Below are 72,089 nucleotides of genomic sequence, written 5' to 3'. Positions count from 1 at the left end.
TATCAATCAGATCATTCTTTTGGCTGCTATCTACTTAGGGATTTCTCTTTCTTTATGTCCCTTACATGTATTTTGCTGAATCACTTTTATTAAGTTTATTCCTTAAATTTAAGTGGTAAAAGAAAGCATAAGTTTGACATCAAATACTTGTTGGACACATCTACATCCTCATTCAGTCCTCCCTTGAAAACTCTAAGGAACAGAGAAGGGACAACATCAGTTTGGTGCTTTGTTGTAGCCACTGGAAGTGAGTAAAGAGGAATTAATTCATGAACATGTCTGATCTCTCAGATATTGATGATAAATGCAGGACCTACATCGTATCCCAGCAGCTGTTATCAGTCTCACTTTCCCCTAGTTCTGCATCAATTTTCTACCTTACTTGGGATCTCATGCATGCACCAACTTATACCTTTCCCCCTTTAGTACTGGAATGAAGTTTGTTGGATTTCTACAGGGTTGGGAAGATAGCATCGATTTCTTTATCAAAAAAAGTTCTCTGAATGAAAATGACAAGAGAGGGAAAGACAGACTGGCTTTTCAGCCTTGACTCCTATTGTCTTTCTCATACTTTCATCATTCTCTTTTTCAAATTGCCTCCTGTAAGTCATCACCTATGATTCCCTACCAAAGCATTTTTAGATGCTCAATACATATCCCATGTATCAAATACACCTATAATATATTATTAACCATTAAAAATACTTAAAATTAATATTAATTATTGAAAAAATCAAGATATTTAAAATATTAATTATAATATTAGTATATTTAAAAGAGAAAATATATACATGCATGTTTATATATACATACATACATAACGTATTTGTATATGTATATACACATATATTTGGATTAATTTAAAACATTTCCTAGATGACTTTTCTGTTGTTCTTTTTCCATAATTCTCCTTTCTCTGCCTGGTCCTTAATACATTTAGGGTCAGAGTAAGCATAGGAATCAGGGATAGAAGAAAATAATTTCCATTATGGAACTACTTTTCTTCAATGTCTATAACTTAATAGGTAGATTAAAATGCATAGATATTAAATGACTTGTGCAATGTCACAATGTCAATAAGAATGTGAATCTGAGTCTTCCTGATTTTTTCTTTCTAGTCTGTCTCACATTAGCAAGTAATTATATGAGACTGCCTGTTATATTACCCCATACTTTGATTAGTAATCTCTTTCATGAAGCTGAGAGGCAAACAGATGAGCTGGAAGTGAAGACATCATGTAGTTAAGGGAGCATGGTAAACAGAAGTCCTGGACTTGGTATTCAGTAACACCTGGCTTCATATCCTGCTTCAAACATTAATTGAGTGATTTTAGGTCTTATCTATCTTCATCAATTTCTATTTGCTTAACAGAATTTCTTTGAATATCATACAAGATACTGTATGTAAAGTGCTTTATAAACCTCAACACTATACAAATTGTCAGCCAAATAGTTATCATGTACACCATGATCATACACATACCAGTGACACATTTTAAAGAGCATTAATATAAGATTTCACTTAGTTCCTTCAAGACTTTTTGGTCAATTAACCAACAAGCACTTGTTGATCACACAGAATGTGACAAGATATAAGGAAGTATGAATCACGTAGAGAGTTGAGCCTTCAGAACCTTTTAATTTAGTTTGGGAGACAGGACATTTGCAAAAGAAACAGTGGATCAGAATGCAATGCAGTACGTGGATTATACTACAAATTTCAAGAGCTCATGGTAAGTCAATTAGACAACAAAAAATGCCAACTTACTATGTGCCAGGCATTGTGGCAAGTAGTGGGGATACAAAGACAGGCAAAAACACAATTCCTGCCTTCAATAAGCTCAGATTCTAATGCTATGTGCTAGGTAGAGAGCAGCTCAGAGAAAAGAGAGATTATTAGGGACTGAAATGTTTAGGTACAGGTTCATAGAAGAAGTGGTATTTGAGTTGGGATTAAAAGAAGGGAGAGATTTGCATAGGTCTCAAAGACCTTTAAATATTTTATTTGCAACTAGAGAGCAACATAGGCTTTGGAGTAATGACTCATTCCAATGCTTAGGCCCATGAACTATTTAAGATAGAATTATTGATAATTTTAGTGAACCATCTTTAAGTTTTGTATTCTTTTGTTACCTGCTTTTATTGAATTTGAACTGTCCCATTTCATGATAAATTTGAATGAAAAAGAGATTTGATTTTTTTACTGCCCATTTTGTAACTAGTATAATTTCTGCTGGGTTGCAGTAATTAGATGTGATTCAGATGACAGTATTACAATAGAAACTAAGTGGAATCCCAAATCAGAATTGGAAGGCAAGGCACAACTTGGGGTGAAGTCCCAAGATAGAATCAATTAAAGATAGAGCCTCACTTGTTGGGGACCCACGGTTTTCAACATTATTAGTGTTACTCAGAAACTAGGAACGCATTATGAAATTCATTATATTATTCAATTAACCATTTAGTTAGAAAAATTAAAGAAAAATGTATGTGTGTGTGTGTGTTTGTGAGAGAGAGAGAGAGAGAGAGAGAGACAGACAGACAGAGAGAGAGAGAGAGAGAGAGAGAGAGAGAGAGAGAGAGAGAGAGAGAGAGAGGAGGGAGATAGACAGAGAACAGAGACAACATATGTATTTCTGTCAATTATATAATTATTTTATATGAAACACAAAGATATATAGCTTCCTCTAATGTAAAATGGAGGTTGTGGTGGCAATAAAATGGTGGTGGCATGAAAGGGCTATTGTAAGGTTCACAAAAAGTAGCACATGTAAAGAACTTTACAAACTTTAATTGTAAGAAAGTAAGATGCAGTGAATAAAAAGGATTGACTTTGAGGTCAGGAAAACTGGGGTTCACTTTCTACTTCAGACAATTACCAGCTACATGAGCATGGAGAGTTAACCTCATCACACTGAGCAGTTCTAAAGAAGAGTATAGATTAGTTATAGATAAGTTGTTGTTCTTCACAAGTAAGAGGAAGTTTCCATGCAGAGGGTTTTGTACATCAATAAAATCATAGGACCAGACTTAAGAAAAAATATTAACTGAATACAGGTCATTATAAACATACATGTACATGTATAGAAATGAATTAATAATCATTCTTATATCCAGAAAAAAAACTGTTTTAAAAATAATTTTTCAATAATTGATAAAGTGACATTTTAAGTCAACATATGATATTTGGATAAGTTTTATAACTTAACTGAAAACCTAAGAAATAACTATAGACATAATTTTATTTTGTCTTTAGTTGTATCCCCTGAACTTAGCATAAGACCTGCTACCTACTGGTGCTTAATAAATAAGATATTACTGTCTGCCATTTTTCATAATTAAAAAAATTAACTGTCACTTAAGAAATTTAGTCCCACACTAGCTTTTTAAAATTAAAGTTATAATTTTAGTTTCAACTAAAGATGAGAATTCTTTTTACTGTCTTCCTACCCACATAACACCCCTTTTCTTTGTTCCTTCCATTTTTATGCTTCCCTTGATTTGGTTGGTTTTTAGCTTCATGAGGTAATGACAGTTAGGAAACAGGTTTTATTTAATTTCTGCTGCAATGTGAAACCCTGCCCAGCCCTAGCAACTAAGCTGCTGGAGGAGTGGAAACTTGGCTGCTTTAAGTACACTTTTTGGAAGGAAGCAGAAACATTCATATCCTTTCTATGGTTTTATGATGAATTAGACTAGAATGACTACTTCTGAGTACTGCTAATGCATAATAACATATTGAGCTGAAGCAGTTTAGCCTAGTATTTTCATTGTATTTTTCTTTGATTGAGATAGTTTAAATTATACAGACAGTTGTATCTTGGATTTTTGTTTGTTTTCTGTGGTGGTGATGTTTTCTCAGAAAAAGAATATCAATGAATTTAAGAAAATCCTCTTTTGTGAGATCTAATAGGACAAAAAAAAATGACAATTCTGCTGCCCAGGAAGGAAGAGGTTAGCAGGTAACCCTGGTTAGATGTAATTTTTCAGAACCTCTTTCTAAGTCAAAAGGTAGATAGATAGAAAGCATTTACATCTTTGTAAGCCCCCAGTGGGAATATTTGCTTATTTTCCTTCAGAACCTTTCTTAGGTTCTGAAGCTTCAGGGAGTAGGTCCATTAACCAACAGTTATCTTGCCTGGACACATCTGAAAGCCCTATAGCTAAAAATCTGAAGAAGAGAGTGGAGGACAGAAGCAGGAAATCAGATCCAAGTCTAAAAAGGCAGAGGTAATAAAATAATTATGATTTCAGCCAAGGCAACAATAAAAATTAACTTGATTAAAAGGGATAAATGAGGAAATATGATATTAATTCATTCTCTATGGTACCTTTCAGCACAATGTAGTGCTGAAAGGCATCATAGACAATGAATTAATATCATATTTAACATATATACACCAAATACTCTAGTATCTAAATACTTTATGACTAAAAGAACAAGTGAAATAATTCTTTCTGAATGTCTGCAGGCCCTGAATGTGACGCTCCTCTTGCTTACCTGAAATTCAAGGATATTGTTCCCTGACCTTGCTTGGGTGCAAAAATACAGAGATCAGTAAAGCAGAAATCACTTGTGTGTCTTTCGAATGCTTCTATAATGCAGAGAAGAACAAGCAAGGAAAATTCATGAAAATGAGGCAGGGAAGGAAACATCAATACATCTAAAAGATGGCACCCGAGTGAATTTCAAGAGGAAGAAGGAAGAATTAGGTAAAGTACTGGGTATAGAGGAGGCCTTGGTTACAGCCTGAGCTGCAGTAAAATATTTTAATGCAATCAGGCTCCTGGTTTAATGCTCAGAGGCAATAAACAAAACAAAACAGAGATGACAAGCAGCTGGCTAGTACCATCTAGTGGCAGGAGAAGAAAAAAATTGACTTTTTTAAGTTGGAAGAGGGCTTGAAGATTTAACCTTCATATTATTTCTTGAAGCACTATCAGCAGGTTTGCCCCCAAAATCTGTCTAGACTAGAGGGCAACTTCACTCTTGGGCAGTTTCATCACAGACTAGAACTAAAAGAGGCAGAAGTATTTTGAAAGGGAATTTCAGTACTCTGATGGTTATTGTTTGTCAGTTTTTTAAGACCATGATATCTAGGAGATGATGTCATGACATGCAAATGAGTTGGATTTCTGTAAGGGAGGGCTGTGCAAAGTCAGCAGCCTCACTCTCTCCTCCAGAGCCATCTGGGTCCGGTGGCCAGATATAGATCCGGATGACTGCAGATGGCCCTGGATACAGTGGGAGACCTTGGCCTTTTTAATCTAAGGGCTTTAATAGGTCTCAGTTTGATTGAGATAATACCCATTCAGTGATTCAAGCCTGGTAAGAAAGGAGACTGAGAATGGCCTCTTTTACATAGTCAAAAAAAAAAAATCCAACCTGAGAGAGGGAATCCCCTGATCATCAAACACACATTGCAAATACTGCAGGGAGTTAGAATTCTCTTGAAGGAAATCCTTTTCATGAAGGGTATAGAGGATATTGAGAGGAATGGGACATCCCCAAACAGCCTGCTGGAAGATCTCCATCCTCCTCAGACTGAGAGTTAGGCTAAGAGAACTCTGTGGATGCTGCTCAGGCACTTCGTAGAGCTTATGGTTCCTATCTCTGTTTGATGGGTAAGACTTTCATTCTTTATATTCTCTACAATTTCTTCACCAAAAAGTTCTGTTTCAGGACTTGAAGGGATGATGTTTTTCTTCATATTCCTAGAAGATTTAATTTTATTTCATGCAATAAAATGTTACTAAGTCCCTACTATGTACTCAGAACATGCAGAGGACATAAATATATAATATGGGCTTCTCATTCTTGAGGAATCTACTTTTTAATCAAAAGTTTATAAGCATTTATTTGCTTTCCCTTTCATTGCCCTTCCCAAATGAACAAAAAGAGAAGAAAAAGAAATTTTTCTTAACAAAAATGTATAACAAAGCAAAATAAATTTCTTCATTAGCTCTATTTAAAAATGCATGTTTTTCATTTTTAGTCCATCACCTCACTTCTCTTCTCTTCTCTACTCTTCTCGTCTCTTTTCTTCTTTTTCTCTCTGTCTGTCTCTGTCTAGCTCTCTGTGCCTGTCTCTGTCTCTCTGTCTCTCTGTCTCTCTCTCAACACTGTGCTTCATCTTCCATCATCTGAAATATGGTTTGTCAGCATGTTGATCAATTGACTAAAGTTCTAAAGTCTTTCAAAATTGCTTTTCTTTGTAAGGCAATTATCGTATAAATTGTTCTCATGATTATGCTCACTTCCTTCTGTATCAATTCATTAAAACCTTCCCACTTTTCTTGGGAACTGTTCAGTTTATAATTTCTTGTGGTACAATAATATTTCATTATATTCATATGGCATAATTTATTTAGTCATTTCTCAACAAGTATATAACCTATAGTTTACAAGGTTTTGAGGGGAAGTGGTTGAAGTGGTAGCAAATATTTTTGTAATTTGTTTTTTTGTGTGCGTGTGCATATGCGTGTGTGTGTGTGTGTGTGTGTGTGTGTGTGTGTGTTGTATGGTATGGTGGTAGCAATATAGGTCAAGGGCTCCATAAAATCTACAGCTTTTATTTTCTTCTGAGTGATAATACTCACACATTAGGGATTAAGTTAACCAAATGAATTTGAATTGGTGGGAAATCCCAGTAAAAATATCTAGCAAATAGTTGAACAGACATGACTAGAGTTCAAAGAAGAAATCTCAACAAGAAGTATAGTCTTGAAAGGTATTGTCATGATATACTTTTCTTAGATACCTGAAGGATTAAAAAATATTGCTGGAAATATTTCTTCAGGGAATGACATGAGGTATATTACAAAGTAAATATAATTCTTCCAATGTCAGAAATGAATGAAGCTTCTTTGTGTATTTTATTTTATTTTCAGCTATATTCCCAAAGATCCAAGGGGATGTGTATAGTGTCTATTGTAGTTATCAAGAGCCAAACTTTCTTGGATGCATGAGTCATTTCCTTAGAGTTAGATTTTGTTGAGTGCAGTCCAAAACTGCAAACTCATAGTAATCAATTTATTTTTTGCATTCTCAGCAGATGATTTATGTTATTGCAGCATGTGAATTAGATGCAAATTAATAATTAGTTCAGGCCAAAAAAAAATCCAAACCTACCATCTCTCTAGTGCTTTATTTAGCCCATGGAGATGTAGCCTAATTTGAACACTTTGTAGCTACACTGGATACTTTCTTATTCCTAAGATTTTGCCAAGTAAATTATTAAATGACCACATTAAGTAGTGTTCTAGTGGACTCAGAAAGTAAATTATTTCCAAAGGGACTTGGATTTTGCCTAGAAGATTTGGCTCAATGAACAATAATGAAGATGAGGAAACATATACAAAACATGAGGAAACATATACAAAACATTTATCTGCTTCTTCCCCACCCCTGACCTGGTTAGTCTTTTCTTTCCTCTCCTGTATTTTTAGCTAATCCATCTCATTGATCAATAATGTCATATACCTTGGTAACTTGGGGCAGAACACAGTACCTAGAAAACCTGATTTTATCTATAACCCTTTCCTAAGCTTGGCTCATCTCTAACCCCAACTTTTAGATGGCTCTCAGGCTATTTTAAAGTTGCCTTAAAGATCTAAGTCTTCTCTGTAGTAGGCCTAGGATAGCCCTAAAGGTTCATTCTGGGTCCAGATTAGGAACTAAAATGGGAAGGAGAGGCCCCAACCTAAAGTTTTTTCCTTTTGATACAATGTCAGACTACTTTCATATTCCTAATCTATATAGATCTAAGCCATTAGGTTTGCCATTTCACACTGAGGCTTTCCCTGAGTCTATGCAATCATAGAATTCTAGAACTATAAAAGATCTTTGTTCTATTGTCATCCAATAAATAAATCTGTCCTGAAATATTTTCTATAAGTGGCAATTATTTTTCAATTTGATATCTTCTATCTTTTGGAACCCGAGATAAAAGGTACTCTTGGCAAATCACAGATAAAAGTATCAAGTGATAAAAAGGGATTGAGAGATTATATTTTAAACTTCTTATTTCACAGATGAAGAAACTGACTTAAGTGATTTACCTAAAATTACATGCAGAAAATAATAGAATTATTACGATCTTTTTTTTTTTTTCCCTTGGATACTATACCATTTGTTTGGGGCAGCCATTATATTCTTGACTTCAATGGAGCTGATAATCAAGAAAATATCTTAAGACCTCTTCATATAAGCTGAGGTTGAGTCACATGCTGATCATATTGTACTTCCATCCTAATTTTAAACTTGACTTTTTTGGAGAATTATTTGAGTTCAAAGTTTTTATATTTGTCCCAATTAAATTTTATTTTGCTATACTCAAGACCACATTTCAAACTATTGTGATTTTTTTAGCATCCAAATTTTACCATCTATTATAGTCACCTTATCTTCCAGATTTAATTCATAGATAATTTGAATTTTCATTTGATTAACTAATAAAATTCTTAAAGAGGACAAAACACAGAAAAGGATTCTAGAATTTCACTAGAGACTGTAGGAAAATGGATATCAATCCATTAGTCATACAATTTGTACCTACTCAGTGATTTAATTCTGAATGTATCAACTGTTCTATTATCTATCCAGTTCATTTTTCAATCTCATATTATGACTTTGGTCAAATGTTTTATTGTTCATTCATTTATATAATCTACCAATTTACTAATCTCATTTTTTAAAAAAGAAAATGAAGCTATTGTAGCATGGCATTTCTTGTTTTATTTATTTTTTTAAGTTATAAACCTAATCATCATTGACAAAAATAAATATATATATATATACAGAATTGGATAAAATAATATTCATTCTCTAGCCTTATTTGTATAGAAATAAAATAACTTAACAAACAACACACAAGCAAATAAGAGACTTATGTTCTGTCTCTTTACTGCTAAGTTTGAAGTTCTCCCTTATTTTACCTGGATTTCCTTGCTTTACCTTTTTAAAAAAAAAATACAAGCATATTCAGTATTTATATGATTTCACTTCCAATGATTTTCACTAAGCATCACCTCATATAGATTTCCCCCTAATTTTTATATGCCTCATACATCATTTTTACATGTTCCATTATATTAATATGCTATAATTTATTCAATCATTCTATAGTTGTTGGTCATATAGTTTGCTTCCAATATTTTGCTATTGCAGATAGAATAGAACAGCTATAAACATTTTTGTACAGATAAGTATTTTTTTCATTGTATTATTGTTGGAATAGGTTTTCAACAGTGGACCCATTGGGTTGAATGATAGGGTCAGGTTTGCAAGTCTTATTGTATATTTCCACATTGTTCTCCAAAATATTTGCTCTGATCTACAATCCTATAACATAACTTCATCTTAGTGAAACCATGATAGTAATTTCCTCTCCTTCTTTTTGTTCCCAATCCACCTCTTTAATTTTTAGAATTTAACATTTGAGAATTGTTAAAAGTGTTGACATCCTGCTTATGGTACCAACACAGTTACACCTTGTTCTCTATTTTGAAAAGTAGGCCTGCATTTTACTATCTCTAAGCCAATAGGTAATAAGTACCTATTTCATTCAATCTCATTCTTCAGAGATAAATGGAAGTCAAATATAAATGACCTTTGAAAGTTTTTCTAGTACCCTGAGATATAATTCTTCTGTGTCAGGTGACTTTAGCTCATCAGGGGCAACTAATGATTTTTAAAACATCTTAATTAGCTTTGCTTTCATTTCCTCATCATCCATTATTATTTATTTTTATTCTATTCTCTCTGGCTTTTTAAAAAAAATTGTTCTTCTTGGTAGATACCAATATGTTCATGTAATATGGAAGGCAACAATAAAAATAATTGGAAGAAAAACTAAAGAAATCCTTCACAAAGCTAATAAAGGCCTAATGTCCAGAATGAGGCAAATGGTATACTTGGATGTACTTTGTTCTCATCATACCACATTTGGTATATTGCTTTTAGTTTTAGGTATTACCTTTAAGACAAGACATTCACAAAACTGGAGTAGACCCAGAACAATGTTACCAGAATACTAAAAAAAAAAAAAAAAACTGTAAAAATACAATATAAAGATTCATCAAAATGAATAGACATTATTTGTTCTGGGAGAAAGAAGATTTAGAAAAGATAGGAGAGATATTTTCAAATTTTTGAGAGCTATCATATAGAAGACGAATTAGCTTTCCCCCCTACCTAGTGAATCAAAAATAGCCTATCAAGGATTTGAAGTTGAAGATAAAAAATGTAATTTTGTGTATTAATGGATGAGTGAAATGTTGTTATCAGATGCTTGCTATGTGCCAAAAACCATGGTGATACAAATACAAAAATTTTATAGTCCTCTAAGAACATGTCCTCTTAGGTTTCTTCTTGTTCCAAATGGGATGCCATAATCTCAACTCATAGAAGGCTTTAGTTTTCTAGATCATTCCTTTTAGGTGCTTTTGCTGTTCTTTGGTCTTCATCTTTAGTAGTCTACCATTGCTTCCATTTCTTATATATGTCCTTTAAGACTCTGAATTGATCAGTAATATCACTCTTTTTTTTAATTTAAAAAAAATTTAGTGATATCACTTAACCATATTAATATCAGGTATTTCATATTTAGGATATGAAGTATACCCTAAGGTGCTTACAGTACAAAAACTTTCCTTAAGAACAGAAAAGCTAAACACCTTAAATGACTTTCAGAAATTGATAGGAGATATCCAATAGATGTGACCAGTGTTAGGCTTGACTACCTATCAATTGCAACCATTGTATGACATTGTAAGGAGAGACAGTGCTTCAAACTCACCATGCCAGCTTACATAAGAAGTTCAAGAGGCTTTGAGAGAAGTTGAATTGACTTTATCCAATGTGGTTTAAAGATCACTCAAAAACCCTTGGAAATATCAATTTTTGCTATGAAAGAGGCACCCATAGCTGTCCTTCATCAAGGAGACAGTGTGATAGAGTGAGTGAATCTCCCAGCCCAACCAGAACAAAGCCTTACTCCTTACCCAGTGCTTGTGGCTAGCATTTTATTAAAGGCCATTAAGCAAGCAGCACAATTATCTGGGAAAAGACCTGACAAGATATACACCTTTTATACCAATGCTCAAATTAATGTATGATATGAAACCATCCTAGAGTATCAAATTTTATTGGCCACAGCTCCATTTTACACACGGGTTTCCATTAAAGATAACCAGACTATTACATAATTGGCAATGGATTCTTGAAGAAAATGTTTCTAAAGTTTGTCTTAAAGGATCAACTATCTTTATAGATGCATCCAAACATAACATTTGTGCTGTATACTCTGTTTAGCCATTTAATTGTTAGCCACAATTAGGATTATCCAGAACCTGGTTACTTCTACTTTAAAAGATCAAAGGGTATGATATCTGATATTCTGAAAATCAAAAGAACTTGGATTGCAGCCAAGAATCAACTATCCAGCAAAATTGAGCTTTATCTTTCAGGGGAAAAGATGGACATTCAATGAAATAGATAAATCTCATTTATTTCTGATGAAAAGACAGAGCTGAATAGAACATTTGATCTTCAAATACAGAACTCAAGAAAGGAAAGAAAAAAAAAACCAACAAGTGTTTTTTATAAGTTAAAAATCTTGTTTTCTACGTGAGCCAATGATATGTTTAATTCTTGAGATCTGTATCTCTGTTGTGGATATACTTAATGGTTGCAGGTATAATTTGATTTTATTGTGATGATATAAAAAAGAAACTAGAGGAGAAAAGGTTATTCTACTGGAAGAAGGGGAAAATGGAATTAAAATGGTGTAAATTACATTTCATGATGAGGCAAAAAAGACTTACTACAATTGAGGGGCAAAAAGGGAGGGAGATGAGCATTGTTTGAATCTTATTCTCATCAGATTTGGCCCAAAGAGAGAATATCAAACACATTTAACTTCATAGAGAAGCTTGTCTCACCCCATAGGGAAGTAGGCAGGAAAAGGGGAAAGGAAAGGGGAGACAAATAGAAGGGAGAACAGAAGTAAAAGGGAAAAGTGATAAGAAAGGGGGAGGGGCTGTAAAAGGGGAGGGCTATTTGAGGGAGGGAATGGTCAGAAGCAAAATACTGGGGAGAAGGGAAAGGGAGAAATGAAAGAGAAAAGTATAACTGGGGAAAACAAGATGGCAGGAAATAGAGTTAGTAATTTTAACTGTGAATATGAATGGGATGAATTCTCCCATAAAACAGAAACAGATAGCAGACTGGATTAAAAGCCAGAATCCTACAATTTGTTATTTACAAGAAACACATCTAAAGCAGAGTGATATATTCAGAGTAAAGGTAAAAGGCTGGAGCAGAATCTATTATGCTTCAGCTGAAGTTAAAAAACAGGGGTAGTGATCTTGATCTCAGATTAAGCAACAGCAAAAATAGATCTAATTAAAAGAGATAAGGAAGGAAACTACATCTTATTAAAAGATATCATAGATAATTGTTATATCAATATTAAACATATATGCACCAAGTGATATAGCATTTAAATTCCTAGAAGTTAAGAGAGCTGCAAGAAGTATTAGACAGAAAAACTATACTAGTGAGGGACTGCTCAACCTTGCTCTCTCAGAACTTGATAAATCAAACCACAAAATAAATAAGAAAGAAGTTAAGGAGTTAAATTAATTATAAAAAAAAAGAAAGGTAAAATAGAACTTTTGAAAAAATTGAATGGAGATAGAAAGGAATATACATTTTTCTTGGCAGTACATGGAACCTATGGAAATATTGACCATATATTAGGACATAAAAAACTCAAAATAAAATGCAGAAAGGCAGAAATAATAAATGAATTTTTTTTCAGATCATGTTGCAATAAAATTACATGCAATAAAAGGCCAGGAGAAAATAGACCAAAAATTAATTGAAAATAAATAATCCTAAACAATGAGTGGATGAAACAACAAATCATAGAAACTATTGTCATTCTCTCAGATTAAATTATCAATTATGAGACAACATACGAAAATTTATTGGATGCAGCCAAAGCAGTTCTTAGGGGAAATTTTATATATCTAGATGCTTACTTGTATAACATAGAGAGAAGATCAGTGAACTGGGCTTGTAACTAAAAGTTAGAAAAAGGATTAAAATTAAATTAAATTGACCCTTAATTTTAATTTAAGTTAAAATTTAATTAAATTACCCTCAATTAAAACCCTCAATTAAATATCAGGGCTGAAACAAGCTTACTATTCAATATTGTATTAGAAATGTTAACTCTGGTGATAAAAGAAGAAAAAGAGAATAAAGGAATTAAAATAGATAATGAGGAAACCAAATTATCACTCTTTGCAGATGATATGATTATATCCTTACTAAAAAACTACTAGAAATAAATCACAACTTTAGCAAAGTTTCAGGATACAAAATAAATCCACATAATTCATCAGCATTTTTATAGATTATCAACAAAGTCCAGTAGCAAGAGATACAAAGAGAAATTTCATTTCAAATAACTATAGATAATATAAAGTATTTGGGAGTCTACCTGCCAAGGAAAAGTCAGGAACTATATGAACACAACTACAAAACATTTTCCATACAAATAATGTCAGATCTAATCAATTGGAAAAATATCAAGTGTTCATGGATAGGCTGAGTGAATATAACAAAAATGACAATACTACCTAAACTAATCTACTTATTCAGTGTCATACCAATCAAATTCCCAAGATATTATTTTACAGAGCTAGAAAAATAATAACAAAGTAAATCTGGAAAAACAAAAGGTCAAGAATTTCAAGGAATTAATAAAGAAATACAAATGAAGGTGGCCTAATTGTGCTAGATCTCAAACTATATTATAAAGCAGTGGTCATCAAAACAATTTGGTACTGGCTAGGAAATCGAATAGTCAAAAGCCTATTCAGTGGAATAGGTTAAGTTCACAGCAAAAAATATTCAATGGCTATAGTAATCTAGTGTTTCACAAACCACAAACCCCCTGCTTTTGGGATACAAATTCACAATATGACAAAAACTGCTGGGAAAATTGGAAATTAGTGTGCCAGAAATCCAGTATGACAGAAGCTAGGAATTGACCCACATCTAACAACATGTATCAAGATAAGGTCGAAATGGGTTCAGGATTTAGTCATAAAGAGTGATATAAGCAAATTAGAGGAACAAAGAATAGTTTACCTCTCAGATCTGTGAAGAAGGAAGGAATCTGTGGCCAAAGAAGAACTGAAGTACATTACTGAACACAAAAGAGATCATTTTTGTGTATTTTTTTCTTTCTTTTCTGTTTTTTTTCTTATTAAAGCTTTTTGTTTTCAAAACATATGCACAGATAATTTTTTAACATTGATCCTTGCATAGCTTTGTATTCCAAAATTTCCCCTCCTTTCCTCAATCCCCTCCCATAGATAGTAAGCAATCCAATGTATATTATACATGTTAAAATATATGTGAAGTCCAATATATGTAAACATATTTGTACATTTAACTTGCTGCACAAGAAAGATCAGATCAAATAGGAAAGAAAATACACAAGAAAACAAAATACAAATGAACAACAACAAAAAGACTGAGAATGTTATGTTATGATCCATACTCAGTTCATATACTCTTTTCTCTGGGTAGAGATGGCTCTCTTCATCATGAGATCATTGAAACTGGCCTCAATTATTTCATTGTTAGAAAGAGTCATGTCCAACAGACTTGGCCAATATATAATATTGTTGTTGCTGTGTCCAATGATCTGGTTCTACTCACTTCAGTTAGCAGCAGTTCATGTAAGTCTCTCCAGGCCTCTCTGAAATCCTCCTGCTGATTGTTTCTTATACAACAATAATATTCCATAACATTCATATACAATAATTTATTCAGCTATTCTTCAACTGATGGGCCAAGGAAAAGTCAGGAACTATATGAACACAACTATAAAACATTTTCCATACAAATAATGTCAGATCTAATCAATTGGAAAAATATCAAGTGTTCATGGATAGACTGAGTGAATATAACAAAAATGACAATACTACCTAAACTAATCTACTTATTCAGTGTCATACCAATTCAGTTTCCAGTTTCTTGCCACTAGAAAAAGGCAGCCACAAACATTTTTGCAGATATGGATTCCTCTCCCTCCTTTAAGATCTCTTTGGGATATAGGCCCAGGAAAAACATTCCTAGATCAAAGGATATGCACAGTTTGATAATTTTTTGAGCCTAATTCCAAATTGCTCTCCAGAATGGCTGGATCTATTCACAGTCCCACCAACAATGTACAAAATAGATAATTTTAATTATATTAAGTTAAAAAGTTTCTGTACAGACAAAACCAATGCAGACAAGATAAGAAGGTTAAGCAATAAACTGGTGGAAATTTTTTACATCAAAGGGTTCTGACAAAGACCTTGTTTCTAAAATATATAGAAAATTGACTCAAATTTATTAGAATTCAAGCCATTCCCCAACTAATAAATGGTCAAAGAATATGAATAGACATTTTTCAGATGAAGAAATTGAAACTATTTCTAGTCATATGAAAAGGTGCTATAAATCACTACTGACCAGAGAAATGCAAATTAAGACAACTCTGAGGTACCACTGCATACCTCTCAGTTTGATTAAGATGACAGGAAAAAATAATGATGAATGTTAGAAAGAATGTGGGAAAACTGGAACACTGATACATTGTTGATGGAGCTGTGAACTTGATCCAAGCATTGCCTTTTTCCCCTTTTTTGTTCCCAGTGAATAGCATTTTTGTGAGTAGTAAACTCAATAAATTTTTTAAAAAAATTATTAATTGATGATAAATAACTTATTGCATTGGAAGTAAATCTCTTCTTATATGCTTCTATCTTTGATCAAATGGTTCCTCCATCAATCTCCATTTAAGATATACTAATTATATGTTTACTTCTATCCAAGTTATACTTCTGGCTTTCTGGATCATCTCTATCATGGTCTAACTAGAGTTACCTTTAATTCCTCTGCCCTCTTCTTCTTTTAACTTACTTTTAGGAGTTGTCTTCTCCTTTCTGCTTGGATCTGTATTCCAAATGCTTATAATTTCTAGCTAGCTAGAGTTCTAGCACATGCTAGAGTGGGCTGAGGCTCGAGTTGATGCAATGAGGTCCCAAGCACGTGAGGCTAAATAGTAATTGGACCATACTCTATTAATATATAAGCTTGGAGAAAGAATGGCCCCTGCCCACTCTTTGTGCAAGTTGTGTTGTGTTGTGTGGGAAATGTGTTGTGTAGGAAATGACAATTTTAGTGGGTGGACGCAAGGGAGTGGAAAGGGAAGCGGAAAGAGAGACTGCTAGCTGGCGTCTTGACACAGCTGCTCACATTGCTATCGCAACCATCCTTCACCTCCAATCCCCCTCTGCTAGCTGGCTTCCTGTTGCAGCTGCCCATATTGCTATCACAATCCTTCTTGCCCATATTGCTATCACAATCCCCCTTCACCTCTACTGAGAATAAAGATAGAAGATTTTTCCCTTAACCTGAATTCCTGACTCCGGCTGATGTTAAATATGCGGTCATCACATTTGGCACCCAAGTGTGGGAACCAAGGGCCCTACTTTCACTGAAGAAATCTCCAGTGACCAGGAACTTAGGTGAGTATAATAGACTAAACTAGTAACTTTTTTTGGCTGAAATGGGACAGATACTAGCTAAAGATTCTCCATCCCCCACCCCAACCCCCCCCCCCACCCCCAGCCCCACCCGGAAGTGGCGCTATAGAAAAGCTTGTTAAGCTGATAGATGATAACTTGGCTACTTATAACTTGGGAACAGACAGCTAGAGTTCTTGGTACATTAAAACGCACCTCCCCTTGGTTCTTAGAGGAAGAGCAAATCTCTCCAGATAATTGGAATTTGATTGGGCAACAGCTCTCTGCATATTACAATGAAAATGGTTCTCATTCAATTTCCATCGAGGCATTCTATGTATACAATATAATACAGTTGGCCTTAAGATACCGTATAAGTTATACTGTGTTTCCCCGATAATAAGACACTGTCTTATTATTTTTTTGGACAGAAAAACACCAGAGGGCTTATTTTCAGGGGAGGGCTTATTTTAATGAACATTTTGACAGCAATTTTAATAAACAGGTAAATGTGAACAAAAAAAAGTACCTTTATTCAATAATGATCATGTCATCTTCTTCAACAACATCGTCATAAGTGTCCATACCCTGAATTCTGTCCTGGATGTCTTGCTCCTCTATTTCCTTCAGAAGAAGTAGACCCAATCTGTCATGTCCAGCAATATAGCTCTCTTTAAATGAACATGTCTTGTCCAGGTAACCTGCTCGTAGTGCCTTGGCGAGACAGCTGTCAGTAATTTTATCCTATTGACTTCCATGAGCAAATGGTCCTTGAATGGCTTGTTTATTGCAATATCAAGGGTCTGGAGATAGGCAGTCATTCCTGCAGGAATCATTACTCGATCTATTCTTCTCTCTGCAAGGAAGTTCTTCATTTCTTTAGCGCAGTGAGTGCTGGCTGAGTTCTTCTTTTATCCTCATGAGGTTTGCAGAATATTATACTAGGACTGCACAAGGATCCTCCTTTAGAGGCTTATAAGGCGCTGTGCCACAGTGGGCACAAATGCTTATTATACCCAAACTATGTTGAATATGGAAAGACAGGATCCTTCTTGGCAAAGGAATTCTAGAGAAACTTGTAGATGCTTTCAGTGTGGAAAAGTTGGACATTTGAGAGCTCATTGTAGATATAGAGATAGAATGAGAAGACAGGGTGAGAGAATAAAACCCCAAACCCCATGTCCGAAATGTAACCAAGGCTTTCACTGGGCCTCTGAATGTAGATTGACCCAGAGAAATGAGAGGCAGGGCCCAGCTCCAAGGTATCAATCAAAAGACAGGTGGAGCATGATAGCAACTAAGGTTACACCCAGAGAGTCTTTAGAAATTCAGGACTCTGATGTCATCAACCAATAGAAAAGCAATTAGGATTACAGTTGGGGAGGTTACAGGACTTATAACACAACAGGGCATTGTCCAGTACAAACAGCTCCACTATCTTTAGATAATCACCAGATGATGTGAAGAGATCCAGAAAGTGGTAAATAGAAGGGAATTAGATAGGCTAACTGCTTGGGGAAGAGGGTTTGCTTGTATTTTTACAGGAGGAGAAGGAATCAGATGGGTGCCAACGAGCCATATTCGCCTTGTCCATCGCAGAGAGATGGAGCAGACGCTTGAAACAAAGGAGAAGACCCAAGAAATATCAGGTGGTTCTGTTGTTGATTGTGCTCACCATTGAAAGAGCGTGGCAGTTATGGCGTTTGACTCATGGACATAGAAAATTGTTGGACTTCAAAACCCTCAGGAATCATTGGATTCTCTGAGACATGATAATATGTCAGTTGTAGGACTTGAAAACCCTCGGGAATCATTGGATTCTCTGAGACATAAGACTTGAAAGCCCTCAAGAATCATTGGATTATCTGAGAAATGATAAGACTGTTATAGGACTTCAAAATCTGTTGGAATCATTGGATTCCCTAAGACATAAAAAGACTTTTGCAGGACTTCAAAAACTTGGGGGGGGGGGGATCATTGGATTCTCTGATATGTGAAGCAATGGACAATAGATTGGTTTTGGACTATCTCTTGGCTGCTGAAGAAGGTGTATGTGTGACTGCTGTTTACATACTCTCATTCTAGGACTTCTGGCAATCTTTTACAACACCATGTTGATTTATATTGTTTGTTATACTGTTACTTGCGTGTACAATTCATGTTTGTTACACCACATCAAGCCTACACTGACTGTGGGGAGAGTCATCACTAATAGCCTCTGCATTATTGCTGTGTGCTTGTGTAATACCTCCCATGGTGATGGGTTTGTGCATACCTGTTTCTAATAAGACCCTTCAGCTCAAAGACCCGCTAGCAACCCCCACTTCCCTTTGGTGCTTTTCATCTCCCTTCCTGAGATGTCAGGGGAGTCATGATCACCTCCTTTTTAGTGGTTTCACCTCCTTTCATGAGAAGTCAGGGAGGGTGTGATCACCTCCCCTTGGGGGCTCTGACTTTCCTGAGGAGTCAGGGATGGCATGACCACCTGTGTTCTAAAACAAAAGAAAGCAGGAGATATAATGGGCTGAGGCTCGAGTTGATGCAATGAGGTCCCAAGCACGTGAGGCTAAATAGTAATTGGACCATATTCTATTAATATATATGCTTGGAGAAAAGATGGCCCCCGCCCACTCTTTGTGCAAGTCCTGATGTGTTGTATGGAAATGATGTTTTTGGTGGGTGAAGGCAAGGGAGTGGAAAGGGAAGCAGAAGGAGAGACTACTGCCTGGTGTCTTGACACAGCTGCTCTCATTGCTATCTCAACTGCCACCGCCCTTCACCTCCAATCCCCCTCTGCTATCTAGCTTCCTGTCTGCCCATATTGCTATCGCAATCCCCCCTCACCTCTATTGAGAATAAAGATAGAAGATTTTTCCCTTAACCTGAATTCCTGACTCCGGCGGATTTTAAATACGCGGTCATCACAACATGCTAAGTGTTTAATGTCTAATGTGTATATATATCTATCTATCATATATATATATACATATGCTCTGTGTATATGTGTGTATGTGTGACATAGCAAGAACAGTCTCAGAAACTTTCCCCCAAAGCTTTTAAAGACTCCCCATTATCTTACAGGATAAAGTACAAAATCTTTTGCTTGACATTCACTATTTTCCATAAATGACTCCAACCCACATTTACAAATTTATCTTCTATTTCTTGAACTTGCCAAAGATCCCAGGAGAATCATGGAATTCTAGAACTGGAATGGATTGTACAGGTCAACCTACTTAGAAAAAGAATCCTTATTATGACAGGAAATAGTCATATAGTTTCTATTTCCTGGGAAACCCATTTTACTGATACACAGACTTAATTGTTAGGAATTCCCTCCATGATAGCAATCCTAAATTTGTTTCTTTGTAATTTCTATTAATAGCTCTAGATCCAAATCTTCAGACACCTGTCATTATTTTCCTTTACATATACATAATATTCTCTTCTCCTGGCAAAAATTTCTAGTTTCTTCAACTGATACTTATATAACAAAGACTCAAAATCCTTCACCATCCCAGTTTGGCCACTTATAAAACCCATTTTATTAATGTCCTTTCTGAAGTTATCTAAGCAGAGCATTATCACCTCCTTATTCCTGGAGGTTATGCCATATAATCCTATCTCCTCTTCTTCAGACTATTAAAATTCCCAGATTTTTTTTTTTCAGATGAATTGTTTTCTAACTATGTCAAACCAAGACAAATGACCTGAAGAATAGTGGATAAGATTACTCTTTAATAGCTTGTCCTTGATCTGCTCATTTATTATTATTATTGTTGTTGTTGTTATCTTTATTGTTATTATTAATGAGAGATAATAGGTCTTAACTCAATAGAAAACCTGCCTCAGAGTAAGGAAAATTTGAATTCAAAAGCCATGTGTAACAATGCATTACATATCACCAGGGAAGTCACTTTAACCTCTCACTGTTAGGGGAGAGAACTCTCACTTAGAGAGTTCCAAGAATTCTTTACTTTCCCTATACAGAGAGGGAAATCTGGACCAGAGAAGTTTAAACTTAGTCACAGTTGCATAATGGCTCAGGGAAACAGGATTAAGAATCAGATCATTTGATATTGAGTCCAGAATTCTTTCTCATAAACCATACTACCTCTTGAGTAAAGGATACAATGTAAGGAACTGGATTATTAATATTTATAATATCATTAAGTGAATGTAAGAAGCTATTTTGGGTCTTCTGAATGTAGATTTTCTTCTTGATTCTTTGATTTACAACTCTCAAGTTCCTCAGTGAAGATTTTTCAGAGGCAAATAGAAAAAAAGATAACAGGCATAGCTTAATGGCTTTCAAAGCTGTTGTTGTTGTGGTTTCACTCTTTTGGAGAGTGAAATCTAATTTACGATTTCATAAATCTTTTCAGAAGACAAGGAGATTACAGTGAAGTCAATCCTCTATTGATTGGCCTATTTCTTTCTCTGGATGTATCTATCTATACTTGGATTTTTCCTCAACTCCTAGTGTTTGTACGTATGTTGTTCTCCTTGGCATTATTATTTTTTTTTATTATTTTTTACAACTTTTTCTGTACTAAAACTATTGCTTAGTGACAGTGGGAATTGATTCAGAATGTGACAAAACAGGCAAGTCTGGAATTGGCGACAACAAACAATTCAAACTGGTCACAAAAAGAAATGGGTTTGTAGACCCTAGAATTATAAACAATCTAGGAGAAAAGTGTAAAATATATTTTTTAAAAATTAAAAAATATATCAGAAACAGTGGTGAGGAGAATACTAAAAGATAGAATTTGGGGACAGAGGTTACAAAAGGAAATAAGAGTGAATGGGAAAATTTTTTGTAAGCAAAAATAATATCAGTGATACAACTCCTTGAAAATCAGAGCAAAGTAAAGAAAGATAAATCAATTTAATCTAACAAAAATTATTAAATGCCCTATGTTAAAGATAAATATGATTCTAGGATCTGGGATACAAAGACAAAAAACAAGAGTCTGTTGCCATTCTAGATTCTAATAGGTTTAGGCAGTCATTATTAATAGTATCTTGAAATACAGCATCCCAGCTTTTTCTTTGGTTGTAGTTTTCAAATAAGATAATGACTTTCAGATTCTTTCTTCCTAACTATTTTCCAGGTTTGTTGTTTCCATTAGGAGATGCTTATATTTTCTGTTTTTTATTCAGTCATTTGATTTAAATCTAATACATCTTGTATTATGGAGTCACTGTTTTCTGTTTGGTCTGTTCTAATTTTCAGGGTACTTCTTTCCTTTGCAAAGTTTCTCAATTTCTATTCTAAGTTATTCATTCTTCTTGTAAGTCTATCTTCTGTAGCTTTCTTTTCATTTGTAATCTCTTGCTTCATTTCTTCCATGTGCCACTTCCATAAAAAATAGATAGGAATCTGTTAACATAATGAGGAAACATGTTATTAAAAGCAAGAATGGAGGAAAAGTCCTTGCCTTAGAAAGTGCTAAGGATTTCTGCTTTAGAATTATAAAATTTAGATCTGGAAGGAACATTACAAATCATTTAATTGTACCCTATGATTTTACCAATGAAGAAATTAAAAACAAAGGAGCTTAAATAACTTATTAAAAATTACATATAGAGTCTGTGTTGTTCAGGATTCAACCCCCGGTCTTGTCACTCAGCCCACAAATTTAATCTGGACAGTCTATATTTTTGTAGGTATTCCTCCATTTCACTTTGGTTATGAAACTTATTGACATAAAGTTGGACATAAAGGATAACTCCTAATTTTTGCTCTAATGTCCCCTTCATTGGTGGAAGATTCTCCCCTTTCATTTTTGTGACAACAATTTGATTTTCCTCTTTCCTTTTTCTAATCAAATTAACTAAAGGTTTATCTATTTTGTTGGTTTTTTCATAAAATTCACTTTTAGTTTTATGTATTAATTCAATAGTTTTTGGACTTTCAATTTTATTAATCTCCCTTTTTATTTTCAGAATTTCAAATTTGGTATTTAATTGGGAGGTTTTAATTTGTTTTTTTTTCCTACCTTTTTTTAGTTGCAAGCCCAATTCATTTATCTTCTCTTTTCTCTATTTAATCATCTAGTGATACAAAATTTCCCCTTATTGCCATTTTGGCTGTATCCCACAAGTTTTGGTGTTTTCTCATTATTGTCATTCTCTTGGATGAAATTATTGATTTGTTTATGATTTGCTGTTTCACCCATTCATTCTTTAGGATCAGATTATTTAGAGGAAACCTCTTTTCTAGTAAAAGCTCTTGCAGGATGTACTGCACATTTACCCTAGTTAGTTCTTATGTGTCTCTTTTGGCTAGTCATGTAACTCAGGACTTCTGCCAGAGAGAATACCCCAAAAGAAAATGGTTATAATAAATTTAAGTCAAAAGTCAGCGAAAAGTCAGCACTTTCTGAACCTTCCTGTATGCTTCAGTATATGCCTATGTCAGGACTTGGAGACCACTGGCACTTGCCTGACTTATCAATTATTTGAACTTGCATATATTCTTTCTATGGGATGAAAAAGACATAGAACTAAAGGATAACCTTCTTTTTTTAAAGCCAATGACTTCATCATTTGGGCTTTCAAAATTGCATTTCAGTTAGTTATCTCAGAGGTTTTCAGGATTAATTTCTTAGTATAGTATTCTGTTTATATATCTTCATTTTTAATTAAAGGGAAATTACAGCTTTTCAATGTTTTCTGACATTTTTATTAATCTGTTTGTGTTCTCTTTCATGACTCTTTCCCTGAATGTTATTAAGTCAGAACTTTTGGTGTTAATTGAGTGGCTGATGGCAAAATTAGAACTTTTCTGGTCCCACTCATTCAATTCATATTGCTTCATCCATATATGAGTTGTCTCACTCACCTCCCAAGTTTGAGAATATCCTTTTCTTTGGTCTCATTTCTTTTGTCAAATAACCAGGAGAATGTGGGAAATGAAATAAATATCCAAATATGGATTCCAATTCCTTTTTCTTTTGATCTAGTGTTGTTCACTATGTCCTATATGTTTACTGAATTCACAATAGTGAATCACTCCAAAGAAGTGTAAAAGAGGACAACAAAATGGTAGAAATATTCAAATTAAAAATGAGCCAAATTCTTTAATCCTTGATCAAGTTTTCAATAAGTCACCATAAAATCTCTCCAAAGAGCTCAAATATGCCTGTAGTATTTCCCCAAAAAGACTAGCAAATTTTGACTTTGATTAAGATGCTCCTTCACTACTTTTTTTTAACAATAAAAATATGATAAAAATGATAGGTATTTATAGGGTAAATAAATATAAAATGCACTTTAAAATCATTTAAGATGTAATTTTATAGAGTCAGACACAGACTTTGAAGCTGCTTCTTAGAAGATTGGTGGGAAGAAGGGACAGAAAAGCCAATATATAATCCCATGGCCTCTTTGGAATATTGTGTCTCAACTATTTAGTTTTACATGTTTTTAGAAACTGCAAAATACGTAGTACTTATTGATACTGATTTCTGCATCAATATTCATTAGGGAAATTGGTCTATAATTTTCTTTCTTTGTTTTCATCCTACCTGGTTTAAGTATCAGTACCATGTTAGTGTCACAAAAGGAATTTGTGATTTCTGATGTATTAGATAAAATGTTGTTAGAAGTATGTATTGTTTTCTCTCATGATTCTTCTTTGACTTAACTCTGCAGATATTTGCTTCTTCTCTACTTAAGATTAACTACTAATACAAAAATATTATTTTAAGTGCCCTTGACCTTCTTATCTTGATTCTTATCCCGGATTTTTGATCCTTTCCTAGAATTATGACTTGTCTGCCCACCTAATGTCCTCCCCTCCCCCCATCTGCCTTTGTTTCTCTTATAAGATTGTATACCTAGGTTATGCATTCTGTTTGCAACCCCTAGTTAGCTAAAAACCCTATATAACTTTCCTGCCTCAGTTTCTCTGATCTTAAAGAAGGGAAAGGGACCTGTATGTGCAAGAATGTTTGTGGCAGCCCTCTTTGTAGTGGCCAGAAACTGGAAAATGAGTGGATGCCCATCAATTGGAGAATGGCTGAATAAATTGTGGTATGTGAATGTTATGGAATATTATTGTTCTGTAAGAAATGACCAACAGGATGATTTCAGAAAGGCCTGGAGAGACTTACATGAATGAATCTTGAGTGAAATGAGCAGGACCGGAGATCATTATATACTTCAACAACAATACTATATGATGATCAATTCTGATGGACCTGGCCATCTTTAGCAATGAGATGAACCAAATCAGTTTCAATGGAGCAGTAATGAACCAGCTATGCCCAGCGAAAGAACTCTGGGAGATGACTGTGAATTACATAGAATTCCCAATCCTTTTATTTTTGTCCACCTGCATTTTTTATTTCCTTCACAGATTAATTGTATACTATTTCAAAATCTGATTTTTTTTGTACAGCAAAATAACTGTTTGGACATGTATACTTATATTGTATTTAATTTATACTTTAACATATTTCACATGTATTGGTCAACCTGCCATCTGCGGGAGGGGGTGGGGGGAAGGAGGGGAAAAATTGGAACAAAAGGTTCGGCAATTGTCAATGCTGTAAAATTACCCACTTGTAAATAAAAAGCTATAATAAAAAAAGAAAAAAAAAAAACAATCTCTGTCTGTCTCAGTTTCCCAGGTATTACAATAATAATTATCCTCTTTTAACATATGCTCTCTCAAAGCTGAAACTATTTTCTTTGTGTATCCAGTAACTGGGATATAATAGATGTTTAATGAATTCCTGTAGCAGTTATGGATCTTGTTCATGGATCAGAAGAACTTACTGTGGAAGGGAGGGAGGGAGAGACCCTTTGGGGACACTTTATGTACTGTGTGCTTTTGGATTCTAGTCTATTAAATATAGACTGCCCTTTTATGTTTCAACAATTCAACAAACATTTATCAAGGATCTGCTATTTGAAAAGCAATGTGCTAGATGCCTATAGATACTAAACAAAGTGCCCCCCAAGTCTCAAGGTAATTTTAAACTATTAAACCTATCAAAGCTTAGAAATGCTCTAAGCTTTATGGAGTTTAATGTGAATTGGTGGAATATACCATATGAATGAATAATAAGAATTTATCAAGTATATGCCAAGCACTATGGTAAGTACCAAGGGAAAAAATACAAAAGCAAGATAATTCCTGCCCTCAAGGAGCTTACATTTTAATCAGGGAGACAATACTTATAGGAATCTATTGATCAGAGAAAGAAATTATTGTCTGAGAAGTCACAAAGAAGATGAGTGGAATCATATTAATTTTTTCCCCTGTGAAGTCCTTTATTTAAAATTAACATTTAAATTTTTTATGCACTTGATGATATTTTATTTTTCCAATTATGGTAAAGATTGTTTTCAACATTTATTTTTATAAGCTTTTGAGTTCCAATTTTTTTTTCTTTCTCTCCCCTCCCCAAGACAGCAAGCAAACTGATATGGATTATATATGTACAATCATATTAAACACATTATCAAATGTCAAAGAAGAATCAGAGGAATCAGAAAAATAAGGGGAAAACCACGAACAAGAAAAAACAAAATAAAGAAGTGAAAATAGCATGCTTTGATCTGCATTCAAATGGCATTTTCCATCACAAGTCTATTGGTATTGTATTGAATCATTGCATTGCTGAGAAGAACTAAGTTTATCATAGTTGATCATCATACAATGTTGCTGTTACTGTGTACAGTATTCTCTTAAGCCATATTCTTTTTCAGAGGCAATGATGGAATGCTAGTGATGCTATAATTGTAGTTCTCATTTCAGGAGGTACAAAACAGTGGAATGGATGGCAATAGGCATGTCAGAACAGAGTCATATTTTGGGGTGGATATAAGGTCCTAGCAGGGTCAGAGCCCAATGGATTAGCTTTCCCTAGACATGAACTCTAGTGATTATGTTGAGAGATGAAAGCAACAGCAATATACAAGGCAGATTTTGCTAAGTACAAAGTTGATGCATATTTGGGCAAAGGCTTTTAAGACATATGAGGAAAGAGTGAACATTTTCATCAGAGGGATTCTGGTGGAACAAAATAGAGAGTTTCTTCTTGGAGAATATGGACCTGAGGTAGTCATGGAAGAGAGACTATAGAAGGTTTCAGGTAAGTGGGACAGCAAAAGAAGTGGAAATGGAATTGGGTAAGAAACAGAATAAAGGATCAAAAATCTCTAATTTTGGCTGAATTATAACACTGTGAAGAGAAGGAGTATGAGACAAGTCAGGAAAGGTAGTTGGAGTAAAATTATGAATGACTTTGAATGCCATGTCAACAGTTTACATTTTATTTGAAAGATATTGGAAAGCCCTGAAAGTTTTTATTTCAAAGTGATCATGTACATTGAAGATTATTTTACATGACTGATAGACCAGGAAGATGCTAACTTCCTAATTGATCTTTTTTATTTTCCTCCTGAAATCTCTCTCGACAGGAATACAAGAGAATCTGAATTGGGGTGGTTGCAATGGGAGTAATAAGAAAGAGAAAATACAAAATACATTCCCTAGTCATTTAGTCTGCTAGGATTTTGAATTTATCATAACCAAATCAAAATCTTTTCTTTTCCTGAAAAATCTCTCTGTTCCCTTAACATCATTATTTATAACCTCTAACACTGATATAGCAGTACTTTAAGGGTTGCAAAGTATTTTATATGTGTTACCTCATTTATATCATTGGAATCACCATCTTCCCAGTTACTCAATAAAAAGTCCAGTCAATAAATATTTATTGAGTGCCTGCCCTGTTCCAATCACTGTGCTAAGGACTGAGAATAGAAGTACGAAAAAGATAAGTCCTTAACCACAAAGAACTTAGATTTAATAAAGAATGAAAAAAAAAAAAGAAATTGAAAAGGCAGTTAGTTGTAGAGGGAAAGGAGTAAAGGTACTCACAGGGGCATGATGGAAGAATTCCAAAAGAGTGCATCCAGATAGAGAGTAAAGAAAAGATTGCCCCAAATTGCCTCTTTTGACGAAGGTTTGGTAAAGAGGTCTTTGTTCTTCTAGGGTAGGGTACTGAGAGAAATAATTGTTTACTTGATTTTATTTTTGGTAACTTGGAAAATGCTGATTCCATTACCATTAATGAGATAATGTAAGTAAAAGTAGTCCTTTAAGTACTATGAAAATATTAGCTATTATAAATAAATAAATTAAGGAGACAGGCATATTTTTCAGGGAGAAATAAAAAAGTTCACATTTGGACCTGACAAACTGGAAGTCCTGGTTGAAGAGTGAGATAAAAAATACATTGGGTATGGAGATATAAATATGGAAATTATCTTCATAGAGGTGATAACCAAAGCATTGGGAATGATGAGATTAGAGAAAGAATGTACCTAGCTTTTAAAAACATTCTGCTTTTATACTTGATAGAAATATCACAGAGTTATCTATTTATAAAATGCACATTTGTGATAACCAGTTCATTTATGGCCAACCATAATGGAAGAGTCTGATTCTCCCTTCAAAGAAGTTCCTTATCATTCAGAAAGACACTCCAGTCTTCCCTACTGCTTCTAAATATATTTAGTGATTTTTTTTTCAAATAGATAGGTTACCTCCTTGGGGTCATTATTTTGGCTTCAGAAAATGTTCTTGAAAATCCCATTACCTAATGTTAGAGTTCAAATGTTGGAGTTTGTTCTTCTCAAAGCACAGCCGGTTTAGAGGCTTGGAGCCCTTTGGATGTCTCCAAATCCAAAGGTTCTGTCCTTCAGCCTCTGCCTCTGCTTTCTTCTGCCTCCAACCAAGACAGAGATGGAAGGTCTCTCTTATCTCCCTCTGGGGAGCCCAGCCACCAACTTGCCGCGGAGAGAGGGCTTCTGGCGTAGCTCCCCTGGAATCCGTCAAAAGTGTTCTCTGCACCAGAGTCGTTCCTCTCGAGTCCAGCGCGATCAGCCAGCCAAGAGGAAAAAGTGTATTCTGGAATGGCTGTCTCGCCTTATATGTGAACCTTCTGAAAGAATGGGATTATGGGTTTTCTCCCATAGTGCTCTCTGGCCCAAAGAGCTTTAAGGTGTGGACTCTCTTGAAGTTAGAAAGTGTACTTTGTGAAGCTAGCATACTTGTGGACTCCAATGAGTAAAGGTGGGAACACAAGCCTTGTCTTGATTAGTTCTACTTAGTACCTTGTTTCAGGTTCTGGCCAAAACAACTTCTTGTAAGATTAGATCAACTCTAATTACTTAGCAGTTAGTAAGGATTCCAACAACCTAGTATGCCAACAATAGCCAACATCTACTAGTCTAGCTCCATACTTTCTCATTAACCCTTCTTTCTCATTCCTATAATATAATCCTAGTTCAGGCCCTCATTTCATCTTCCTTAGATCATTGCAATAGCTTCTTAATAGACTTTGTCACTTTTAATCTCTGCTTCCAATTCATCCTATATGCTGCTGCTAAATTAATTTTCCTGATGTACAAAATAATATCTGAAATTTATTTGGGGGCTTTAAAGTTTAAAAAGAGCTTTTCAAATATTTTATAATTTGATCCTCACAACAACCTTGCTGAGTAAAGATTGCCTATATTATGATGCCCATTTCTCAAATAAGGAAACTGAGGAACAGAGATTATTTAGTGAACTGTCCGCTATCATGCATCTAGTATCAGAGATGTCATTTAAATTCATGATTCCTGACATCAAATACAGAACTCTTTCTGTCTAGAACATTACCCTTTATTTCTGGTCACTTCAATTCACCACTCAAAGCCTTCAACGACTTCCTCTCCCAAACACTTTATCTTGGCATTTAATGTCCTAGACAATGTAATGTTAACTTACTTTTCTAAGCTAATTTTATATAGTTTCCTCTTACATAGTATATGCTTTAATTAAACTGGATAAATTGATCTCCCTCTCCCCTGCATACTCTGAACTTTTCCTTATTTCCATCTTTGTTTATACTATTCCAAGAATATAGCCCTACATCTTTGCCTATACAAATTTAATAACCGATTTTTAAGTCCCATTTAAAAAATATAAAAATGTTCATCTATTTTTGGGATGACACTTTTTGGTGACTGCTCCAAGAATAATAAATCCAACTACTCAAAAATCGTTAACTAGAAACCAAATACATTTTTTAAACCAAACATATTTTAAAAGAATTAATGCTTTGAAAAGTCAAGATAGAATTTTGGATCCATTTCCTCTCTAACTTTAGTATATACTAGTTATATTGTAATGCTGTTGTTCTATGGTTACTGACAACAGATATATTCCCCAGTGAGACAATTAGGGATTTACACTTGAAAAATTGCTTGTTTCTTGAATAATTAGCTATTATAATGGCTTGAAATTTCAGTTTTAGTTAGTGAATATTATATTCTTTCTGAAAAAAATGCTATCACCAGAAATATTGTCAATGTCAAATTTCCTCATTAAATTTTTTTAGATTTTCCCATTACACAAAAGAAATTAAGGAAGAAAATAGTAATAATTAACAATAATAAAGATAGGTTTATGAGATATGGCATTTGTATAGCATTTAAAGGTTTAAAAATGTTCTACAAATACTCTCTCATTTTATGCTCATCTCAACTTTGGCACTTAAGTGCTATTATTATTCTCATTTTATAAATGAGTTAGCTGAGGAAATTAAGTGATTTGTGCAGGTTGAGCTTTCTGGTATTTGAGGCTGGATTCCAGGTTTAATATACTAACTACTACATCAATTAACTGGAATCCTTCCTAAACTAATCGTTTCAGGAAAATAACATTAGGTTATTCTCTTCTTTTGTGCCACTGAAAGTAAAATTGAATTTTGTGGATAATTCACTTGGCCTGTTCTCAATGTTTAGTGATAAACTAAACTCTTCCTCTTTGAATATGTATTAGAAATATATTTTAAACAACTTTAGATGACTTTGGCCTCTAGGAAAAAATATTTTCTTGTTGCCTAGGAAGGTTTTGAAACTAACAAATTCTATGAGAATGTAAACTCCTTGAGGTCAAGGATAGCTTCATTTTTGTTATTGTGCCCTAGGTGCCAAGCACAAGACTTGGGTCCATAGCAGGCACTTAATAAATGCTTCTTAAATTGTCAAACTGAATGCAAATTCTTCTTGACAAAAATAATCTTTTTTCTTAAATTATATTTTTAATAGGTTAAATATATTTTTATCTGACCTATATTTGGGCTTGAAATGAAAATGGATCTAAAATTTTGTTTCATATGTATTTTTATCTCAACCAAAATAAAGAAAGAAGGTGGAAAAAATAGTCACCTATTCTTGGAATGATAACCTTTTGGTAACTGCTCTAAGGTTGAGGAATTCAGTTATTTGATAGTTGCTAACTAGAAACTCACAAAGACTTTTAAAGATTTAGCTTAAATTTATAAACTTAGAACTAAAGTATTTGCTTCATAGAAATTCCTTGAATCAATTGTTCATCTCAAAATTTGCCACAAATAATGATTTAATTTTTGCAGTGAAGTTCATTAAAAGGTAATATTGAGCTAACCAAACTTAAGAGGTCAGTGGATTCTACTCAGAAGATTAATAGGAAAGACTATCTTTACACATGGAAGGAATTAGATGATCATTATTCAGGTTTAATCTTCTACCTTTTACCTAGTTTCTTTTCTGACCAGCATTTATCCTGGATCAATGGAACAAGTTGAAGGACAAATCCTTGCACAATTCTAAATCACACAATGATTTCCTTTGAGCCTGGCTTGTTTTTATTCTTAGTGCTCCAATTGCCTGACCTCTGTCATTTCATCTCTGCATCTTAGAGTGTTCTAAGGAAAAGAAAACTTTTCTTCACTTCTAATGCAGTATGGTGTCATTAAAAAAAAAAAAAAAAAAAACGTGATGGATTTGAAATCAGATAATACATGTTCAAATTCTAGTTCAGCATTTTATTTCCTGTGTCACAGGATAGTCATTCAAGCTTTTCATCCCTGTAGATTCCTCACTTGTAAAAGAGCATTAAACTTCATGGTATCCAAAATTCTTTTCAGTTTAAAATCGATGATCCAATAATTAGAAAGAAATAGTCTGGGCCAAATATGGAGCTCAGCTATCTGAAGGGAAAATTGAGGAAATAATCCCAATAATTGAAACCCTATGCCCACTTTTGTCTCAGTAAAAATTGCCTACTATGCTTTTTAATTTTAATTCCAATGGTGTTTATTACTCTGTGGCCTACTTTGCATAAATTGAACACAGTGGGAAATTGGGATTGCAATCTATCCTATATAGCTCAGCCTATCAAATTATTCAAATAATTCCAACTTTTTATTTCATATCAACAATAGAGATCTAGTCCATGTCAAGTTCTCAACAGAAAAAAAAGGAAAGATCCTAACTTACAAAAAACATAGAATTTGTATTACTCTTCCTAACATTTTGTTTGATGATCTGTGACTCACCAGATTTTTCCTTTTTTTTTTCCTAAAGATGGGGAAGTTTGTAGAAGAGACTGTTCCAAGGGTATTCTTAAGCAAATGCTACAAATCAAGCTTTAATTTGTTGTTTTGCTAATTGTTTAAATTTAAGAAAGCGGTGAATAAAATATTAAAAATACAGATTAAATTTTAACTTTTACCATGTTTTTGGAGAGTCAGGTATTAAGGCCTTATAAGCCCACCCCTGTGCTGTTTTAATAAAGGTGAAGAAAGTATAGTGGTTTTCCTAAGAAATGTTTTAACATCTTGGAGTTTTTTTCTCATCTGCTTTGCAGAGATAGATTGACCTTTCCTGGCAGGATAGTGTTTTGTTTTGTTTTTAGGAAAAGAAGCTCCAGTACTGATTTGTGTTATCTCATCTCAGCTGGTCTGTCACTGATACCTGATTATTCTTTTATTCTTCCTTAACACATTCACTTGTATTTCCCCATAGCAGTTATTCTATATTTTAGTTTCTCTCCTTAAGCCTTCTGCACCATGCACTTCCCCAATCCAGTCACCTTGTACTTCTCTGAAAAAAAGGAGTGTCTATCATTTGAATAATCTCTACTTATTTGATACCTCAAAATCCATTGACATCAACCCCCTTTTCTTTTCTTTTGCTCCACCTTCTAGAATTCAAGTCCGTCACTGTCCATGAGGCTAGACTAACTCTCTAATAATATTTCTATTACTTCAGAAGCATAGAAATAACTGGGCTTATCACTTAAATAGGTATAGGGAGCAGACCCCAAATTTCATTGATATAGAGTATTTGTAAATGAGGAATATATCCAAATAGGTCAGCCCCTTCTCCTAAACTTAGAATCTTTGAGAGTTGACCAAAACATTGAAAAGTTCCCAGATCTTCCTTTCTCCAAAGTCAACCTTGTTTCTGCCTCCTTTAATAGGATTTTTATTATGGGTTAAAGTCTAGATATTTTCTGTGGGAATATGTCTCTCAAGTTTCCACATAAATCAGTAAGAAAATGATTCATTATAGTGAAAGCTTTGTTATTGTCATGTATTGAGTTTGGCTATGGGTCCCAAAGTGCTGGGCTGATAAATGCTAAAAACTTGAAAAAGTTTTTGTTGGCTAATGTTGCTTTTTCAAATGTAATAGTGATCATTTTCATCAGAACTGAAGCTAGAGTATTCAGTGACTAGATTTATTTTTCCAGTTAATTGATTTGGAAGCTTAGAGAACAATTATGGTACATGAAGGAAAACACTGGATTTGGAGTCTCAAAACCTAGGTTTGAGTGCCATTTTTGTCTTCCTTTCCCAGATTCATTCATTCATTTAGATTTTTTTTTTTTTTGGTTTAGAAGAGATTTTTTGTCTCAATTGCTACCTAGCTTTAATCACTAAATGGGTTGGGTGTCAGTCAAACTGAGATTTGTAAACCTTAGCTTAAAAAAAGCCAAGTTCTCCCATTTCATCCAGGGCCATCTCTAGTTGTCTGGATTTATATGTTGCCACTGGACTCAGATGGCTCTGAAGGGGAAAGTAAGGCAGGTACCCAGACCTTCCTCACTTAAATCCAATTCACTTGGATTTATCATATCCATTTATCATATCCATATCATGAGGCAGCTCCCTGATGTCCTGGTCCTCTTCAAGAATGAAGGACAAACCACAAAGTATAAACAGATATCTTCAGAACAAACAGAATATCATCTCAGAGAGAATGCACTAAGTTAAAGAGGACTAGAAAATTTTTTCCTACAAAGTGGAACTTCATCTGATTCTTGAATTCCCCCCCCCTACAATATATCCAATAAATTATTGCCAGTTTTTGTTTAAACTCTGTTAGCCCCTCTCCCCTCTTTTAACCAATATGTCCAGTATCTATTTTAGCAGGAGAAACGTGAATAGGATATAAAAGTCAAAATGACAAACTATTAATATTGTAAATAGCTTTCTGGTTTTCAGCTTAATAAGATACTTTTACTGGAACTGTTTGGTTATCCTTAACTTATAGCATCAAACAAAACTAAGAATTTTTAAAAAGATATCATTATTATGCGATTTTCCTCTTAGGAGTACCCAAGAGAAAGAAAACATCTAAATACCTTACAAAAAGTTTATTTTTTAAAAGTTATAGAAAATTACTAATTTTATATATTAAATGAAAATGATATTTCTTCAATAAACCTATTCTATTTTTAGATTGTTTGAATTGTTAGATATTCCTAAAATCAGTAAGCATTTATTAATCATGTGTTAATCATTAATATTAATAATATTATTCATAGCTAGGCACTATGCTAAGCTTGGGGAGAAAAGATACAAGTAAAAAGAGAAGATTTTTCTCCCAAGGTGTTTATTTAGAATGAGAGAAAAATCACAAATACATAAGCTACTAAAAGGAGGGGAAAGAAATGCTTACCTGTGGACATGGTGGTCAGGTTTGGAGAATTAGTGATGAATGGTCTGGGACTCTTGTCCAAAATGCAAGATTGGAAGAACTCTTCAATGAGAGAAGTAGCCTGAAAGAATAGAATTAGGAAGGACATGGTATGGTAGCTAAATCTGGAGAATCAAGGATGGCTGGTCTAGACCCTTCTTTAAAAATGAGGCACTGATAATAACTCACCAAAATGTCTATAGCAGCCTTTCTCCCCCAATTTCTCCATATTTATCTTAGTCCACCCCTCCAATCTCTCTTTTGTTTGATAGCTTTTCAAATACCTGAAGATAATTCTCCCTCTCTACACTCCCTCCAATATTCTTTTCTCAAAGCTAAACATTCCTAGTTCCTTCCACCAATCCTCATAATATGGAAAAGGCATCTTCTGAATAGTAGAGTTTATCAATGCCTTTGTTCAAATGTGGTTTCCAAAATCTTTAAGGATAACTAGATTAATAGATCAAATGAATGATAAAGACTTTCATGTTATCCCCATGTAGGGATGGGAAAAGTAGCCAATAAGATAATGGTATGTATATGTCTACTAGTTAAATAACTGGATGCAAAGCATAGTCATTAATGAATTGATGACAACTTGGAGACACAGCTGTAGTCAAGTGATCCAGAGATTTGTCCTTGGTCTATTTAAGATTTTTACCAATGACATTTTGATGAAGATATAAAAACACATTTACCTAATTCTAGGTAACATAACACAGGAGTGGATCACTAAAGAATTGAAAGAGAGATTCAGGATAAAAAAAATAACAGTGAATATTTGTGGGCCAAAGATGATGATATGGAATTTAATGTCAATAAATATAAAGATTCAAAAATCAATTCATGAAGCACAACTTGTCAAATTTTCATATAGACAAGAGATCTGAGAGATTTAGTGTTCTTCAAGTTCAAAATGAATCAGTTGTATAATATGATAATATAAAAATGTAGTATTATCTCTGATTGAATTAAGGAATTAAGAAGGACACTGACAAAACTAAAGAATATCTAGAAAAGGGTTATAAGAACTATGGAGTACTTAGACACCATGACACATTCGGATTGGTTGAAAGAATTAGCAATATGTAGTATAAAAAACTAATTACAGTAAATGATTATAGTGGTTTTCAATTATTTGAATGATTTTTTTAAAAGTAAGATTATTCTGTTTGGTCCCAGGGAATAATGGATAGACATTTCAGTTCAATGTAAGGAAAATACTACTTAACAATTAGAATTATTGAGACAGCTAGATGGTACCGTGATTAGAGCACTGGCCCTAGAATCAGGAGAACCTGAGTTCAGATCCAGTCTTAGACATTTACTTAGCTGTTCCTGGGCAAATCACTTGTTTTCAATTACCTCAAAAAAATCAACAATTTCAAAACAATTTCAGTTATGCATCAATGAATTGCCTTAGGAGATATTTAGGATTCCTTTCACTAGAGATCTTCAGGAAAAATCTGGATGACCAATAGTTAAGGCTATGTAGAAGTGGATAACAATTGCTGTACCTGAGAAGATAAAATTTTCACAGGGATAAATATAAAAATAACAACCGCATGTAAGAAGGCTTTTATAGAAAGAAATCAACAAGAATGGAGGAGACATGATTCAATGAAGTTTGATTGAGAAAGATATTGGGATATTATTGGATGTCAATATGAGTATGAGCCTGCTGATTGCTATGATAGCAAAAGAAGTCAGTACAATTTTAAGCTTCATAAAGAAAAATATCTTGTCAAGCAGTCCCATTGCACTGTTATGTTCAGACCACATCTAGAATATAATATTTGAGTGCCACATTTTAGGAAGCACATTGGCAAAATGGAGAGCATCTGTGTTGGTGAAGGGATATATTGCCATATTTTCAATGACAGTATTAAACTTGAAGAAAAGAAAATGTTAGGACATGCTAGCTGCCTTCAATTTACTGAAGGGTTGTCATGTAAAACAAGAATTAGATTTGTTCTTTTTGGTGTCTGATACAGAGCTAAGAACAATTGGTGGCAGTTTCAAAGAGACACATTTAGAGCTGCTACTAGAAAAAATCATACTTCCTAACATTCATTCTAATGAGTTACCCATCATATGAGGTAATCAGACAAAATCCCATTACTTGTTGGTAGGTTGTCTGAAGCATTTTTTGTTCAGGTATTGGTTTGCCTAGAAGACCTCTGAGATCCCTTTCATCTATGAGACACTGTGTGTGACTCCCTGAAATTCTCACTGATGAAAAGGATCTTATATATTTTCTAGTTCAATCAAAACTAAAGTAGGAATGCTTTCTACACCATTGCCTACAAGATTAGCTTTCAGCCTTTCTTTGAGAGTCTATAATGACAGGACTCTCACTACTTCCCCAGGTGTTTTATTTCATTTTAAGAGAGTTCTAATTGGTCTTCATACAGAGCTCAAAGTTTTCAATGTCATAGTTGATAAATAATAATTTAATTTACTCTTTATTCAAGTCAATAATAAAAATTCTAAGGTAAACATGTCCAAATACAGAAACCACAGCTTGCCAGTAGAAAACTCTCTTCAAATGAACATTTATTAATTAATGATATTGTTTTTATATTAATATAGTTATTTGACATTAATAAAAATGCCATAATAAGTGATGAAAGGGATAATTCTAAAGAATCCCAGGAAAATGTGTAAATGAATTATAGTGAATTATAGCACTGGACCTGGAGTTAGGAAGACTCATTGTCTTGAGATCAAATTTAGTCTCAGATGCTTTCTAAATGTGTGACCCTGAGCAATAATACTTTTCAAAAATGCATGCAAAGTAAGGCTCAATTATGTAGAGTATGTTTAAACATTTTCTTTTTTGGGTATTATTGAAAACCCAGAAATGTTGACTTTTAAGTGAATGGTAAACCTGTTCCCAGTGCTCTTTCTGATAGTCACTTCATAGATGATCATTTCTTCAAGCTCAAGTGAGATAGAAAATAGGTTCACTCATCAGTATTAAAAACAGAGATAAGAGAACTTTCAGCTGAACAATTTTCTAAATTCCTCCCTTTATGTGTGCCCTTGCTTCAATTTATCAAATACCAAATCCGAAAGGATTTGGAAGCATCCTGGAAAACATAGTGAAAATGGACCTAGTAGATGAAAGTAGATTCAGACCTAGAATTAGGTCAGAAAGGAACCTTTTGAAGTCAAGTCCAATCCTTTCCTGAAATAGAAATTTTGCTTAGCACATTTGATAACACTCCTAACATCTGAAAAATCATGTCAGATGTTGTGCAAACTAAAAATGCAGCCTGAGACAAACACTTAATTCTCACTTACTGGATATAAGGTCATATTTAATCAAGGAAACTATAGCTTTGTCAGCATCTTAGTAATTTTCATTTCTTGTTATCACATTAAAGGTGTCTTTAGGCACTGACCCAGTGGGAACACACATACACACATTCTCTCTCTCTCTCTCTCCCTCTCCCCCTTTCTCCCTCCTTCCCTCCTCCTCTTCCTCTCTTTGTTAGTATTGAGATGCACCTTCTTATGGTAACAGGTCATACAAAAGACTCCATTGCTCCTTACAATACTCTGGTCCATTAGAATAACAATATCATTTTTTGTAGCTTTAATTCTTGTGGAGAGGGAAAGAGGTGCAGTTTCTAACTAGGAGGTTTTACTTTAGCTATGTTTTGTAGTTTACAATCAATTTGATATGTTCCTCTCTGCCTCTGGGTCCTTCCATTTGGAAATACAGACAATCATCAGCTATAAAAATTCTCATTTTTTATCCCAGACTGTTCCCATAGTTTGAGGACTTAGGGAAATTTTCACAAAGCAATCAAACAAACCAATACAGCTTTAAGCAACAGGCTTTCCGTACAATGCATTTTAACTCACATGAGGGAAGAAATTGAAATGCCTAAGAAATGGGGGCTAAGAATTGATTTTCAGAAATTCAGACAAGATGATCCTTAGAATACAGAAGGAAGAGGAAGGGAAGATGGATGATAAACAAGGATCCTGTTAGTCAACCACAGGTTATTAAACATTTGTTGTATTTTTATTTCATTACATTTAACACCTGCCAAAGAATTTGCTATTATCCTGTGACTAGTCAACCTAGAAGATGTCCTCCTGACAGTGACTATCAGAAAGAAAGTTAAAACACTTGATCACTGGCAAGTAAAAAGTAAGTTAACACATATAAAGTGTTTTAAAACTCTTATATAAATGCTAGTTATTAAGAAACCAAATAAGGCAGACAAATTCTTTGGATGATAATGAAGGCTAGGAATAGCCTTCTGGTTCTTTCATTCCTTTTGATCCTTTTGGTTATATGCAATCACTTCTTGCCATTTCAGAAATAACAACCTCATGTAAGAAGGCTTTTATAGAAAGAAATCATCAAATATATTCAGCACAAGAAGTAAATTTCCCATCAGAATACTGAGAAACATCTGGGTATTGAGAATTTGGTTTTCCACAGTGACAAGCTTCCTAGTAATTGAAGGGAAATAGTCAAAAGAAAATAGCATTTAAAGATAACGAAGAGAAGTTCTCACTGGTGGCTCAACTTCTGATTGCCTTCTATATCAGACAATTTTCCTAACGGGATTGTCTAAAGAGGTTATCGACTTACCCTCCTAATGTCTCAAACTAGTCCATAAATCATGGGAAAGAATCTACACAGAGTTTATTCCTTAAGCCAAAGAATGAGTGAGCAAAAAAAAAAAGAGATAAAGGTTAAAACATTAGTTATTGATTTTTTTGGAAAGCAAAATTAATAGCTGTTTCTCCTCCTCCACAGTTAAGTCCATGTCCTGACTATAACCTTTCTTTCACTTGAAAAGCCTAAGAAACACATTCAGGACCTTGGGATTACTTCTTTGATTGAACCAGTTAAATCAAAATATTATTCTTCATGGGAGGTTGACTTGGTATTTGCACTGTTGATGTGAAATTTTTCATTTCAGCTCTTCCCTCAGGGAACCCTGGCCCAGCTATCAGCTTTCCTTTGCTCTGATTTCTTGCATTTCAAAACTTAACCTGATTAGAATAGACAAACTACAGTTACATGAGCCTCAAAGGTTTTATTGGTTTTAATATGTGGCAGAAATGAAGCAGAATTACGTCTGACCTAATACTCTTACTATCAATGAAAGAAACAAGGGAGTTTTTCCTTCTTACAAGGATATGTCTATAGTAACAGGAAGAGAAGAGACCCCTGGGAAAAAAATATAAAACACATTTTGTTCTTTTCAGAGTTTTTCTTTTGTGAGTGATTTTTATTGTTGTTTCTATTGTTTGCCTCACTTCCAGAAGGTATTTGGGAATTAGTATTTACATCATTTGGTATTAGAAATGCAAACTTAAATCCCTAGTTGTATCAATAAAATTGGAACTTTTGATGAGAAAAGGTATTTATGTTGGGCATCCAAGTTATTCTTTATTGGTTTGGTATGCTTCTCAGTATTTAAACCCAACTTTGATGCCTCATTTTGGTAACCCTGGATTCTTAACAGTAGTTTACAGCTATGGCCAATGTAACTGCTTCAAGATTGGGGGCAGAACAAAGATGCCGTCTAAGACTTGATATTTATTTAATACAATTATTCTCAATCTTTTTTGTGAGTCATAGATCCTTTTGGCAGTTTAGTGAAGACTATCCAATCCTTTTCAAAATATTTTTAAAATACGTAGAATATATAAAGTAAAATACATAGAATTACTAATGAAACTTAAGTATTTTGATATCCAATTACCAAAACACTTTTAAAACGTTTACAGATCCTAGCTTAAGAACATAATGAAGTTTGCAACAAATCTTTTATACTTTATTTCATTTGAGCCTTGTAACAGCCCTGGGTAGTAGATATGATATGTCCTTTTTACAGATGAGGAAACCACAGTTAATGAAGTGAAGTAATTATGCACATGCTTACATAGTGAGTAAACATAACAGGTGGGACTTGAACTCTGGTTTTTATTTTAAATCCAATGCTATAATTACAATATCACTTCCCTCTCAACTCTATATCTAAAATCCAAGATCATCACGGATGTGTTTGAAACTTTTTATTAATTAACCATCAAACATTGGATTTTTTTCCAACCACAATTACTCATAAGGACCATCTACTAAGAATGAGCTATATTTATATAGCACTTTTAAGTATCTAAAACACTTTACACAGTAGATTTTGTTTTGATATTGACAAACCTATGATGTCCTTCCCTACAGATGCTCTTAAAAGCTTTTTTTTTTCTTTTGCATCTCTGAACCTTCCCAAGATATCTTGGCAGTTTACTGGCTAGATTTCTCTCTTTAATACCACACTTTAAACTAAAACACTCTGATTCTCCCATTTGGTCATTGTTTGGTCCTGACTCAGATTGAATGTATTTAATAGTCATTTCTACTTTGTTCAGAAATCCTGAGTCTTCCCCTCCCATATTTATTTACTTATTTATTTAATTTTTTCCCCCTTTTTTGACTAAGTGAAAGAAGAGATTCTTTGCCTCTGTGGCTACCTTGCCTTGATCACTGAATGGGTATGGCCTGAGTCCAACTGAGACTTAATGAAGACCCTAACTTATTATCATTTCATTATATCCAGGGCCATCTCTAGTCCTCCTTATCTATATCTGGCCATTGGACCCAGATGGCTGGGGAAGGGAAAGGGAAGCAGGTGACCTTGCCCAGCTGGCCCTCCTTTACGTAAATCTAACTCACTTGCATGTCTCCCTGATGTTATAGTTCTCTTCAAGAATAAAGGACAAACAACAACAACTTTAAGATTTCCAAAACATTTTATATAATCTATTTTGTTTTGATCTTCACAATAGCCCTGTGATGCAGGTGCTATTAATAGAGTCTATTAGAGAGGAGAAAACTGAGGCAAAATAATTTGCTTAAATATTTGAAGCGAGACTGAAACATATCTCTCTGTCTCATCATACCACTCACTCTTTCATATAGCTGCATAATCTAGTATTTTAATACAAAAATAATAGCTAACATTTATTTAGAGCTTTAAGGTTTGTAAAGTATTTATATCATCTAATTTGATTATCTCAACTATACTGTACAGTGAATGCTATTATGATCCTCATTTTATAGATGGGGACTGAGGTCCAAAGAGGTTAAATGACCATCCTAGCATCTTATTTTTCAGGAAACAATTTCTGAGTTGGAACTTGACCATAGGGCTTCCTAACTCCAACCGCAGTTATCTATAACCATGTCATCAGCTAGCTCCCAAAGAGGGAAAGTGATTTGTTTCACTGGAAGGAATACCACACCTTTGAAAGACACTTTGTCCTTCTAATCCCCAAACTAGAGGTACAGTCATCACATTGAGTCTTATAAAGCTCACATGGATGAGAGGGGCTTAACCTGACCAGGAAAGCTTAAGGATCCATAATAAAGTTGACACGATTGCAAACTTCAGACCAAAAGGAAGGTCTATGATGAAAGATGAAAATATTGGCCTTTTATGGAGCTGTGTGAGGTGGATCTGCTGCAGGTATCATAAAATTTCTTTCAGTAGACTTTTTCAGTGTCATATACAAAGTGAAGATCATGTGAAATGACAAGGTCTTGGAATCCAGCCCACGTGCTAGCAAGGAAGCAGTACTTTCTATATCATCACTCTGAAGTGTTGAACACATATGGGGGATAGTTGGCAGAAGGCAATTCGAATTAATGTATGAATGTTCAAATATATCAGCTGCAAATAGGATGCACAGACTTTTAAGAACAAACTAAAGCATGGCTTCATTTGATGCAGGGTCATTAAGAAAAAAGGTACAAGGAATTGAAATCTCTTTGGTAGCCACCTGACTTCCTCAAGTCTCTCCCCACCTTTAGGCTATCCAGCACACAGTCCTTGAGCCATTTATATTGACTGCACTCCTTTCTTAGTAAGAATGGGAGTATTGTTCACTTTACTCTTGTCGCTTGAGAGAATGTACCTTGAATAATGGACAGAGTACTCTATAGATCTGGAGTCAGGAAGAACCAATTTCCAGTCCTGCCTCAGATGTTTTCTAGCTGTGTGATTCTGGACAAGTCATTTAGCCACTCTGTGATTTAATATTCTCAACCATAAAATGAGGACATTGTACTTGTTATCATCTGAGGTCCTTCTCAACTCTTAATCTGTGGTATGCTACATAATAATCATTTTTAGATTGGCCCGATGCTCTTTTTTCTTTCTACTTTGTCTTTATGGTGATTTTTTTCCCCAAAAGAAAGAACAAAACATCTTTCATTAAGGGCCTCAATATTTGTGTATTCTTGCCTACTGTGAAAAACTATATTAATAGGCTTTTCTCTGCAAAGAAGTTATTAAAAATCTTCTGTATGTTTTTATATTTTTATCATTATTTTGCTTATTATTGCCAGCATGTTTGTTCTATCAGTATTGATCATTTTAAAATGAATTTCATCATTTCTGCATTCTCTTTAAATATGTTTCAATACTCAGCTTATTGTATCTAGAATTACATAGCAATTGTGTTTTCTCTTTACTTTATTTGAGGGTCATACAATTGATTATATTGTCTTAATTCCTTGAATATTTGGGTCATAAAATTCTCATTCACCTCTGTGGCAGTTGGTGCAAAGCTAATGCTCCCTGTAGGTCTTCTACAAATGATTGTTGATAATAATAAAATACCTTTTTGTACATGCTACATTGACTTTATGTTCCATCTCCCAGAGTCATGAAACCAGGAGCTTCTCTAAAAAGGCATTACCAAAAGCATCAACTTAGTCTAGTGAAGCAAATACTAATTTATATAAATTTTTTTTATAGAAACATAAAATCTCATAGCTATAGGGGACTACTGAAATTATCTAGTTCAAACTGTAATTGGACAAGAATATCCTCACTAATAGCATTTTGAAGGAGACATTCAATCCTCTTAGTAAGGAAGGACTCTTTACCTCTAAAGGCAACCAATTTCCCTTTGGGATGATTAATTATTTTGAATGAAGTTTGCTTTATATAAAATAGAAGTCACTCTCTCTACAACTTCTGCCTATTATATAATTCTGCACTCTGTCACCAATAAGAATAAACCTAATCTTTCTCTTGCAAGTAAATTGTTTTGTATGCATATGTTTGTAATTCTTGTTACCAGGCTGATCATGGTGGTTACTTGAATTCTGGAGTTCTGAACAGCAGTAGGATTACAAAAAATCTATACCAGAACCAATATGTTGAGTCTTAGGAATTGGGGGAGGGAGGGAAGAAGGCTGATACCATAGGAGAGGCTACTTGCTTCAGAACAAACCTTTGAGGCCAGTCAGCAGTGAATTGGACCGATGAAGAGACACTACCCTTCTAATCTAAGCAAGATAGGGTCAATCAGCCTCAATTTAATATTCTAGGCATTGTGCTAAATGCTGGGGGATAGAATTAATAAAAAGAAAAACAGTTCCTGTCTTCCTGGAGCTTACAATCTAAAGGAGGAAGACAGCATTCTAAAAGAGGCAGAAAAACAGAGACACCAGAGGTACATCGCATGGGAGCATCTTACTTTATTGAGCTGAAATGAAACTAGCAGATACAAAATGGATCAAGCTGAGTTCAATTTCTGCCCTCAATTATAAAGGCATTAGGAGAGTTTGACACTCCATCCTCTAAACTTCCAATCAGAAGAGAGAAGAGGCTTGGAGTTGAAACCATGCAGAAAAACAAATCAAAGAAATCTCAAAAATAAAAAAAAAAATACTTCACATACTTAAAAAAAAAAAAGCTTCTTTTTTCCAGACTAAAAATCCTTATTTCCTTTAGTCAATCCTCATATAGCTTATTTATCTCCCCAATTCTTATTATAGTGTCTGTCACATAGTAGGAATTTAATAAATTGATTGACAGGCATCCAAGCCGCTCTCTGAATGTCTTCAACCTTTTTTTTTTTTTTTTGCTGAGATAATTGGGGTTAAGTGACTTGCCCAGGTTCACACAGCTAGGAAGTATTAAATTTCTGAGACCAGATTTGAACTCAGGTCCTCCTGATTTCAAGGCTGGTGCTCTATCCACTCCACCAATTAGTTGCCCCTCCTCAAACTTTTTAATACCCTTTCTAAAATGTCATATCTGGGTTTCAGTTGGACCATGAAACTTTGGTTTATTCACTTATCAATATCTAAAATTATTCTATGGAATGGTTCATTTAAACCCCAGTTTTCATTCTTAAGCATTATATGAATGATCATCATTAATTTCTTTAAATGAAGACTCTGTGGCCTATATTACCTATACTTCCTTCAAATTTGTTCATTTTTGTCAATTATATCATCTTAGTTTCCCAGACTAGAAACTATAAAATCTCCTTTGACTTTTCCTTTCTTGTCTACAGTACAATATTAGTCCTTCTTCCTTAGCAATGCATTAACTTATCCCCTTTCCATTCTCATTTTTTCTATCTTACTTCAAATATTCATCATCCCCATATTATTATAACTATTATATCTCCATACTCCAGGTTCCTATCTCTCATATTACTTTCCTAAAACATCATTTTCCTTACTCATTCACCTGTTCTAAAACGATGCAGGGCTCTCCAAAATCAAGTCCAGACTCCTCAGCCTGTCATTTTAAACCAGTGATATAATTCCCAATATGTCCCAAAATGCATTTTATTATACATCTTGAGTCCATTTCCTCTGTCAGGATGTGTGAATCATGTTTCATCATCAGGTTTCTAAACTTGTGGTTTATCATTGCACTGATCAGAGTTTTAGTCTTTTGAAGTAGATTGTTATTATTCATTTTGTTGCTCTGGCATTTCAGTTATGTCCTGCTCTTTGTGATTCCCATTTAGGGTTTTCTTGGCAAAGATAGTGGAATGGTTGACTGTCTCTGTCTCCAGCTCATATAACAGATGAGGAAACTGAGGAAAACAGTATTAATTGACTTGCCCAGTGTCATACACTTAATAACTTTCACTTTTGAAATCAGGAAGATGACTCCAGGCCCAGTGCTCTACCCCCTACATCATCTAGCTGCCTTCATTATAATACATACCTTTTCCTCTTAATTCTGCTCATTTTATTCTGCATCAGTTCATAGAAGCCTTCCCAGGATTCTTTGAAGCCATTTCTTTCATCATTTTAATGACATTCGTATATTATATATATAATTATATATAATTCTGCTAAATTCACATACCATAATTTATTTAACAATTCCCCAATTGATGAGTATCCCCTTAGTTTCCAGTTATTTGCCAATCCAAAAATAGCTGTTAGAAATATTTCCATGCCTGTGATTCCTTTTCCTCTTTTGTTGGACTCTTTGGGGTATAGTATTATTGTTTAAAGTTATTAAAAGGGCAGGCATAGTGACTTTGGAAGCATAATTACAAATTGTTTTCTAGAATCACTGGGCCAAATTACAGCTTCCCAAGAACATATATTTTCCCATAACTCCTTCAATATTTGTCATTTTTTGTTATCTTTACTTATCTGTGTGTGTGTGTGTGAGGCAGAACCTCAGTGGAGATTTAATTTGCATTTCTCCAATTTTTAGTAATTTTAGTGTAATTTTCCTTTAGCTGTTGATACTTTGAATTTCTTTCTTTACAAATTCCATGTTCATATTCTTTGACAATTGATCAATTAGGAAATGTCTCTTTGTATCATAACTTGTAGAAGGTGAGATTAACTCAATTTTTCCTGTGCTGCTATAGAGCCGGAGAATGGAATCAGAGAAGTTTGCCAAAGGGCAAAACTTCACAGATTGAGAATAGCATGAGGTTGAATACCTGCTGTCATCTCCTCTCTCAAACAAGAAATTTTAGAATTCTAGAAAATGAAACATTAAAGTGATAGACAACTATGTCAAGGCTGGGATGTGAGACATGTGGAATAGAAATGAGGGAGATGGACTAGGAAAATGTTAATAATCAAGGACCAGAGGTCACAGTAATTCAATTTAATAATTTAACACAACAAACAAAATGAAGTTATTTCTCTATGTAAATCTTAGGGCTAGGGATATACAATGAGGAGATACATTATATTCATTCAATAAATACATTATATTCACAAATGGTAGCATAAAGCTTTCTTCTCATCACAGTCTGGGAAGAAAGACAAGATGCTGTGGTAAAATTTGAGATGGAGAACATTTTCTTCTGGGGAGAGGATAAGAGGGAAAGAAAGATTTTTAACTTTTATCTGCTTTATGGTTCAGTCAAACTGGCATTCTTGCTGTTCCTTATGCAAGATATCCTCCTCTTTCCTTGCCTTTGTACAGGCTACCCTGCCTCTCCTCTTTGAATTCCTAGTTTTATCTGAAGTTTATCTCACAAGAAGCTTTTTCTGATTTTCCCAATTGCTGGTGCCCCAAATAACTGTACATATTTTCTATGTGCTTATTTGTGTTCGATATTTGGACAGCCAGGTGATATAGTAAATAGGGTGCCAGACTTGGAGTCAGGAGGACTCATCTTCTTGAGTTCAAGTCTGTCCTCTAACATTTACTAGCTGTGTGACCCTGGGCAAGTCATTTAATCCTGTTTGCCTCAATTTTCTCATCTGTAAAATGAGTTGGAGAAGGAAATGATAAATCACTCCAGTATCTTTGCCAAGAAAACCCCCAATGGACTTATGAAGCATCATATGTGACTAAAAAAACAACTAAATTTGTGTGCATAGTATCCCTCCCCAGTCAATGCAGTGTAAGATCTTTGAGAGAGAAATTCCTTCTTTTTTGGATTTGGATCTACAGTGTTTGGCATATAATAGGTATTTAATAAATATATATTAGTTGGTTGATTGAATGACTGATTAAAGATTGACTAAGTCTTAAAGAAAGAGAAAGATTTTAATGGTTAGGGATCAAAAAGAGAGCATTTCATGAATAAGGAATAATATAAGATAATGAATATAAGTGGGTGTCCTTGATAGCCTCATTAGCATGTCATTATTCAACGGATATAATACAATTTATGGTTCAAAGTGCTTTAATTTAATAATTAATTTCCAGCTACACAAATGTAGCTAAATGATGACCTAAACCCCTGCATTTATTACTTATTGTATACTAAAACTACATGTACTAACTTTATTTTAACAAACTTCTTTTCCAAGTAGAAGCATTTTAATTAAATATGGCTTATTGTCATCCTTTGTGCTTACATGTTAAGTAATATTTTTATAAAGCATAATAATATGTAACCTTAGTTTTGAGGATTAAAATAAATGATTTTCATCTTTCCATATCACACCTCTAAGTTGAAAAAGCAAAGGGCTTTGCTATTTAGTTCAACCTCCTCCCCAATGCAAATATATACACATATGTGCACATGTGTGACACATACACTTTAAAATAATAGTTTTTCCCAAAGTCATTCTTAGAATAATTATTACTACCAGAGCTGTTCAGGCTTCCTACCGTGAAATAATTACCAACTTCTAAAGTTAACGTTTCATATCATGATTAGCTTAAGTATGAGAACATTCCTATCATAGGTGTTTTCTATAAATCTTTTTTCTTCTCTCTCCTCCTCGGATAGCAGTCATTTAGATCTGTGGTCTCTAAGGGTCTTGAATCTATGCAATTGCTAAGTTGCCTTGACAACCTTTAACAAAGTTGTAGGATATAAAATAAACCCATATAAAAATCATTAGCATTTCTATATATTATCATCAAATCCTAGCAAGAAGACATAGAAAGAGAAATCCCATTTAAAATAACTGAACTGGATAGAGAGTACTATTCCTGAAGTCAGGAGGACCTTAGTTTAAATTCAGCCTCAGACACTTAACACTTACTAGGTGTGTGACCCTGGGAAAGTCACGTAATCCCAATTGCCTAACCAAAATAATAATGATAGTAAAAACAACAATAATAATAATTTCAGACAATTATTTATACATAAAATGTGACATTATAAGCAAATTAGGAGAACATGCAAAATTTTACATGCCAGATCTATAAGAAAGGGAAGAGTTTATGACCAAACAAAAGATAGAAAGAATCATGGGAGGTAAAATGGATAATTTTGATTATATGAAATTAAAAAGTTTTACATGAACAAAACAAATATAGCCAAAATTATAAGGAAAGCAGAAAACTGGGGATGAGGGGATTTTTACAATTTTCTCCAATAAAGACCTCATTTCTCAAATAGATAGGGAATGGAGCCAAATTTATGTGAATAAGAGCCATTTTTCAATTGACAAATGGTTAAAGGATATAAATAAGCAGTTTTCAGAAGAAATCCAAAATATCAATAATCACATGAAGAAATCACTATTGGTTAAAGAAATATAAATTAAATACTTTTGACATCTATCAGATCAGCTAAGAGGACAGAAAAGAAAAATAATAAATGTTGGAGAGGATGTGAAAAAATAAGTACACTAACTCTTGGTAGAGTGTGAAGTGATTGAAGAACAATTTGGAACTATGCTCAAATGATTAAAAAACTGTGAATATCCTTTGACCCAGTAATACCACTATGAACTCTGTATTCCAAAAAGGTCAAAGAGAAGAGAAAAGGATTTATATGTACAAAAATATTTATACTATTTTTTTTGTTGTTGTTGGCAAAGAATTAGAAACTGAGGGGATGCCCATCAATTGAAGATTAATTGAGAAAGTTGTGATATATAGTTGTGACAGAATACAATTGTGTTAAAAGAAATAATGATCAGAATGGTTTTTAAAAAACCAAGGAAGAGAGCACCAGCCCTGAAGTCAGGAGGTTCTGAATGCAAATCTGGTCTCAGATATGTAATACTTCCTAATTGTGTGACCCTAGACAAGTCATTTAACCCCAATTGTCTCAGAGAAAAAAAGAAGGAAGAAAGAATTATGTAAACTGATGCAAAGTGAAATAAGCAGAACCAAACAGAACACTGTACACAGTAACATCACTTCTGTAAGGATGATCAACTCCGAAAAACTTAGTAACTCAGATTAACAACATAATGATCCAAAAAAAAAAAAAAAAAAAAAAAAAAAACCTAAATAAATTCAAAAGGACCTATGATAAAAAAGAAAAAAAGCTTTCTATTTCCAGAGAGGAATCTGATGAACTGTGGAAGCATATTTTTTTTTCCACTTTCTGTTTGTTTGTTTGTTTGTTTTTCTCAAAATGGTAAATACAAATATATCTTTTAACATGACTTCACATGAACAGTTGATATATTGCTTGTTTTCTCAATGGCAAAGGGCAGAGTTTAAAGGGGGAGGATGTTTTGGAAATATTTTTTAATGGAAAAAGGAAAAGGAAAGAGAGAGAGAGAGAGAGAGAGAGAGAGAAAGAGAGAGAGAGAGAGATGAAGCAAGACTAATTATGAATTCAAAAGAGACTGTTTATATACTCATCTATGTTTGATTTAGCTAATTAGTTTCTCTAACCTGAAAGACCAAAGATGAGATTACTGAGAAGAATCTATGTCAGAAGTAGAATTTTTTTTTTCCCTCCATAAATGCGATGTGTTGAATTTTGCCACTTATTAGTGACACAGAGTTGATATTGTCTCCATAATGGTCTATTTAGAAATTATTTGTTAAATGTTAAGAAATAGGAAGGTGAATATTTTCTCTTCTACAATTCTAGGAATTAGCCCTTGAAACCTACTGAGTTGTTGAACAGGATACAGGAAAAGAGTAGCAAAATATGTATTAGGAAGATTATTTTGATGTTGTATGAAGGGTAGACAAGAGAAAGAAGACTGGCAAGAGTTAGAAGACTTAAAAAATTAAGTAAGGGGGCAGTTAGGGGGCACAGTGGATAGAGCACCAGCCCTGAAGTCAGGAGGACCTGAGTTCAAATCTGTTCTTAGACATTTAACATTTCTTAGCTATGTGACCCTGGGCAAATCATTTAACCTCAATTGCCTCAGCAAAATAAGTAAATAAATAAGTGAGAAGTGGGAAAGATCTGACTAATGATAGTAGTTGTGGGAGTGGATAAGACAAGGTTTATGAAAAATTGAAGGTTTTAATTCCCAGACTTCATAAATTATGAGAAATGGGCAATAAACAAGTAAATAAGGACGATTCCAAGTTTTTTACCTGAGAGACCAAAAGGATGTTCATGCCATCCGTAGAAATAGGAGATAAGGTTCAAAACTAGGTTTAGTGAGAAGAGAGAAAACTAGGTAAAGATGAGTAGGAAAAGAAGAAAGATAGGAGGTTATGGGTAAAAGCATAAAATCCCAGAGTTCTGAAATTTAGAAGTACTTTTTAAGAAACTGCAAGAATTAGTAAATTCTAAGCAATGACTATCAGTGTATGGTTGAAATAGAATGAAACTAGGGGATTGGAGTTGGACAGGTTGAGAAATTGTGTGGTTGGGTTGTTAAAGTAGGTCATAGAAATGAATGTTGAAATCCCTGAGGACAGTGATAGAGGAATATGTGTGGAAGAAATGGGGAGGAGGACAGTTAAGAATGTGAGTCATTAATTAAACAACTAAGAAAGTTGTGGAAAGGAACAGGAGGTGCAGAATGAGATCTTTTTTTTTTTTGATATGGCCAATATGTTAATTTACTTTATCTAACAATACTTTTCTGTTATAAAATTTCTATTTTGGAGGGCAGACAAAGGGAACAAATAATATGGATAGTATTTGTGATATTTTAAAAAAAGAAGGAAATAAGGAAAAGAATATCATACAACATAAAATACACATAAGAGAGCATAAAGCTCATGTTAAATTCAATATATGCTTAAAAAAACAAATTGCCCATAAGAGAAGCTTGGAGTTTTATAAAGTTTTCTGTAATGTATCTCTCATATGAAATGCTCATATTTATGAATTTTTTAATTTCATAAAGTTATTTTTTATAAAGAAAAAGTGAACTTGTGGTTAATAGAAGACAGTAATATGGACTGGGAGAAGATAAATATACATTTTTAACTTGGAACTCTAAAAAATGAAAGATCACTGAAAGCTATCAATAGAGGAATGCCCTGTAAATAGAAATAATGAAGAGTGAGGAGTATGCCCATCCTTCCTTTTGACCTTGTAGATAGAAATATGAAGAGAAAAGACTTCTAAGGAGCATATTATAGGGATACAGAATATGCAAGGAAGAGGCAAATTTCCATTGCATTGAATAGATAGAAAGAATATTAGTTGAACAGTTTGAGGATTTAAGAGAACTTCTTGAGGATCCAGTGAATATTCCAATAGTCACAATAGAATGTGCTATAAAATGGATGAAATAGGATTGAATAAGGGAGGAGTCATACTCTTTCTAGATAGAATAAGACTAATTAGCATGAAGATAAATATTCAGGGAGAGTTTGTATAGACCTACTCCTCCCTTCCAAAGTCAATGAGGCTATAAGATCAAGATTTGGATATCAGCATAAGGTGGGATAAATTAGCATGTTGTATTTTCTCTTTTTACTATTATTATTAAAGCTTTTTATTTTCAAAATATATGCATGGATAATTTTTCAACATCAATCCTTGCATAGCCTTGTGTTCCAAAATTCCCCCTCCTCCCCATCCTGTCCCCTAGATGGCAAATAATCCAATATATATACATGTTAAAATATATGTTAAATCCAATATATGTAAATATATTTGTACAATTATCTTGCTGCACAAAAAAAAGATCAGATCAAAAAAGAAAGAAAATGAATAAGAAAACAAAATGCAAATCAACAATAACAAAAAGAGTGAAAATGCTATGTTATGATCCACACCCAGTTCCCAGTCCTCAGTTCCCCCAGTATAGATGGCTCTCTTCATCAAGAGATCATTCAAACTGGCCTGAATCATCTTATTGTTGAAAAAAGCCATGTCCATCAGAATTGATCGTTGTATGATATTGTTGTTAATATGTACAATTATCTCCTGGTTCTGCTTGTTTCACTTAGCATCAGTTCATCTAAGTCTCTCCAGGCCTCTCTAAAATCATCCTGCTGATTGTTTCTTACAGAACAATAATATTCCATAACATTCATATACCATAACTTATCCAGCCATTCTCCAGTTGATGGGCATCCATTCAATTTCCAGTTTCTAGCCAGTACAAAGAGGGCTGCCACAAACATTTTTGTACTTGTAGGTCCCTTTCCCTCCTTTCAGATCTCTTTGAGCCCAGTAAATACTGCTGGATCACAGGATACAGCTTGATAATTCTTTGGGCATAATTCCAAATTGCTCTCCAAAATGTTTGGATTAGCTCACAATTCCACCAACAATGTATTAGTGTCCCAGTTTTCCCACATTCTCTCCAGTTGTTATGTTTTCCTGTCATTTAGGCCAATTGAAGAGGTGCATAGTAGTATTTCAAAGCTGTCTTAATTTGCATTTCTCTTATCAACAATGATTTATAACACCTTTTCATATACTAGAAATGGTTTCAATTTCTTCATCTTATAATTTTCTGTTCATATATTTTGACCATGTATCAATTGGAGAATGGCTTGAATTCTTGTAAATTTGAGTCAATTCTCTATATATTTTAGAACTCAGAACCTTTGAATGTAAAAATGTTTTCCTAATTTCTTGCTTCCCTTCTAATCTTGCATTAATTTTGTTTGTACAAAAATTTTTTAACTTAATATAATCAAAATTATCTATTTTGTGATCAATAATGACTTCCAGTTCTTCTTAGGTACAAATTCCTTCCTCCTCCACAATTCTGAGAAGTAAACTATCCTATGTTCTTCTAATTTGTTTACAATATCATTCTTTATGTCATCATGGTTTATGGTACATATCTTGGTCTATGGTGTTAAGTGTGGGCCAGTGCCTAGTTTCTGCCATACTAGTTTCCAATTTTCCCAGCAGTTTTGTCAAATAATGAGTTCTTATCCCAAAAGCTGGGGTCTTTGGGTTTGTCAAAAAATAGATACTATAGTTACTATTTCACTGATCAACTACTCTATTTCTTAGTCAGTAACAATGGTTTTGATGACTACTGCTTTATAATATAGTTTTAGGTCTGGCCATGCTATGTTTTCTGAACAGAACACTCACATAATTAATCCACATAGAGTTAAAAAAAATATTTTGAATGTTAGTATATGAGTAGTTCTCCACAATGTTTCTTCCCCAGGTGAGCTTTGATTCTTTGAGGGAATGACCAGCTATGCTTCCAGTCTCTAAAGGTTTTGTGCTCTTCACAATAAAAGCATAAACAACTAGCAAAAATGTAAAATAAATATATAATTTGAAAAAAAATTAAAATAAAAAACCCCAAATCTAGAGACTTCTGAGAGAATTTTTCTATGAGATTCTATCCTTCAAGTACAAGTTGCAAAGTTACAACTGCAAATAAGACATGCTTAGGTTGCAACTGGAAGGGAGTAGGATGATGTGGGAAAGCCTAGAGAATAAATTCTAAGAAGAGTTAGAGATACTGAATAAGCAAAGGAAAAAGAAAGATTTTATGAGGAGATTGGAGGAAGAGAGGGTGATATTACCTCAATAATTCTTATTTTTCTGGCTCTTTCCATGTATAATCCTGTGATGAATCATATATAAATTCCCTTTTCCCACCATGTCTCTTCTTCTTCTTTCATCTATTATATTTATTTGTATACCAGACACCTTTGTGTAATGCACATACTTATTTTAGACTAAAATCTGCTGTAATTATTTGATTAAAATGCACAATTTCCTCCTTCAAGATGACAGCAGGACACTCAAACTGGTGACGTAAGGAGAGTTCAAGTCTACAAACACCAATAACATTTAGATTTATTGACACTTCATTGCCTAAAACTCACTAATGCACTAAAGATCTATTTTCATCTGTCATGTCATGATAATGATTTTGTCCCTCTTTTCATTTTCTTTGGACCTTTCCAACAACAAGACTAGAATAAGGCAAGGAGGGTTAGTGCAATTACTATATACGGAGCAGAAATAACTAACATTTATGTTGTATCTTAAAGTTTATAAGATCTTCTACCTGCATTATTTCGTGTGTCCCAATATACACTGTGAGGTAAGTAATACAATAATGATTGAGTCCATTTTACAGATGAGAAAATGTGTCCAGAAATGTTAAGTGACTTATGTCTGGTGATATCAGAGAGAGAATTTGAACAAAGGCTTTCCTTGCTCAGTATTATATCTACTGTACCACCAAATCATAGTGAGTCACATGTAACTTTCACTTTGCTTTTGTACTCTGGAGATCTTTATCCTAAAGGATGTGGATATTCTTTTCATTAGCATAGAAGTCAGAACACATACATGCCCTTTAATCCTTTGAGAATCTTGCCTTTCCTTTCCATAAATCCAATTCAACTTTTACTTATCAAATATTTGCTACATGCTGAACACTGGGCTATGCAGTAGGCATACAAAGACACAAATGAAATAGTCCTTGTCTTCAAAGAGCTTATATTCATTTTGAAAGAATACAGTATTTTTACAGATATTTATTTCAAAGGAAGGCAAAATAAATAAGCATTTCAATAACCTCCTATGATCCAGGAGCTGTGAGAAGTGTTTTTTATAAATAGTATCTCATTTTTGATCCTCACAACAATCCTGTGAGGGGCTATCATTAACCCCATTTTACAGTTGAGGAAAATGAGGGAAACAGATTAAGTGATGTGCCCATAGCCAGTATCTGAGACCAGATCTGAATTCTGATCTTCCTAACACCAGGGCCAGCACTTCATTATTCTACTACTTATGATCACAACAATTCCACACAATCACTTATGATCTAAAAATTTCAACTTTAGGGGATCCTTCTATTTGAACCTTGTGCAAAGAAGTCTCCATGATAGTAGAAAATGCCTTTGGGCATATATTTATGTATATGATTATGTAGATCTGGGTTCAAGTCCAAGTTCTAACTCTGACATGTATTTATTGTGTGACCCAAGTCATTTAACCTCTTAACATCCCAGACAACTCTCTGGTTTTATGACTACATTAATTGTGATATTCAGAATATCGCTGAATAAGGTCGTATCTGCCATAGAATCTTGTATAATTACTCTCTATATGGGAGGTACTATGGTGGAGAAGAACTTTTGAGGATGTATTTTGGTACACTGGGCTAAATGTTTTTTTGTATGTGTGGTCAATAAATAACAAATGCAGTGCAATTTTATATTTATCATACTAGTCTACTAATTATGTGACTGTGATGATGCCATCTTCTCTGGAAAACAATCATTGCAAGCAATCAGTACTTTTCTTATGTTTACATTGAGAATAAACTCAATGCATGCATATGTCCTCAGAAAGATTTCATGGAGATAGTAAAATAGGCATATGAATAGACAGTTGCACTTTTTTATTGCCTTTTTAAATGGAATTCTATTCATAATTTTTTATTCTTTACATTAATCTCTTCATTTTCTATAATTCACACTAGAGTCCCTACCACATTGCTGTTTCAATTGTAAAATAGTTAGTTGACACTACTTGCAATGACCGAGTATTTAAAATCAGCTGGAGTCAGGAATTCAGGTTAAGGGGAAAATCTTCAAAATTTATTGAAGTGAAGAGATGAATAAGGATTGTGATAGCAATATGGGCAAGAAAGATTGCAATAGCAATATGGGCAGCTGTGACGGGAAGCCAGCTAACAGAGAGAGATCTGAGCTGAGTAAACCGTTGCAATGGCAATGCAAAAAGTCTCTCTTTCCCCTTCCTTTTCCATTCCCCTGCCTCCACCCACCAAAATCGTCATTTCCTATATAACACATCAGGACTTGCACAAAGAGTGGGCGGGGCCATTCTTTCTCCAAGCTTATATATTAATAGAGTATGGTCCAATTACTATTTAGCCTCATGTGCTTGGGACCTCAGTGCATCAACTCAAGCCTCAGCCCATTACATCTACTTTTATCAAAAAGTCTACATTATAGATTATTGTTTTTCAATTGTTTCAGTTGTGTCCAACTTTTTGCCACCCCATTTGGAATTTTCCTGGCAAAGATTATGAAGTAATTTTCCATTTCCTTCTTTACCTCATTTTACAGATAAGGAAACTGAGACAAAAAGGGTCAAGTGACTTGCCCAGAATCATACAACCTATTAGGGTCTGAGGCCAGATTTTAATATAAGAAAATGAGTCTTCCTGATTCTAAGCCCAGTGTACCACCTAACTGCCCAAATTATTAATAAAGGGATACATTTCTGCTTATTTAACCAAGAAGCTCTTTTTTGGTTTCAAAATCCATATTTTTTGTAAGTTACACATTTTAAAAATTCAGGAATATTTTAATTCTACATAACATACTTTAAAGTAATTATGATTTGTTTTTTTTATGAGTTTATAAAAAGACATATCTCTATTTTAATTAGAGCAACCTATTTCTTCAGGATAATTTTTATGACATTAAAAATAAATTGGAAATTGGAAACCATAAAAAGATTCTATTCCCAGTCCGTCATTAGTTTGTCCTCATATCTATACTATAAAAAAACTTTTAAAATAAAGTATTTAGAATATTCCAACTCTGTCTATATCTATATCTATATCTATCTATTTATGTGTGTGTGTGTGTGTGTGTGTGTGTGTGTGCATTATTTTATTAATGCAAGGAGCTCTTGCTATGAAACTTTTCCTGCCAATGGAACCAATTTGCAAAAATCCTTATTGTTTCCTTCTGCTCTACCCCACATTGAGAAAAAAGAAACAAAATATATAGTCAACTAAAACAAAATCCTAATTAGCCACATCAAAAAATATGTCTCCATTAGCTCTCTGAATCTATTACCTCTCCCTCAGGAAGTTAATATTGGCACCATTTTTGGAAGTTAGAATCTTAAAGAGTTGCCTGGAGTGCTGAGAAATTAAATGACTTGCCCAGGTTCACATAGTCAGCATATGGCATATATAGATAAAGATATTTTCACACATAAACATACATATGAATGCATGTATCTATATCTATTTATACATATATATTTATGTGTATGATTATGTAGATCTGGGTTCAAGTCCAAGTTCTAACTCTGACATGTATTTATTGTGCAACCCAAGTCATTTAACCTCTTAACAACCCAGACGACTCTCTGAGACTTAAAGTTGTACAATTAGTGCTGATCTCTATTAATAGAGAGAATTCTTCTTTGAGAGCTCTCTATACTGATCCAAGGCCTAGTAAATATTGCTTTTTGTCACTTTCCCTGATATATTTGGTTGAATTATATTTGAAACAACTTTAAACATATTTCTTCATTACTCTATCTGTCTAAAAAAATCTATATAGTATATAGTGCTGAGGAAATGGACAGAAAGTCTTACATGTATATATAATACAAAGTGCCTAAATCTCTGGCTTTCATTTAAATGATAAAGTGCTTTGAATTACTTTTTCAAATAGCTGCCCTGAAGATCCATTTCTTCAATAGAGTTTGCTATTATGTCTTGCTCATTTAACAATTGGTTTTCTGTTGAGCAGAATTTTATGCTATTAATTACTGGACTGCCTAAGCTTTTCTATTTTTTTCTTTCCACTCTCCCATTTCCTTGTTTCCTCCTTCACTTCTTCCTTTCTCTTTCTCTCCCTCCTTCCTCCCTCTCTCCCTCCTTTCTCTCTCTCTTCCTCTTTTCCTTCCTTCCTTCCTTCTTTCCTTCCTCTTTCCCTTTCTCCCTTCTTCCCTTCTTCTTTCTCCCCTTCTTCCTTCCCTCTCCTTCCCTCCTTCCTTCCCTTCTTCATTCCCTCCTTCATTCATTCCCTCCTTCTTCCCTTCTTCCTTTCTCCTTTCCTTCCTTCCTTCCTCCCTTCCTTATCTCCTTCTATAGCAATTGTCTCTGTGTCTATCAATTTATGGACATTAATCTGGTGCTTTTCTGCTTTTGATCTTTAGGTATAGAAGCCACTTGAAACTAACATTTACATGCTAATATGAGCAGACAGTTTGTTTCCAGTGAAAATCTGAATGTTTATAACTTAAAAAATATTATTATATAGAGGACAATATTTGGTATTTCTTAGAAGACCACTCTAAGTGCCTGGTTCTTATACTCTGCAATAGTAGTGTACATTAAATAATTCAATAACTAATAGAATACATACTTAATACATATTGTCTCACAATCTTAATTAAATTGTGGCATAACTAGGATTTTTGCAAAGGGCTGTATCAAAGAACTTTTTACTCTTTCTTTCCTCCTTTTTACTACTTCTATTTCATTTTTAATAGAGAAATAATTATTGTAAAAAGAGGAGCACTTTGAAAAGACTTTGTGGATGGAAAGGTAAAAATGTCTATGATGAATAATCAAGTTGAATAAAAATGTTTGGAAAAGGAGTGGGAGGGAGATAGGGAGAGAGAGAGAGACCACATCCTATCCACTAAAAAAAGGACTGCTACATTTTTGTACATGCAGGTCCTTTCCCCATTTTTCTGAGATCTAGAGAGTTAAAGAAGAAAATGACTCTTAAAAATTAGACTTGGACAAGGGGAAGCCAGTGAAGCTATAAAAGTCAAGAAATAAAAAGACAAATTATAAAGAATGAAAAAGTAGAAGAGAATGAGAAACATAAGAAAAACAACAAATCTCGAGACCAGATTAAAAAAAAAGAAAGCATAAGAATAATTGGAAGAACTTAAAGCTATGACTAAGAATAGAACTTTGACCCAATAATACAAGAAATTAAGAAAAATTATCCTGAAATGATAGAACAAGAGAGTAAAGTAGAAAAAGGAAAAAAAAAAATCTGATGACCAACACTTCAGAAAGACTCTAAAAGGAAAACATGTAGAAACATTATTGCTAAATTTTGAAACCTTTTGATTAAAGGGAACATTTCACAAGCAATAATAACAATAATAAAAAACATGCCAAAGCTCCAATTAGAATTGTATAGAATTTTTCTATAGCTACATAAAAGACTGAAGGCCCTGGATTACAATATATCAACAAACTTAAGAACAAGGGTTGTGGCCAAAAATTTTATATCCAGCAAAGTTAGGTACTAAATGAAAAAAAGGATACTGAATATACTTTCAGCTTTCCAGGATTTTGTCTCAAACAAGCCTGAACTCAATAGAAATTTAATATATGATTCAACAACAAAGACTAAATTCAAGGGACTCAATAAAGACAAAGTGTCTATGTTTTAAATGTGGAAGTGTAAATCATATGCCTAAAACTGACATTAGTAATTGGGTAATCCTATAGAAAAATTAGGGTAGAACTGAGTATAATGTGAAACTAAAAAGTAAAACCATCTAAGAAAACTTAAAAATAGTAATTATTCTATACAAATGAATACAGAAGCAAGAATAGACACAGAATAATTAGATGGAGGAGAAAGCCTAGTAGTTCTAAAAAAAAAAACCCAACACTACTAACATCAGAAATGGGTTAATGGGTGAAACACAGAGAGGAGAGAGAAAGAGAGATAGAGATAGAGAGAGAGAGAGAGAGAGAGAGACAGAGAGAGAGAGAGAGAGAGAGAAGAGAGATAGGGAGGGAGAGAGAGAGAAGGATATGGAATCTTCCAAAATCTACAAAGAACTGAGCCCTCCCCAGCTTCCCTCAAAATTAATGCTAAAGACTGAATAGATTTTGGAGTGACAGAACCCACAAATATTCAGAGTATAATAATTTTTTTTCTGATTAAGAGATCTTGGGAGTACTTCAGAAAAGGTTTGTCTCATTGTTCAGGGGGAACATGGCCCAGTGAGGAGAGACCCAGCACAGGGAGACCAGATATGGGGAGGCCTGAGTGTGCAGAATCTAGTGAGAGGCTCTTAGCAGCATTGGTTACTCTGTCCTGGTTCAGAAAGTCAATGGATCCTCAGAGAAGTTATGAGATCATCAACACAAATACAGAATGCAAACTGAGTGCTCCAAACCCCAGCATAATAGATGTGATTTGGCCAGACCCACTCAACAGACTAGAAATATCAACCCAGTCTGAGCCCAATGCAGTTAGTGAGAGGTCGCTGTCCCCCAAGGTAATTAATGGAAAAATGCAAATAAAGGTGGCCTAGCTGTAGCAGACTAAAACTATATTATAAAGCAGTGGTCATCAAAATGATTTATCTGGTACTGGTTAACAAATAGAGGAGTGGATCAGTGGAATAGATTAGGTCAAAAGGCACAATAGACAATGACTATAGTGATCCAACCTCTGGGAACTCACTGTTTGAAAAAAATTGCTGAGAAAATTGAAAAATAATATGATAGAAATTAGCTACTGACCAATACCTAATATCCTATACCAAGATAAGGTCAAAATGAATTCATGATTTAGACATAATGGGTGATATTATAAACATATTAGGAGAACAAAGGATAATCTACCTCTCAGATCTGTGGAGAAGGAAGGAATTTATGGCCAAAGAAAAACTAGAGAGCATTATGAAATGCAAAATGGATAATTTTGATTATATTAAATTAAAAAGGTTTTGTATAAACAAAATTAATGCAGCCAAGATTAGAAGGAAAGTAGAAAATTGGGGAAATTGTTTTTTCATCCAAGACTTCTGATAAAGTCTTAATTTCTAAAATATATAGAGAATTAATTCAAATTTATAAGACTACATGTCATTTTCCAATTGACAAATGATCAAATGATATGAACAGACAATTTTCAGATGAGGAAATTAAACCCATTTCTAATCATATAAAAATGCTTTAGAATTTCAAGGGAATTGATCAAGAATTTCAAGGAAATTAATGAAAAATGCTAATTAAGATAGACTAGCTGTACCAGATCTAAACTATATTATAAAGTGGTGATCATCAAAACTATTTGTACTTGCTAAGAAAAAAAAATAGTGGATCAGGGGAATAGATTAGATTCATGAGACACAATAATCATTGACTATAGTAATCTAATGTTTGATAAACCCAAAGCCTCCAGGTTCTAGGATAAGAACTCACTACCTGGATAAAATTTCTGGGAAAATTGGAAAATAGCATGATAGAACTTAGGCATTGACCAACACCTAACACCCCATATCAAAATAAATTTGAAATGGGCTCTTGATTTAAACATGAAGAGCGATACTGTAAGCAAATAAGGAGAACAAAGGATAGTGTATCTCTCAGATCTATGAAGAAGGGAAGAATTTATGGCCAAAGAAGAACTAGAGAACATTATAAACTGCAAAATAGATAATTTTGATTAAATTAAATTTTAAAAATGTATAAACAAACACAATACAGCCAAGAACAGAAGAGAAGCAGAAAACTGGGAAGGGGGATTTTATAGCCGTGTTTCTGATAAAGGCCTCATTTCTAAAATATATAGAGTCTTGACTCAAATTTATAAGAACAGAAGCCATTCCCAATTGATAAATGATCAAAGGATAGGAACAGACTATTTTCATATAAAGAAATTAAAGCCATTTTCCAGTCATATAAAACATGCTCTAAATCATTACTGATTAAAGAAATGCAAATTAAGACAACTTTGAAAGACTGCTTCACACCTTTCAGACTGGCTAAACTGAAGGAAAAGATAATGACAAATATTGGAGAGGATGTGAGAAAACAGGGATACTAATGTATTGTTGGTGGAGTTGTGAACTGATTGAATTATTCTGAAGAAAAATTTGAAATTATGCCCAAAGAAATACACCCTTTGATCCAGCAGTGTTTCTACTGGATCTATATCCCAAAAAGGTCATAAAAAAGGAAAATAATTACCATATTCAAAAATGTAGCAGTCCTTTTTGTAGAAGCAAAGAACTAGAAGTTGAATGGATGGCCATCAGTTGGGAAATGGCTAAATAGTTATGGTATATGTGCATAATGAAATAGTATTGGTCTACAAGAAATGATGAGTAGGCTGATTTCAGAAAAGCCTGGAAAGACTCAGATGAATTAATATTAAGAGAAGAGAGCAGAACCAAGAGAACATCATACACAGTTCATAACAAGATTATGTGGACTTAGCTCTTTTCAATAATGAGATGATTCAAGGCAACTCCAATAGACTTATGATGGAAAGAGCCATCTGCATCCAGAGAGAGAGAATTATGGAGGCTGAATGTGGGTCAAAGCATAGAATTTTCACCATTTTAGTTGCTGTTGTTTGCTTCTTTTTTCTCTTTCTTCTTTTTCCCACTTTGATCTGATTTTCCTTGCACAGCATGACAAATTCCAATATATGTTTAGAAGAATTGCATGTTTAACCTTTTTTTGATTGTTCAGTGTCTATATGTGGGGAAAGGAGAAGAAAATGTGGAACACAAGGTTTTGTAAAGATGAATATTACAAATGATATTTGCATGTGCTGGAGAATATAAAAATTATTTTAAAAAGTGATCTTTTTGTATTTGTTTTGCTTTATATATGTGTATTTGTAGACAAAAATATATCCATGTTTAACTGTAGTCGACTTAGAGGACGTGGTGGATAGGAAAAGGGAAAAAATAAAAAGTGCACAGTAGAGAACAAAAGAAAACCTACAAGGAAACAAAAATGGACAGTTTTGAATATAATGTCTTCTGTTATTATATATGTTTTCCTAAAATGATCATTTATTGTTACATATTTTAAATCATCTCATGTTCTATTGGGCACGTCACAATAATTTTTGTTTTTGTTTTTCTGTCTTTTTCTATTTTTTCTTTTGTGTTTAAATAAATAAATACATTTAAAAAATAAAATTATTTAATTGGATTTTAACTGGAAATATAGGTTTATTGAAGCCACACCTAAATGAGAACAAAATAAAATTATTTAGTGTTATAAAAATCTACTCTCTTCAGATCTGGGATTGATAAGAAAAGTGTTGTACAGGAGTTGTGTCAAAATCAAAATAAAAAATGTAAGGCATTTGAAAATATTCAGAGTAACTTTTTTTAAAAATCCAACTTCAAAAAACATCTAGAACCCAGCACTCCATCTTACATGTTTGCCATATGCCTAGAATACATTCTCCCCATCAATTCTACTTCTAAGCAACTTTAGCTTTACTCATAAGTCAACTCAGTTCTGAAATTTACTGGGAAGACTTTTCTAATTACCTTTACATATTAGAAAAAAAAATCATTGTGTATTCATTTATCTGTTTAGACTTATACTGTATATCACTTTGTCCTTCTCTATCCCAGTAGAATTTTAAGTTCTTTAATATTAAGGAATTTTTCATTTTTATCTTTGTATGTCTATATGAGCAAAATGTCTTGTGATATATATAATGTATTTGTTAATTGAGTGGATAGATCTATTACAGACTACTGAGATTTCTCCTCTTTATGCCATTTTCAGATTTTCAGTATTGATTTATTTTTAGTGTAAAAAGGTATATATGTCTTCTTCCTGTTCTGTGAATGAGGACACAAGTAATTGCCCCCACAGTTTATCATCACAGTCATAATACAGCAACACATGGTAATCATGATAAGAAAGACATAAAGAACATGGCTGTGAGATTGTGTTGAAAAAAAATGTCATATCTTTTCCTTCCTGACTCATTTTAAATATGGTACCCATTTTATGGAATATATATCCTGCCATCTTTGAGATAAATCCCTTCCTTCTCCAACCCATACTTATATCCTAAATAATCTCTCCATTCTTCAATTCCTATAGAGTTTATAGTTTGTAAACCTCATTGTCTTCTCAGGTTTTATAGTTCTTATGGGTTACTCTCATCTCGCCTACAAAATTGGAAGGGGGGTTTATGGTCTTTTCTTCTTCCTGCTTCTCTTGTTCCCCAAAACCAGAGATGTAGGTATTTAGTATGTACTTGATAAATATTTTTGAAGGATTTTTTCCTTTTTTTTCATTTGATTCATAAATAAATAGTTAAAAACTAATTAGGAAACTAAAAACATTGGGAAAATATCATTTTATAAATTTGTTGTACTAATACCTCCCATTTCTTTTGTGTTTTTAAGTTTATAAAACACTTTTCAATATAGGGAATGTAACTTTTATTTTCCACATTGTTCCAATGAAGAAAATGCTGCTTAGAAAAGATATGACTTGCTCATGAGTTTGGAAGCTGGGATTTGAACCATGATCATTCTTTATTCCAAGTTGTATACTCTTTCTTTGACAATGTACAATGCAAAGCTTTTGACTTTTAAATAACTATCTCTTAAACTGCATGTCTGTTTTTTCAATTGGGTCAGTGCTGTGTAAAGCAAAACATGAGATGTATATTTTATATATATATATGTGTGTGTTAACAGTGTATGGGAAAAAACATAAGTTTAAGGAGACCTAGGAGTCATAGTTCCAAGAAATATTCGTCGTGGGAATCTGGTTGAGTAAGGTCACCTCTCTGAGACTCATTTATCACCATCACCACCACCATCATTATTACCATTATTAAAATTTTAGAAATGGTCTTAGAACAGATCTTTTTTCAGTTCTTATTATTTAATATTTCCTGATCAGGAGAAGATTTTGCAGATAGATAGAGTAAATAGTATTAGTAACTGAATAAACATATTAATAGGATTCCATAGAAAGGAAACATGGCTGCCGTGAGCTCATTGAAAGCGTCTAAAGAAAAGCTTCAGTTACAGACAGAATGATGAGCATAATATTTATTCATCTTGGCTTTCCATTGCTTTTTAAATTTCTGTGTATTAAGAACTTTTCATTTACTATAGAAAAGAGATTATGAATATTTTAGATAGCAACATCTATTATAAATGATCTTAAATGTTTATGGACTAATGTGATATTTGGATAATTGTTCTCGCAATTATTGTTAGTCACCTCACTTGTCACATCTTTTTTCATCAGCTTAAGATAGAAATGCTCCTGGGATGAGTTGGTCTCTGCTATTATTCTTTTCTTATTTGACATTCTATAAACTGTTGCTCACATGGATAAAATAACTATTTTTACAAAGAAATAAATATACTTAGATATTATCATAGTATATATATATATATCATATAGTATACCGTAGTTGAGAAGCAGTGTAGCTTAGTGGATAGAGAATTGGTATTGTATGGTATAGAATAGTATAGTATGGCCTAGATATTGTATGGTATGGTATACTGTGGTAATATAGCATAATATGGCAAAATATGGTTTATCCAATTTTATTACATACTACTCTATCATTTCATGTCATATCATATCATATCATATTACACTATATTTGAGTGGCAATTTAAGTTAATGAGTGGAGAAGTAGCCTCTAAATCAATAATATGTGGTTTTAAATACCACTTATAATACATATTGGCTGATATTTAATTATATGCTATAATAATAAAATTATTGTGCTATTAATATTATTATAGTACATTCTATACTATAATAAGTTAATATAATTAATAATAATGATTATAGCTTATTTGTTGTTGTTTTTCAATCATTTCAATCCTGACTCTTGTGACCCTTTTTGTAATTTTTTGGAAAATCTTCTGGAAATAATTTCTTTCTCTAGCTCATTTTACAGAAGAACAAAGTGAGACATACAGGGTTAAATGACTTGTCCAGTCACACTAACTGTGTGTACATGCCAGATTTTAACTCAGGTACTCCTGACTCCAGGCCCAGCACTCTATCCATGGTGCTACCTAATTAACCTGACAGCTCATTTACCAAGTATTTTTTTTTCACCATGGTTCTGTAAAGTCGGTAGTATAAATACTATTATCCTTATTTTACAAATGAAGAACCCAAGACACAGTGAGGTTAATTCATTTTACCATAGTCACTTCCAGACATGAAATACTATGATTTTGTGAGTCAGTGGTGTATATTATATGTATCTGTAGGCATAAATATGCATGCTGATGATTGCCTAATAGAAAAGAGATAGCTGTCTAGGAATAGCTTTCCCTATCTTTTTTCACCTGCTGTCTTTTCCTGGCTTACCTGCTGCTTCTAGCTGTTTCAGTACATAACCAAACTCCTTCAGAAATGTTCCTGAGGAAAAAAAAAATTGAAGAAGAGAAACAGGTTTTATCTGGTTCCTATTTTTCCCCTTCAACAAATCTTTCCAGCAATCTGCTGATCAGATAAGATTATTTGTGCAGCAAATACTGCAGGCCATAAACAGATATTTTAAACAGATTGTAAACATATGGTTCTATAAATTGAGGAAGTTGGACTGAATGAATCTAAAGTCATTCCCAATTCTGACTATGATTCTATAATATATAGTGGGGAACCAGTAAAATGTTTTGATAATTTATGCATAAGGGAAACTAACATGGCAGCCCTGTAAAAATGAATTGGGAGAGGAAGAGATTGAAGGAAAGAACAAAGTTAAGAGCTGATTGCAGTAATCAGGATGAGTTCTAATGAAGGCCTGTACACTTTCAGTGGAAATAGAAAAATGAGTACACATTAAAAAACTAGCATAATGAAAAAATTGAATTAGATTTAAACTTGAAAATGTAATATATTTACATAGAGTTTTAAGTTTTTCATTTGCTTTATGGGCATAATGTAATTTAAACCAAGAAATAAACTCTGTGACATAGTTAATATAAGTAATATCAACCTCATTTTTTAGTTGTTAAAGCTAGAGTTTCTAGAAATGAAGTTGCTTACCCATGGTCATTTAGCTAGGGACAAAGCTTAATCTTGAATTCCAGGTCTTTTCACTTGAAGTCTGTTGCTCTTTCCACCATGCTGTATTTACTTTCTATCTGGATATGAGAGATCAAAAAGAGCAAAGAATCCAAATAATACATAGAACCCAAGTAAATGATCTTGTCATTTATATGAAAAAAATCAGAATGCAGAATCTATCTTAGACTCTGGTAAGTATAAGGGCTCATAGCACATTTGTGTAGAGTTGTCCAAGGAGCACTGGAAATATATATCAATATAGAGATATATAGATATAAATGTAGCTATATAGATATATCTATAGGTAGAGATATAGAGATTTAGAGATTTAGGAAAGTTCCATAAACTATCACTGATGAATTATGAATGGATGAGACTGCAAAAGGATGGAATGTAGAGAAAGATGGAAAGAGGGCCAAAGATATCCTTGGGAAAAGGAAATATAAAATATGTGAGAGAGAGAAGAACAGCTTGGACAATGTATTGACATGGATTTCAATTATAGAGAGAGTGCCATAGGTGAGCAGATGGTCAATAGCATCAAAAATTGGAGATAAGTCAAGGAGTATAAGGATCACATTTTAATTTGATAATAAAGAAATCAGTAGTAATCTCTGAAAACAGTAGATTCTTTAGAATGGTGGAGAGAAAGCTAGATTGCAAGGACTTGAGGATGGAATGAAGATGGAGAAAGGAGAGACATTCAGTATAGATCAATTTTTCCAAAAAGGTTGCCAATGGGAGGGAGGGAGGAAAGGAAAAAGAGAGAGAGAGAAAGAGAGAGAGAGACAGAGAGAAAGAGACAGAGAGAGACAGAGAGAGAGAGAATGATTTGATCATGTTATATTTGTTGTAGCTGGTATTTAAATGAATATCATGGTAACAGTGACATAGGCTAGACCAGTATTTCCTCAATTGTGTCCCACATAGTTTCTGTGAACCTTGGTATTTTATAATGCCTTTTAATTGGGTGGGGGGATCTGAAAATTTTAGAGGTAGTAATATTTTCCCTCCAAAATATTAAATATATAATGCTGCATGAACCATAATTCTTTTCACTTCAAACTTCCCCAAGTTCCTTATGTCCTAGAAATATCACACACTAAAAACTGACATTTATGTGACATAATACATACACACAAATGCATGTGTATCTATATATATAAATATATCATCACAATTCAGCTTTATAATAGTCTTCAAAGTAGGGAATACAGAAATTGAAACTGAGAAGGAGAGCTATGATCACATAGCTAGGAAGTGTTAGAAATCGAAAAGAGACTTAGGCCTTCTGAATCCAAGTCTAGTAATCTTTCTTTGACCCCAACTATAGTAAATGAATTCAATTGGTATATTTAATCTCTTAAATTCTCCCATGGCCAAATTAATTTTAGATATGCTGATCTGATTGAAAGAACCTGAACTGGAAGCCAAGAGATCTGGTTCTCACTACTCATGCTGCTAATTAGTTGTATGAGTGATCTTCCTCTTCACTCTTTCTATTTCTGAGGGAGGAGGATGAGAAAGGAAATGAAACTGTTAGTCCACTGGCATTTGTATTTCTAGATCCTACAGTAGTTTCCTAATAGATCTAGATTCTAACACAGTATTTAGAACATAGTAGGTTCTTAATAAATATTTGCTGACTGATATGGTAATGCATTTCCTACAGTTATAGGGTGATGGAAAGACAAAATAAGTTGCATGAAATTTATCTGAAAAAATAGAAAGTGCTCTAAAATGAATTGTAGGATGATGAGGAGAGGAGAATAATGATGATGATGACAATGATGGTCATTGAAGGAGAACAGGATTTAAAATAAGAAGACCTTTTCTCTAACAATTATTTGCTGTAATCTGGAACTCATAAATGTCAAAATGTCAATTTTTCCAAAAAGGTTGCCAATGGGAGGGAGGGAGGAAAGGAAAGAGAGAGAGAGAGAGAGAGAGAGAGAGAGGAGAGAGAGAGAGAGAGAGAGAGAGAGAGAAGAGAGATAGGGAGGGAGAGAGAGAGAATTCTAGATAACTGATTATGATGAACATGTTATCTACTTTCTGATGGAAAAACAATGAAGCCTAAAATACAAAATAGGCATATTTCAGACACAGCCAATAAAAATAATTACATATACATATGTATTAAAAGGACTTTGTTTTCACTTTTTTTCTAAGTCACAGTAGAAAGGGAGAGTACTAAGTTTATAGATAGAATAACCTCCTCAGAAAAAAAAAAGGAAGGAAAAAAAAAGGTTACTAAACTATGTTTTTAAATACATGCTCAGAAGATAACAGAAGGGAAAAGGAAAAGAATCACAAATGACCACACTGAAAATTACATGTTGAATTTATTATCTATGGCTATTCCAAATGTCTGAATGCATTTATATTTATATTTTATGCATAGATATTAATATAAACACATGTATATGCTTATATAAAAATACAGAGTGAATCAATGTTTTGGTGCAGTTTTGAGATTATGGTTTAAATTTTGAGCACCCAGGTGACTGGCTGTTTATAGAGTGTCAGGCCTGGAGTCAAGAAGATTCATTTTCCTGAATTCAAATCTAGCTTCAGATACTTGGTAGCTATAAGGCCCTGAGCTATAAGAGACACTTAACTCTGTCTCAGTTTCTTCATCTGTAAAATGAATGGGAGAAGGAAACAGCCAATCATTCTAGTATCTTTGCCAAGAAAACTCAAATGGAGTCATAAAGAGATAGACGTGACTAAAAAACAACTGGGTAATAATGACAAGTTTAAATTTTAAAACTGCACTAAGATGTTTGGGACACCCTGTATTTAAAGGAAAAGCAAGGTGATAAAGTTTTGAACTTGGGTGTATACCCTTCTTCTCCTGTTATACTATGTGTATAGAATGGTCCATTTTTTAAGGTCAAAATTTAAAAAATAAAAATTAAACAACCAATCAAAAATATATATTTGCTGTGTGACCTTGGGTTAGTTAGCTCTTTTTTTTCCCTAAGGCTGTTGTCTCACCCAATAAAATGCAATATTAATAATTACATATATATGCATATATAACTTCAAACAAGAATATTGTGAAGAAAACATTAATTTGGTCTTATATTATTACACAAGAGATTCTCAGAGTTAGACTCTCCTTTCAGATTAGACTACCTGAGTAAATGATCATGTCTGAAAATTCTCTTGAAGTCAGTAGAATATGGGAAGCCCAGAATATATTAGAAGAAATCTGGCTCTGGGGATTCAGGAAACCTGTTCTTTCTTTCTGACCCTACCATTATCTTGAGGTGTAATTTAGGCAAGTCCCTTTACCATTCTGGACTTTAATCTCCTCAAGTGAAGATTTTTTCATTTTATAATTTCTGTGTCTGAAACTGTTATTTCAGAAAACTATCTTTAAAGAACAGTCCTTAGCTTTCAAATAAGTTGGTTTGTAAATCAGTTGTTTAGAACTTAAAATGTATTTTTGCCATAGAAACTTTATTAATATTCATCAGCTATGTCTTCATGCCAGTCCACATTGTATATTGCTATGATGTATATGTACCACAGTGTTGCCCTACAAATATAAAACTTAATCATCATCTGTACCTGTGTTTCTATCTTTAAAAAATGTATTCAGCATTTCAGCTGAGGATGCCAGAAATATCTATATTTTGTCCCCTTTCCTGTCTACTGTGGAACAAAACAGTTTCCTAGCTTCTTTCTTTCTCATTGTCCTGGCCCCTTAGAGATTTAATGTGGGATGTTACTGTTAGCAACAAAAAGTTGCTAAGAACAGAGGGGTAAAAAATAACATTCTTTCCTCATGCCCCACATCTTCATTCCCCCCCATTTTTATCAAATATGAACACATAATAAAGGACTGAAATCTAGACCAAGCCTCTTGGGCATTTTGACACCATAGCAGGTGCCAAAGGAAAGAGGAAGAAAGGAGGTGGTGAAAGGTGTTGGGATCCTGTCCATGAAAGTGATAATGATACCCCCAAAGAGGGTGAACATTCTCCTTATCCTTTTCTCACCCTCAGGATTTTCCTGGAGCCTGCAGTCCACTGCAATGAGCTTAATGGTTGTTTGAGGGGGTATGTGAACAGTGGTTAAATTACATGATTAGGTAAGGAAAGGAGAAATAAAGAGCAGCAGAAAGAAGAACAAAGAGAAACCAAAATTAATGTGGGAGGAGGGAGAAAACTGAAATCCTTGGAGGATATATATTTCTTGTCTCTGAGCTCAATAATAAAAGACAATGTCAGAATTTGAATCCAAGCTTTCTGACTCCCTCATTTTCTTCCTGATGATGCCCTTTCCTCTGCCCCACACCCCTTTAGTATAGTAATGATAGGCAGATTTTGCAGCAAAGGAAGGTTGGAGAATTCTAATCAGTACTGGGAAAAGGATCCCTTCCTCTTTCATGGCATAGATTATATTAGGGAAAACTCAATTAAGTGTCTGTGATTAAGGGAAAGAAAGGAGAAACTTGTTTTCTCAGTCTCCTTTCTTGTGTGCTATGAACAAAGTCTTTTCTTACTAGGAGAATATTTTTGGGTCAGATGGGAGAGATTGATTCCCATGATTGGAGAAGAAAGACTTAAAGCCTGAAAAGGAGCTCTAGGAGGAAAATGGATCCTAGTTAATCAGAGATTTAATGATTTTGTAATGATAAGAAAGATCTCTGTCATCTAATAGCTATGTATACATCTGGAGTGTATGGGATATAAAGGTATGATTAGCTCCTCTGATGTGAGAATTGCTCATTCACCTTTGGTGTCCACTTACACTCAGTTCTCACCTCTGTCTCCAAGAAGCTGGAGCAGTTACAATGGACATACCTGGGTAAAACCATCTCCACAATCTGGCTAAACCAGATCTAGAATAACCTATAGGCCTCAAATCCATCAGTGAATAGGGGAATGTCAACCCCAAGGAAATGAAGATTTTCCCTGGAGGATAGGCAGATGAGAACAATTTTTTCCATCAGCGAAGAAGGCAGCTGAAGCAGGTATTGTGGAGCTTAGGATTTGGTCAGACACCAGCATCATCCACTGCATCCTGGACCATTGCCAGTCATCCTGGGTTTTGGCTTAACACTGGACTTCAATGACTCTGAAAGAATGAAGCTGATGACTTTGGGTAACAGTTTCATTTAAATCCAATTCAAGCACAATATATCACCTTGGTGATATCATTGGTCCTCTTTGAAAATGAAGAACAAATAGCATGAATACATTCATATAATTTATTCATCTGTAAAATGGGAATATTATACTTTTATTAC

The sequence above is a fragment of the Antechinus flavipes genome, chromosome 3 (genome assembly GCF_016432865.1).
Source record: "Antechinus flavipes isolate AdamAnt ecotype Samford, QLD, Australia chromosome 3, AdamAnt_v2, whole genome shotgun sequence".
In the NCBI taxonomy this organism is placed as follows: Eukaryota; Metazoa; Chordata; class Mammalia; order Dasyuromorphia; family Dasyuridae; genus Antechinus; species Antechinus flavipes.
Note: the sequence above shows the minus strand (reverse complement) of the source record.